Raw genomic sequence first — 69,706 nt, forward strand, 5'->3', positions numbered from 1 at the left:
CACCTACTTCTGGCCCCATTCACTTCGTTCTCCACACTGCCACCAGAGCGATTTTTTCAAAACACCTATGTGGTCTGGGAGACAGACACAGAGAAACTGAGTTGCTTGCCTGAGGCCACACAGAAGGCAGTGGCCCAGACTGGGAGGCAGGAAATTGGTCTTTGAGGTCCCGCCCTAACCTCTCATACCCTCACCCCCATGATTGCTGGGCTGTGGCGAAGACTCAGGTCAGAGTCGGCCAGGATCACTTTTCCAAAGTAAGGTTTTAGCTAGTTCTGGGGCATCTCTTCTGTTCCCAGAATCTGCATGGAAGTGATCCCTACTGTGGAATGTGTTCAGGTAGATGCTCAGCCCAGGGTACTGGTTGTGGGAATGCCAGTAAGCCCTGCTCACTCCCTCCCATCTCTACAGCCACTCTGGGCTAAGCCACATGGTTCAGCAACCGCAGTGTCACTGATTGTGACTTCAGGGGCTTCTGATGTCGCAATGACCCTGTGGGCTTGGCCCCGTGGGGCCCTAGGGCCAGTACTCCTGTGGTAGCATGCCAGCCAGGACCATGGCCAGCTCCCAACCTTCTGGTGTCACATAAGCCAGCCTGTGAGTAGCCTGCAGCATGGAAGATCCACTCACCCACTCCCTCCTGGCTGGAGGCTCTGTATACCCAGGCCTGTGCCTCTCTATGTCACTGAACCAAGAGAGTGTTGTAGCCGGTGGGGGTGGGGGGGCAGCGTTGTGGGGGGGAGGTCTTAAGGGGTATAACAGCTCTCATATCTGGTGTCTTCCTGACACTGCCAGCACACCCTGAGCCAAGCCCCCATCATGGTCATACCAGGATTTGGGGATGCAGCCTAGATGGCTGGGAAGGACAGTCCCAGATCAGCTTGGAAAGCAGGAGCAAGACGCAACCAGGGACAGATGGCCCTGGTGTCAGAGTCCTTCCCTGGCTTCTGCAGTGGCCCTTCTGCCCCTGAGGGAGACAGATTCAGCCATGTCAGTTTGTGGGGTCACGCCCATGGTTTAGGAATCTGCAGGTAGGTATGGGGTGGGACTGAGGGGTGCCCCTTCCCCGCCTCCTCCAGACCACTGGGTTCCTGTAGTGGTGATGTATCCTCAGGTCAGTCACTGGTATGGTCACCTCTCCCAGCTCCCCGTTCAGGACTGTTTGAGGCTGCAGAGAGCTCTAATGGCCACTCTGGACCGCACCTCATTCCCTACTCACCAGGTGGGTGGGGGTATAGGCAAAGCACCTAAACTTTCAGAGCCTCAGGTTCCTTTCCCAGAAAACAGGGATGACCATAATCTGCTTTCCATCAGGAGGAGAACATTAAATGAGGTCACGCATGGAGCTTAGCAGACACTTCACTGACCCCAGGGTCTGTGCCTCCCACTGTGACACAAGCACCTGTCCTGGACCAGGACCCTCTCCTGGCTTTTTAGCAGGAGGAGGGCCGGGATTAGGGACTTGCCCGGGTTTCCTGATAGTGAAGGGCTATGGAGCCAGGCCCTTGAAGGGGATCCCAGTATCCTTATAAGAGCCATGGTCCAGGGTCAGAGACCACAGAGGCCCCCACTAGCCAGCACTGGTGTAGAGGGCCGCACTGTGAGCAAAGCTCTTTGCCAGGTGGCTAGTAGGTGGAGGGGCAAGAAGCTTCCTGGTGGGCCTGAGAGCCCGGGCCACAAGAGGAGCTGTTGGCATTTCTAGCAGGAGGCTGGCACTGTCACAAGAGGCTCTGAGGTCACACGTTCACAACACGATGGCTGTTTAGACCACAGCGAAGATATATTAGCACAGCCATTGGTGGGTGAGGGTTGCACAATTTGATGGCAAAGGAAACACCAGCAGTCAGGCCTTAACCCCACTGTTCTCCTCCCTGACCTGCCTGCCTCTGTACCAGCAAGAAGACCGTCACTTGTGTATGCTGGTGGGCATGGAAAATGGCACAGAAGTTCTGGAAGGTTTTTTGGCAGCTCCTTTTGAAACTAAACATGGACTTACCATATGCCCCAGCGATGGTATCCTTCTATATTCCAGAAAACAAAGACTTATTTTCATGGGCACACTTGGACATGAATTTTTGCAGCAGCTTTATTTGCCATAGCCCCACACCAGGAACTACCCAGATGTCCTGTAGCAGCTGAGGGTTGAATAAAGCATGGCACAGCCACACCATGGAGTACTACTTATCCCTGAGAAAGAACCACCTGCTGATACACACGGCTGGGCGGGTTCCCACAGGTGGGGAGCTTATGCTGAGAGAAAGAAGCCTGGCTCTAAAAGATACCTCCTGGGTGGTTCCATTGGTCTAACACTTGTAAAGTCACAGCAATAGAGAGACGAGCACAGATTCATGGTTGCCAGAGTTTGAGATGGGCTGTTCAGCTGAGAACCATCCCAAGTGGTGGTTTTACACACACACACACACACACATGCACACTCTCACACTCACATGTGAGAGCATGTATGACTGCTGCAGTGGGTGAGGTCGGGCATGGGTGACAGGCCAACATGACCCAGCTCTCCCTCAGCCCTGGGAGGTAGGCAGGGACCCCATCCTCTGTTCCCTTTGCCGTCTTGAGGGGAAGCTGAGTGCCTGGTCTGGGTCCAGCCTGGCTCTTCCCACCTCCTTCCCTGCTCTGACAGGCCTCCTTTTGCCTTCCAGCCATGGCTGAAAAGTGTGCCACAGCTTAACCCCCTTCCGTGATGAACTCAAAGGACCCCAAGAAGTGCCCCCAGTGTAAGAAGAGTAGAAACAAGGCCCAGGAAGAATTTGCCAGGAAGTTTCCGTACAGGTACTAGATCCCGACACCCCTAGGGCCAAGTCCTGCCTCCTCCCGAAGACCACACCAAAAGCGCATTCCAGGGGTGTAAAAAGTGGACCCAGGAGGAGGTTTCTCATCCACAGGGAGTTCTCTTAGCAGCTCTGTGACAATCTGGGGTTCGTCTTCTTCACCTCCTTCCCAATCTGAGTTGAGGGCTTCTAGATAGGTGCCAGGAACTGCTGGGGCCATCCCAGAGCTTAGCTGGATCTTTCCCTCTGAGCCAGTGGCCTCACGGGACCACCTGGGGAGTATGTTCATGAACGGCTGCCCCTCCAAAGGTCTTATGGGGTCAGACTGGAGTGGGGTGTAGCTTGTAAAGCCCCAGGGCACTCAGGAACCAGTAGAGAACCCCAGACTGGGCAGCTCTGGGGCCTTGGCCAGTGGCATCAATGCACTGATGGGTCCTGAAAAAAATGTAGCAACTTTGGAGGGCTTCCTAGCTGTGTGACCTTGGGCCAATCACCTGACCTCTCTGTGCCTTAATTTCCTCATGTATGAATGGTTATGAGTTGGCGTCAGGTTAGTGCTGATGAAGCATTTGGAATGATGACTGGCGTAGAAAGTTCCGGACGAGCAAGAGCTATTTGTGTGGCTGGTGGCCGCAGGCTCCCTAAAAATGCCAAGTGCCCACTGCAGGTTCTCCTGGCTGACGGAACCCACTACAGAGTTCCTGCAGCCCTGGGAGGTCACGAAGATGAGCACCTCACTGAGGGACCAGCTGCCCCTGCAGAAGACGCTGGTGCCAACGAGATCCATCCCAGTCAGAGGGTGAGTCACAGGCTGGGATGCTGACAGCCACTGCAGCCCACTGCCCACCACCCACACTCAAGCTGCTGGCCCTCGCCCCTATGTCTGTACAGGGACACACACACACACGTGCCTCTCCCGGCAGGCTGCACTTCCAAGCTGAGGAAACTGAGGCTCAGAAATGAGACACCGAATTCCAGTGGTGCCTCCCACAGCAAGGCAGTTTGTGGGAGAGGCTGCACAGGACCCTCAGAGAGGGTCTTAACTGGAGAGTCCTCTGTCCACATTCCACACATGTGGAAACTGGCCTGAGGAGGCAACTTAGCCACCATCCTTCCACACAGCAGAGGCAAAACAGAGCAAGAGCCAGCAAGTTTTCGGTCTCCTTGCAGCCTGCTCTGAGGGCGGAGGTGTGGACGGGGACCCTCACGCTAGCCATGTCTAGACTGACCATGTCCTCACAAATCCCCGCCCCCCATGAGCATACACATACTCAAACACCCAGACACCTTTGGAAAGACCCACATCTGAGACCCAGAGAGGCGACATAAACACTCACACTTGTGTGCGCGTGTGCACACACGCACACACACATGCGCAGGAACACAGATTCATGCTTCTTCTCTGCCCACACTGGCCCTGACTCTTGTCTTGGTCTCACGTTCCCTCCCTCACCTGGCTGTGGGTTTGCTCCAAATGTCAGAACGGGACGCTGAGCTGCAGAGGCTGAGGGCTGAGTCTCAGCTTCTGCTTCTTCAGAATGGGATCAGCTGCCAGCCCGGGGTCTGCCGGGGACCGGTCAGACTATACGCACAGGCCCAGACTCAGTGCTGGGGCCTGCCGCGGCGGGACTGTCATGGGAAGAGCACTTCTGGAGGATGACACGGGGCCAAGAACTGGAGGACAAACTGAAGCTGTCGGCAATGTGTCAGGGAGCTCGGGAGGCAGGGGGGCTCCTCGACCCACCAGGGCCCAGCACCGGTGGGAGCCGATCCCTCCCCTGGGTGGGACAGGTGGGCAGGTGCCAAGAGCCCTAGGGCAGGGTGGGGGCTGTGGCTACGGGGCCTCTGCCAAAGGCATCTGGAGAGAGGGAGGTGGGAGAGATCCCCCACCTCATCGTCCACCCTCGGAACTCCCACCAGCCTTCTGTTGGGGAATCAACCAGAGCAGGAACGGTTGGGCCGGAGGGTCACGATCCGCAGATGCCAAAGTAGGGCAGAGTGGGGATGGGGAGAGAGGACAGGAGAGGGCATGGGGGCTCAGGTGAGAAGTAGGGAGCTTGTAGGAGGAGAAACTCCAGGCAGTGGGAGGCAAGTGCCAATGTCCTGAGGCGGGATGGAATGATGTCCCCTTTAGGGAACCTGAAGTTCTGCTTTTCAGGATGGTGAGGGGACAGGTGATGGAGAATGCTAAATGCCCACATCTGTCTGAGGGGGAATGGGGAGCCACTGAAGTCTAGAGATCAGGAGGGTGGCATGCCCAGACCTGATGTAGACATTGGAAAAGACTGACTAGGAGAGGAGTAATGTCCTCACTCAGGAAATGGCCATACAGTGCTTGTGCCCCTGCTGGAGGCCATGCAGCTACTGGCAGGCATGAGGATGACACTCACTCGGTGTCTGTGCAGGCCTGGTGGGTCAAGTCCTGGCCACGTCTGAGGCCCCACATGGGAACCCTGTGGGGGTTCGGACGTGGACATCGGTGAGGCGTGGTGGTGGCTAGGAGGGCAGCAGAGGCTCAGTGTGGGGTCCTGGGGAAGATCTGGGCTGGGAGCAGAGTCTTGGTCATGGCCCTGGCCGACGTCTCTGGACCTGTGGGGTTCTGTGTGTCTTTTCTAGGCTTGGGGCCCCAGATGTTACATCACTGTCCTGCTTGTACCCTCCACCACCACCGCCACCTCAGAGCCAACTTTGGGAACTCAAGCTAGTGAGCCGCCGCTTCCCCAGGCCAGGTGCCCGCGCCACCCACCCCTCCAGAAGCCTCTCCCAGGGCCCCACTCCCAGCAGCCTCCCTCTCGGCCCCCGGTTCCTGGCACTCCAAGCAGCAGCCACAGACAGAGGTGAACTCTAGTGAGGGGAACCGCTCTGACGAGGCTCTTCATCGCCTCATCAGCCACACTGTGTGAATAAACTTTTCAGGTTCAAATTCTATTTCCGCCGGACTGAGTGTTTTATTTTCCTAGCGTCCATTTTCTTGTCTATAAAATGAGGTGAGGCTCAATCTTGAGGGGTTGGTGTGCGGTTTAGAGAGAGCAGGAATGTCATTTCCCAGAAGTGATGCCGAAGGTGCACTCACACACCTGATAAGGATATGTGGACAACGGTATTCATTACAGTGCCATAGCAAAGGATCGGAGACCAGCTATGTCCCCTACTAGGGGGCTGTTCACTGATCTTCCATGGCCAGATCCTGAACTACCAGACCGCCAGAAATGAAGAACCAGCTCTTTACGTGCTAGTCTGGAACAATCTACAAAGTGTATTCAGATTTTTTTAAAGCACGACAGAAGTGTGTCAGATACACTCCTATCTTACGTACCATTAGGAAACAGTATGTGTGTGTGCACGTGTGTGCATGTGTGTGTATGTGTTTGTTTGTGCACGGTAGATAATAATCAGTGTGTCTGGGTAGATGGGGAACCTGGGGACGGGACTACTATTTTCTGAAAAAAAATTTAAGATTTTATTTTTTTATCTGACAGGCAGAGATCATAAGCAGGCAGAGAGGCAGGCAGAGAGCGGGGAAGCAGGCTCCCTGCTGAGCAGAGAGCCCAATGCGGGGCTCAATCCCAGGACCCTGAGATCATGACCTGAGCTGAAGGCAGAGGCTTTAACCCACTGAGCCACCCAGGTGCCCCTATTTTCTGAAATTTTAATACAGGAGCCCAATACCATGTTGTTGCTGTATTACAAAGTCTTCAAAGAGAAGTAGCATGGACAGTCAAGAGAATGGTGGGATTGCTTTGGGATTTGTCACAGCAGCACCCCTGGAGGAGGGTGCCTGCAGGAAATGTAAGAGTTTCCCGCTTCTCTGTTTTACAGAGAAAGGGACCAGAAGTTCATCTTGGGAGGGTAAATACAATCAGGGATGGTAACGATAGCCCCCTTGCTAGGAGAGAAGGGTGTGGGGGCTCTGAAGATGACCAAGGGGGCTGCACTGAGTAAGGTGGGCAAGTGGCCCTATTGTCTTGGAAAGAAAGTAGAATGAGGTACCTGGTGAGAATTGAAAAGAGGCCCTCCCCAAGCCCTGGGGAGGAACAGGATGGTGGTTTCAAACCTGCTCCAGGCAGAGGACTACCCCTGGGGGATGGGGAGTGAGGGTCAGGGGACCTGGGTCTCTCCAGGCTCTGGTGGGAAGCAAACCGGGTGTTCTGTGCACCGGGCAGTATTGGCCTGTTGGTAGAAGGAAGTAGACACCCCAGGATCTCCTCCCACTGGGGTCGGAGGCAGGCTAATCTCCACTTAGAGTGTGTTTAAGTCTCAGGACTTTTCCTTCAACGTTCACAGCTCCGTCCTACTTGATATTTGCAAAATACAGCACCGTAAGCCTGTGATGCAGGATAGGGATGCAGTGACACACGTGACCGATGTGTCCCTCTGCCCGGGAGCTGCTTTTCCAGCCGCCCCTCTCCTCCTTCCTCTCCCCGGGGTAACCACAGCTCTCTCCTATCTCGTATCTTGAAACAATACATTGTTTGCTTCTCTCTTTTTTTTTTTTTTAGTGATATAAGATTGTATTATGCTCCATGCAACTTCTTGTCTTTAACAGCAAGTTGCTACAAGTCACCTGATGGTAGGTGCGGGTCATTTAATCATTTAGTCATTTAAACAAAGTTTGTCCATCCTCTTTCTGACAGATGCTTGGTTTCCAGTTGTTGCTGTTGTGGATACAGCTGCTCTGAGCATTGCAGGCCTGTCCTGGGCGCACATTGTCCCCTGGAGTGGTGTCACTGGCCAGAGGCTCCTGAATGCCAGCCAGCACCACCCTGTTTTCCCCGAAGGGTCCCACTGCCTGTGGCCACCAGCCCCTTGTGGAAAAGAGCCCCTTTGCATCCCCCACCCCATGCACCACTCTCGCTGTGGCCCCAGAGCATTCAGGAAGTAGGTGGGAGGGTATGCACGTGGGGAGAGCTGGTCCTGTAGGTAAAGAAAACTCCTACCAGTCACCCAGCCAGAGTGAGTCCTAAAACATGCATGGTCTCTGGTGGTTTATCTGTTGATCCTGCTATGTCCTGAATGTTTCTATGTACATGATGTCTCAAAGAAAACCAACCCTTCAGGAACATGCATTGCAGAAGTCCTCACAGGGACATGGGCGACCCCTGAATGATGGATAACAGAGGGATGAGTTAGGGTATCACAGCAGCCCAGACAGCAACCTGGGACACGCTGCCAGCATTTAAGGGAGGCCATCCTGATCCCCAACTGTCCTCGTGCCCTGAGTGCAGTGACAGTAAAACTTACATGAGCAGATGCTTGAAGCCTCCTGCGGACCAGGAGCAGTGAACAGGGTGTGGCTCTGTCTTCTAGGAACATACCCGATGGTCACACCCCACCCAGGCAGGACTGGATGTACGCAGGGATATTACTGCTGCGCTGTAACACTAAAGGACACAAAGTAATCTAATTGCCCATAATTCAGGGACGAATGAAATAAAAGCAGCAAGTCTGCAATGGAATCATGAGTTTCCGTGGAGATAAACATATGGATGCACATAGTTTCCCACCTGAGGGGCCAAAGCTGTGGTATTTCTCTCCCCATCTTCTAGCAGATGTAGGTCGAGGGCTGCTCGGGGACACTGACTCCCTGCACACCGAACATCCCTGTGCTCAGGTCTGGTGGCCAGAGGGAACCTCCAGGAGGGTGGCAGATGGAGCCGCTGGGAGCCTTGAGGAGCGCTACCTGGAAGTGTTTACTGCCACAGGGATGTGGCTTGCGGGGGTTGGTGTCCTGCCCAGACTCCCTTGTGGTGGGAGCATTGCCAGAATGGTAGGCTCTGGAATGTACAGTCCACAGTCTGTGTCTTCAACATTCTGCTGCCCGGGAAGGGAATGGCTCACTTGCATGGACCATGTGGAGAAGGGCTACATACAGCCTAGGGGTGGGGGAGCCATGGGAGAGAAGGGACCTCTGCCCCCAATGGCTCCATGGGGGAGCTGTTCTGGCCATCTCCTGCTGCGTAAAGAGAACCCAGATGATCTGTCACTGTCACTGAGCCTTCGCCACAGACAGTAGTGCCTGCACCCCAGGAAGAGGTCCCCAGCCCCACAGGGAAGGGCGGCACCCCGACCCCTGGCCCAGGGACCTCGTGGGGAGCTGTAGCAGCCCGGCAGGCTGAGCAGCTCTAGGCCTGGCCTCCTCCACCTTCACCCACCAAGACTATGCAGCCAGTGGCCGAGGCTGACAGATGCAGCCGGCTGAGACACCCAAGCTGAATAATGCATGAAGCAGCATTCGGACAAAGAATCAGGGGTTTATTTTAGCAAAATTTTAAATCATGGAACTCTGCCTCCCAGGAAGCTGCCTGGATGACAAAGCCACCACAGAAAACTGAAAAACAAAACAAAACAAAACAAAAACCAACACCATAACTACAAAAATCTGGGAAACATTTTCCTGACAAAGCCAAAAACAGCAGAACACTGAAACATTTTAAACCAGTCTTTGTAACCCAATCCACCAGTGTCCTTTCCTTGCTGGGGAGGCTGCTGGCCAGCACCCCTCAGCTCTGAGATGGAAAACCACGAAATGGAAGACAGCTGCCAGTAAGCTAAAATGCCAAGTGACCTTCAGTTTGCGCTCTTGATTCCTTCAGGAAGTGGGGGAGAGCTTGTTAGTAGAATAAATCATTGAAGGGTGCCCGGGTGGGCACCCCTCCAGACCCCCTCTTGTCTTGTCCAGCTGGTCACGTGAGACCCTGTCTTCCTCCGCCCATCTGATGACCCGCCTGGGACCTTGCTGTTGAGGGGCGGGCAGTCAGCCTGTGACCTGTGAGGACAGACACGTTCTGGTGCCAGCCGGAGAGGAAGGCGGTCAGAGGACACCAGAGTGGGAGGAATTCCCTGTGACCCACACGAGGGAGAAGAGGCGCCTTCAGCCCCGGGGCCTGGCGTGTGGCCCCCGTACTCACAACAGAGGGTGTGACATCAAGTGCCATCAATGGGGGGTGTGCAGTATGAGGGAGTGTGTGTAAATGTGACAAGCTTCAGGACGCAGGAGGCGCTGAAGGACATGACAGCAGGTGCTGTGATTGCAGAACCAGAGGGTGACTTCTAATGGTGACGACCTGGGGGGGGGGGGTGGGCACTGGATGGGTAATAACTTCAGCAAACAGGTTGCGTGGGCACTGAGGGAGCTTGGAACAAAGGTGTGTGTCATGGAAGTGTGTGGAACAACTGACTGTGAGGTGGCACGTGACACACTGTGGGTATGGCATATAAGGGAGCATGGGAACAAGCCTCCAGGTGTGTCACAGGCCTGGCTCCTCCCCCCTCATCCTGGTGCTGTTTCAGCCTCCTGGGCTTTCCACCGCTCTCCAGCAGGGTGAGTCTTCATGGGGAGCCCTGGGGCAGCCCCTTCCCAGGTCCACAGGTGTCGGCCATCACTGACCCTTGCTGGCAGACCCCATGGACACAGCGTCCATGAAGGCCTCCGCAGGCTTCTGAGAAGGAGGAGCCCTAGAACTGGAAAGGGAAAGCATCCATTGCAGGCAGGGGTAACTACATCAGCAAAGGCCCAGACATGAATGGGACTGACCTGCCAGTCCCTGGCCAGCCTGGCCCTCGCAGGCCAGTAGGGTCCTATAACCAGGCTCGTGGGCTCTCACCACAGGGTGTGGGGGCACCACAGCCCAGGTTTGGCCTCTGCCCTGCCAAGCTGCCCTTCCTCAGCTGTGCTCTGATTTCTGTTTCTCAAAGCCTCAGGCATATCCTGCCCTGGTCTTCCCAAAGTTCTTGCATTTTGATTTACATTCAGGGAAACTGAGAAAGGACACCACATATCCAAACAGTCACTAAGGGGACATTCAGTCCTTCCTAGGGGACTCCCATGGCTGGCTGTCTTCCCAAAGCCACAAGGGGGTATCCTCACTGCCACACCCACACACCCACAGAAGGGTGGGAGGCAGCCCGAGGCCGGGGTTCCACTGAGCTGGTTTCGGCTTTTATCTTTAGCCCAGGCAGAATGAAAGGTCAGATTCCCACTGCCCCCCCCCCAGAGTTTTCACCACTGCACCTCCAGCCAGAATTTAGCACCCCTTGTCATGGTGCACCCGCCCCTTACCCCACCCCACCCCCATAGAGCCCTTCACCTATGTGGGCTGCTGTGAAGGAAAGCCAGACTCTCCACCTCTCTTATCTGATCTTTGCGACCAGCCGGCATTCTTGTGCCCTTTCGCAGCAAAGGAAAACTGAGGCGTGGAGGTTTGTTGAGATGCCCAAGATCCAACACCTTTAGTAGCAGAGCAAATGGCAAAACAAAGCAGAGAAACTCCAAAATGTCAGAAGTAAACAAAACAAAACATTTCAAAAACATGGGCTCCCCAGCTCACCAAGGTCCTCTAACACCTGCCACCATCGGGCACTCTGGGCTCTGTGGGCACACACGGAAGACTTAGGATCTGGCCAGATGGAGATCAAAGGTGGGGCCAGCCACGGGGGAGGGCAGCACCGCTCCATGACAGGCAGAGTGGAAGGCAGCTCAGGGTGGGCTCCAGGGCCAGAGCCTGAACCCAAAGACACAGGGCTTTCCTCCTGGGTTACGGCTGTCCGGTGCCAGGGCAGGGGCCAGGCGAGGCCGCAGATGGCACTAAACCAGCATTCTGCTCTGTTGCACCACAAACAGGTCTGGGGTCAAAGCTGACCACCACCCCCCCACCGGCCCCTGCCAAAATGGTCTCTCACAAGTTAAAAAAAAATACTAGTAATTCAATGCTTCCCCACCCAGGGGTCTGGAGGAGTGCCTGCCAAATGGCGCAGTTAGAGGAAGCAAGCATCAAGTGACCGGCAGGGACGGGTGTACAGCCGTCTGAGGTGGGCGGCACCCAAACCTGGCCAGGTGGGATGGAGGCCCCGGAGGGCCGGCCAAGCAGGGAAACGCGGGGGGGCCGTGGTGCTCAGAGTTGAGTCCGGGCAGGCAGCCCCAGCACGCACACTGTCCGGCCCCACCTGAGACCCCGGGGCATCGGTTGGTGTGACGGACCCCGTAGAGGCTCCACGGCTTAGTGCAGCCGCAGGTAGGAAGGGGCAGAGTAGTTGAAAAGCAAGAAGTCCATCTTGTAGAGGTCGAAGAGGCGCCGCTGGTAGAAGGGGCTGATGTCCCGGAAGAGGCGCTCGGCCAGGTCGCGGGCGGCAGCCCCCTTGGCCCGGGGCGGGGGCGCCGGGAAGCGCAGGCCGGATGCGCCCACCAGGCCCAGCACGAAGGCCGAGTCCTCCGCCAGCGTCTCGAACTTGCCCACCACGTCGTAGCGCAGGCGGCACGGGTGACAGAGGGCATGAGCGCGCTCCCAGTGCTCGTTGAAGGGCTCCTCGCGGCGCGTGCGCGGGTCCAGCAGGTAGGCCAGGAACTCAGCGAAGCGCACGTCGTGGCCGCGCGCCAGCGCGTCGGGGTGCGCACGCGGCCTTAGGCGCCGCACAATGCGCGTGCCATAGCGCTGCTGGAAGGCCGCGCTGTAGGGCCGCGCGAACTTGTTGCGATAGGCCGACGCCAGGCGCTCGAAGGGCTCGCGCACGAAAAGGACTGCCAGGTAGGCGCGCAGCCGCCGGTTGATCTCCGCCGGGCTGAAGTCGGCCAGTGAGGGCAGGCGGCCTGGCGCGTGCGCCTCGTGCGCGGGGATTGCAAGCGGGTCGCCTCGGGCGTGGCCGCTCAGCGCCAGCAGCACGCGCTTCCAGTTGGTGCAGGCCACCTTGGGCACATAGCAGTAGAGCAGGCCATGCGCGTCGTCCACCAGCACGTGCCGCAGGTCCTCGGGCCCCAGCAGGCGCTGCCGGCGCGTATGGCGACTGCAGGCGCGGCGCAGCAGGTCCCGCCGCTGGCGGTGCACTTCGGCCAAGGCGGAGCTCGGACCCTGTAGGCGACAGCGGAAGTGGGGGGAGGGGAGTGAAGGTGGGGTCATTGCTGCAGGCCCTGCGCCCACCAGCTCCTGGAGAAGGAACAGGGGATTTGAACCCCGGCACTGCCACCCATCATTGTGATTTGGGACCCAGGGATCTGCCGTAGGCCAGAATTGGGGTGTGTGTGTGCGACTCTAACCTCACTGAGGCAGATGGAAGGATGTGACAAATAGGGTTGGACACTCAGGACCAAGGAGGTCCTGGTAATGCATATGCTGGTGTCAGAGTAAGCCTGATTAATAAGTCATCAGAATGGTGAGCATGGGCACAAATTGAATATCTGCTCACTGTTTACTAAAAGCGAGATCGTGTATAAGAACAGTGTTAACTCCACATAAAGAGTTGAGAAATGCAGCCACCTGTAAGCTACTGAGAGACTTTTTTGTTCAATAATAAAATTAGCGAATTCTGTATTTAGGAATTGTTATGTTCCTTTGGATCTTGATTTTTCTCCCCCACCAACAAATTCTAACCTCAGTAGCTGGGCAGAAAACTTGCCCTCTCTGAAGCCTGTCTCTCTTCTGTGAAATACTAACATCCACTATTTATCTAGCACCTACTGTATGCCAGGCACTTCACCGTGCACTTTACAACTCTATAAATTAGGTGGTATTAGTATACCTGGGCCAGCCCCTCCCAGCCTGTCTCAGCGGTGCTAAGATCCAAGCTACAGAATGGTGACTCCTTTCCTTCAAGTCCTTTCTGCACCAAACAGGGTTTCCACTTCCAAGACCCCACCGCCCCTCCTCTTCCTGATTTTCATCCAAGACTTCTTAGGAAAAGTGTTTTTAATTTCTCAAAATTGCCTCAAGATATAATAATAATAATAAAAAAACATTGTGGAGGACATGGGAAAATGGTACCTTAATTCATTGCTGGTGAGAATGTAGAATGATACAGCTGTTGTGGAAAGCAGTTTGGCCACTTCTCAAAAAACAAAACAAACAGATGATCCATCTAGGTATATGCCCAAGATAACTAGAAACATATGTCAGGCCAAGACTTGTACATAAATGTTCACAGCAACCTTATTCATAATAGCCAAAAGGTGGAAACAACTCAAATGTCCAGGTGGACAGTCATCCAATGATGACTGGATACATAGTATGTGGTCTGTCCATAAAAGGGAATATTACCCAGCCATAGAAGGTATGAAGTTCTGATGCACCCTAATAAAAAGATTATGCCTGCCAAGTGAAAGAAGCCAGACACAAAAGGCCACATGTTGTATGATGGATTCCACTTACATGAAATGTCCAGAATAGATCCATAGAGACAGAAAGTAGACTGGTAGTTGTCAGGGGCAGGTGGGAAGGGAGGGGGAGGGACTGCTAATGGGTGCTGGGTTTCTTTTTGTGGGTGATGAAAGTGTTCTGTAGTTAGAGAGTGGTAATGGCTATGCGGCCTTGTAAGTGCACTACACACTACTGAAGTGTACACTTTAAAAGAGTGAATTTTGTGGTATGTGAATTATATCCCAGTTATGATAAAAAGCCTTATGTTTCCATTTCAGGGAAGGACAAAGCAGCATCTGAAATGGTGGGGCACTTGGTCCAATGCCCATGTAAGAGTATCTGCTGTTGTTGGGTGGGAAGGGGAAGAATATGTCTGTGTGTGAGGTGGTGCTCACTTGAGCTTTTCATGCCTTTAAAAGTATACTGCAGAAATCCAAGATCCTGCTAGTGATAAAAGCTGAAGTACAAAACAAGAGTTGACGGGTCACACTTTCAATTTACAAAGGGTGAGGAAAGAAAGAAAAAAAATGTTTCAGAAAGGATAGGTTGTAGGGAGCCTCTCATATTTTAATTTTTTTTAAAGACTTATTTATTTCAGAGAAAGAGAGAGAGAGAGAATAGGGGGGAAGAGAGAGTGAGCATGGTGGGGAGGGGCAGAGGGAGAGAGAGAGAGAGAATCCCAAGCAGTGCCCTGCTGAGATCAGAGCCCAATGCACAGCTCCATCTCATAACCCCAAGATCATGATCTGATCCAAAATCATGAGTTGGACACTTAACTGACTGAGCCACCCAGGTGCCCTGGGAGCCTCTCTTTTAGATGTATATTGAAATTGTCATGTAATGAACAAGGCTGGGATTTGCTTCCAAATAAGCCCAGGTAGGAAGGGAGGGAGAGGGGTCTGGATGAAACAGGATTGGACAAGATTTGATCACTGTTTAAACTGGGTTACGGGAATGTGGGGGTTCGTTGTACATTTTACTTCTGTATGTGTTTGAATTTGTCTCAATCTGAACATGAAGCAGAAAAAAAAGAGGACATATATACATGTAGGTATGATGCTGGAAAAGTATCTAAGCACCTGACAGCATTGGACACTACACACATGCCTGGAAAGGCACACAGGGAATGAACTGGTCACCTGCAGGGGTAACCAGGGCCAGGGTGGGAAGGGAAGTTACCCTTCACTGGATGCACTCTTTTGAAGGGTTGGATGCCCTATCATGTGCTTATCTTCCTTTTTCAAAATCTCACTGAGCGCTGGCTGCCAACCTCAGAGCAGTGAGGGGTGTGAGAGAACTAGGAGGATTCCCTTCCCTCTAAGGCAAACTCACAGGATTGGCCTCAAAAGCCTGGCTCTACATGGGTGCCAGGAGAAGGCTGTATCTAGTGGCCCCACAGCCAAGGTCTGCTTTCAGCTTCCAGACATTCCCACATATTTCTTGTCACAGGGAGAGTTGGCCATCTACCCAACTGTCAGTCACCCTCCTTCCTTGCCAACAGACCCCACTTACGGTCATGTGCAGAGCCTTGGGGAAGAACCAGTCATAGCAGCCTCACACAACTTCATGAAAGCTATGGGTCCAGGGGTGGGCATGTGGCTTGGTTTGGGCCAAGGAGATGTACAGGGATGTCTGCTAGTCTCCCAGAAAAGACTTACCTTCAGTACAAAAAGAGAGGGCTCCTGAAGGAAAAAAATCTTTGCCTCAGCCCCTCCCTTTCTGCTTGGGGTACCATCGTGTGAGATGTCTGGAGCCCTGGCAGTCATCTTGGAGTTGTGAAGCAACAAGATATACCATATGTCAACATTCAGAGGGTGATATTGGGCAACATCCTGCTGCTGTACCAAGGGCTGCTGATTTCTGAGCATCTTGGGAAGTAAACACTGACTGTCCTAATGGCTTAAAGTCAGCTTTTCTGTTGCTTGGAGCCCCATAAATACCAAGACAGTACTATCTCCATACAAATGAAAAAAACTGAGGCTTAGAAGAAATAAGTTGCCTATAGCTCTCTCAAGTAGGGGAGTTGGGACTCCCAATGCAGGTCCCTTAGGACTCAGAAGCTGGGCTATGCCCACCAGTACAGGAACAAACCCTGCAGCTACAATCCTCATCTCTCCCTGCCTGACTGGACTTGGCTGCCTGGATTCTTAGCCTGGTTCTAATCCTTATGAGCTCTGTGGCCTTCTCTGTACCCTTGGCCTCCCTGTGCCTCAATTTCCTCATCTGTAAACAGGGATACCAACATCCCCACTTTATAGGGTTGCCATGAGGACTAAGTAAGTTCATTGAACTAGACTCTCTGGTACACAGTTAGCCGTTGTTGGCCAGATTATTTTTTTTACTCTTTTTTTCTCCAGCTGCAAGGTGCTAAGCTCCCAGGGCCTTGACACCCAACAATCAGTGGGAACTCAGGCTGTGAGGGGGCTGAGCCAGCCCCATCTACCCTTCAGAAGCCTATGGAACTAGTGGAACCAGGATCCTGCTGAGAGCCTGGCCTGCCCTCAGCTTGCTGTGTGGCCCAGGGCAAGCCTGTTACCCTCTCTGAACCAAGGCCTCCATAACTGCAATCCAAGGGCGTGGGTCAGAGAAGTTCCACAGACCCCCTTGGCTCAGCCCTCTGGGATTCAGTGTACAACTACCTACCCAACCTGTCTGATCATTCTTCCCAGCTCGAAACCTGACTTCCCTGTGGCCCTTGTCCCACCTGCCAGGCCCTGCCAAACTGCTGCCCACTCCTGGCTTGCCTCACATCCTCTTCTGTCATCTGTCCACCGCCAGGCATGCAGCCCCCCTTACTCTTTGCATCTTAACTCCTTCCCAGCAAGTCTCAGCTCCAACATCCCTTACTTGGAGAGGATCTCTCTCCCTGATCTAAACTAGGACCCTCCCAGTAATCTCCTGTTGTACCTTGTACTGCCCCTTTAGATGCAAATCAGCCACAGGTTAGTGCAGATGGCAATGATAGGATGATGTCTTCCTCACCTGAGAAGGTCAGCTACACAGGTCAGGGACCCAGCTGACCTGCTTGCCACTGGATCAGCAGCATCCTGAGCACAGCCTGCATACAGTAGGTGCTCTATACATGCTGTCTGAATGGGTGCCTCTCCTCGTGCCTGCTGATATGTGTGTGAGCCAGGGGCCTGTGGATCTCAGTGGGGTCTGTGTGTGTGTTTGGGCTATGCATGGTTCACAGCAGAAGTGGAATGCCTGAGACAGCAAGCCTCCTGGTCCCAGTGCCTGAGAACAGCAAGAAGGCAAGGGCTCCCTGCATGTTTCCCTATCACAGCAGGTATTAAGATCTGGGGGGGGGTCACCTAATTCCTGTCTCCCCACTAGACTATCAACTTCCTGAAGGTCCTTTATTCTTTTATATCCTCAACACATGGCAGAGTACCCAGCACAGTGTGACTTCAGCCTGTTGTTGGGTGGATGGTGGATGGGTAGGAGGGTAGGTGGGTGGGTGGGTGGAGACCAGGTCTCAGCTTGTACTAAGATTTGCCCTTGTCACAGGCATTTTCCTCTCTGCACAGGGCCTTGACTTGCAGAGGAAGCCTCTTTAAGTCCAACTGTGGGCTCTAATCCCAAGGGAAGGTCTACACTGGAAACTCAGTTCTCAGTTTCCTGTGGCTGGAGGTAGAGGAAGGCATCACTGGATAGGGGTCTGTCCACCTACCTGGTCCAAGTCATAAAGCATCTGCAGGGGACTCCTCCTCTTCCCACCAAGCCAGCCAGAGCCCAAGCTGTTTTCAAATGCTATGGGGCATAAAGAAAGAGACATCAGTTGGGCTGGCAGTAGCCCTTGGGGGACTTAGCCAACTCCCTTAGGCACATTTGATCTACCTCTGGGACTCAGTTTCCCTGTTGTGTCTCACCTGCCTCCAGGAAGCTTGATGGGGTGTGGGCCACTGATAGGCCCCCTAATCCACCAGGGCAGGATACTTGGTATTGTTCCTGCCCCATGTTGCCCCCCGCCTTCAGAGCTGGAGGACACCAGGTAGGCAGGGATGAGAAGAAAGGTGGAACTCAGCCCACAGCCTACTGGTAAAGACCTGGCCACCCAAACTTACCCATCTCCATCTGCCTTCATTTCATGCTCCATGCCTATCAGCCCCATATCCATGGGGCCCTAAGGGGCTCACCAAGATGGCTGGCATTGCAGCCTCCCGAGATCCTGGGTGTGGGCAGCCAGAAAGAGCTGGGTAGCAATAGAGGTAGCACAGCCAAGCTGCAGGTTCTCCAGTGACAGCCCACCAGGTCACATGACCTCCATGGACTCCTACAGCAGCCTGTAATTCCTTGGCCAATGTATATGTCACTTGGTGGTAAATGCAGGTTTCACTGTCTCCCAGATTGGAAGACAGTGTGCAGGGATACAATCTGTCTGTCTCGCTGCTGCACTCTTCAATCTTCCTAAAATTACCGAAAACTCTGCTTACTAAATTTATTCTTTTACTCTAAAGGCATTTTAAGGAATATCTTCCTACATATTCCATTAACATAATGTAGTTGATTTAGGTAAGCATAGGCTCATGATCTTCTGCTTCTTGATCACATTTTTCTATAGTATAATGCAGTCTTCAAAAAGATCACCAAAACTGGAAAACCTTCAGGTAGACAGACCAACCAAGAAGAACGAAGTCTCAAATTACTAAAAACAGGAATGAAAGAGAAACCATTATAATTGAATCTTACAGAAATGAGAAAGGCATGAACAATTCCTAAAAAGATGAGGATTCCTGAAATTGACTCAAAAAGAAACAGAAAATCCCAATGACATAGAACCATTTTATGTATAATGTATATGTGTAATAATGTACTGTATAATAATATGTATAATAATGCAGTGTAAAATAATATATATAATAATGCAATGTATGATAATATGTATACATACACTGAAGTAGTAATGTAAAAAAAAAAAAAAAGAGAGAGAGAGAAGCCCAGAATCAGATGATTCACTAGTGAATTTTACCAAGTATTTAAAGAAGAATTAAAACCAATCTCTTCCAAACTCTTTACCCCTCTCAAAAAAACAAAACAGAATTGGGGGTGTAAAATATCTCCTAACTCATTATATGAGCCCAGTATTACCCTGATATCAAAACCAGGCATAGATATCACAAGAAAAGAAAATGACAGATTAGTATCTCTTATGAACATAAAAAAAATACTGCAGACTGAACTTATCAACATATGAAATGGTTATATATAACCAAGTAATATATACCCCAGGAGTGCAAGAGTGATTCAACATACAAAAATCAATCAAGGATGGGGCGCCTGGGTGGCTCAGTGGGTTAAGCCGCTGCCTTTGGCTCAGGTCATGATCTCAGGGTCCTGGGATCGAGTCCCGCATCGGGCTCTCTGCTCTGCAGGGAGCCTGCTTCCTTCTCTCCCTCTCTCTGCCTGCCTGTCTGCCTGCTTGTGATCTCTGTCTGTCAAATAAATAAATAAAATCTTTAAAAAAAAATCAATCAAGGTAATACACTACCATATTAATAGAGTAAAAGAAAAAACCCACATAATTATCAATACATGCAGGAAAAGTACAGTACAATATTCAATACCCTTCATAATAAAAACACTAAACAAACTAGAACTTGAAGGGAACTTCTTCAAATTGATAAAGGCCATCTAGGAAAAACATATTTTATGGTGAAAAACCAGATGTTTTACCTCTAAGATCAGGAACAAAACAAGGGATGCCCACTTTTACCACTTCTTTGCAACAATGTACTAGAAGTTCTAGCCAGGGTAACTGGGAAAGAAAAAGAAAGAAAAGGCATCCAGATTGGAACAGAAAAAGTAAAATTATGTCTATTTGTAGATAACATGAATATACATAGATTATATAGAATCCACCATAATATATATGTATATATTCTATAATACATAGAATCCATCAACTATTAGAGCTAAGAGCTAATAAATGAGTTCAGCAAGATTGTAGAATAAAAGATCAATATTCAATAGTCAATTGTATTTCTAAATACTAGTAATGATATATTTGAAATCGAAATTACAAAAAATCTCCTCTTATAATAGTTAAAAAGAATAAAATATTAAGGATTAAATTTAACAAATGAAGTACAAGACTTATCACTGACAACTACAAGACATCACTGAAAGAAATTGAAGACCTGAATGAATGGAAAAATATCCCATGTTCATGGATTGGGAGATTTAATGTCATGAAGGTGGCAGTCCTCCCCAGATTACTAATACTATTGCTATTAAAAACCCTAGCTGTCTTTGTTTTGTTTTGTTTTTTTAATATTTTATTTATTTGACAGACAGAGATCACAAGTAGGCAGAGAGGCAGGCAGAGAGAGAGGAGGAAGCAGGCTCCCCGCTGGGCAGAGAGCCTGATGCAGGGCTCGATCCCAAGACACTGGGATCATGACCTGAGTCGAAGGCAGAGGCTTTAACCCAGTGAGCCACCCAGGCGTCCCCCTAGCTGTCTTTTTTTTTTTGCAGATTTACAGTTGTTGACAATTGACAGCTGATCCTTAACTTAATGTGACAATTCAAGGGATTTAGAATATCCAAAATAATCTTGAAAAGGAACAAACTTGGATATCTCACACTTCCTAATTTCACCTACTTACTATGAAGCTACAGTAATTAAGACTATGTGGTGCTGGGATAGGAGAGATACTGACTGATGAAATAGAATTCACAATTCAGAAACAAACATTTAAGATCTAAGGATTTTTTTTATTGGGTGCCAAGACAATTCAATAGAGAAAAAATAGTCTTTATGATAAACTGGATATCCATATGTAAAAGAATGAAATTGTACCGTTACCTCAAACCATATACAAAAACTAACTCAAAATGGATCATAGGCGTAAATGTAAGAGATAAAGATATAAGGCTCATAATGAAAACATAGACATATATTTCCATGATCTCTGAGTTGGCAGTGATTTCATAGATATTGCATCAAAAGCACAAACAACAAAAGAAAAAATAGATAAACTTGACTATAACAACATCAAAAACTTTTCTGCTTCCAAGGACACCATCAAGAGGGTGAAAAGACCACCCGCCAACTTGGAGAAATTATTTTCAAATGATATAACTGATAAAGGACTAGTATCCAGAATATATAAAGAGTGTCTATGACCAAATGATAAAAGACATAACCCAACTTTTCAAGTAGGCAAAGGATATGAATGGACATTTCTCCAGTAATATACAAATTGCCGATAATGGATAAAAAGATGCTCAACATCTCTAGCTGTTAGGAAACCTCCTTAAGACACACCTTCTCACCCACCAAGATGGCTATAATAGAAAAAGACAAAAACAAGTGTTGGTTAGAATGTGGAAAAATTGGAGCCCTTATACTTTGATGGTGGGAACGTAAAAATAGAGATATTTTGCCACAGAAAACAGTTTGGCAATTCCTTAAAAGCTAAGCCTAGAGGGGCACCTGAGTGGCTCAGTGGGTTAGGCCTCTACCTTCAGCTCAGGTCATGATCTCAGGGGCCTGGGATCGAGCCCCACATACGGCTCTCTGCTCAGCAGGGCACCTGCTTCCCTCTCTCTCTCTGCCTGCCTCTATACCTACTTGTGATCTCTCTGTCAAAAAAAAAAGAAAAAAAAAAACAAAAAAAAATGCTAAGCCTAGTGGCACCTGGGTGGCTCAGATGGTTAAGTGTCTGCCTTCAGCTTGGGTCATGGTCTCTAGGTCCTGGGATGGAGTCCCATGTGGGGCTCCTAGCTCAGCAGGGAGTCTCCCACTACCCCTGCTTGTGCTCTTTCTGTCTTACTCTCAAATGAGTAAATTAAAAAATTAAAATAAAAAAATAAGCTAAGCCTAGATGATTTTGGAAAGATGACAGACCAAGAATCTGTCCCTCCACCTAGGCAACAATTGTACTAGCAGAATCTATCTGATACATCAGAGAGAACTGGAATTCTGGAGTCCTTTGAAGGCTTTCAACCTCCAGAGGAAGGCTTATGTGGTAAATGGTGGTAAATTTCAGTCAGTTTCAGCTCTTAGCACAGGACAACTACCCATCTCCCACCCCCACCACATGGTATGCAGCTGTGCATGTGTTCTTGGAGCAGTTGACATACAGCACTAAAGAGCCAGAGTGGGCAAAAGAGACCTGTTCTCCAAATATCAGAGATCTGTGCTTTGATTAATTGTACCTCCCCACATTGTTGCAACCCCCTCCCCCTCCACATAAAGTGACTTCCAGGAGAAGTCTGGTTTACTTTGAAGAACTGGTTTACTTTTCCCCACCTTTCATTTTTCTCTTTTCCCCCTTTTGGAGCCAGATATTACAGACTAAAACATTCAAAACAACCGCATAGGTGGGGAAAAATAGAAACTGACTGAATGCCCAGAAAGAGCTCAGAAAAGACCTAAGAAGTCCTTAAATTTATACCTTGGGCTGAACCTCAGCACAGTCTACAACAATCAGAAAAACAAAAAACAGAAATTTAAAACAGCAATCACTGAGAAAGAGAATCTGATTTCCAGAGCTACATTTTGATTCAGATGTTCAGTGTTCAACAAAGAAATTAGAAGTCATACAAGGAAACAGGAAAAGTATGGCGAATTCAAATGAAGAAACTTGTATAAATTCAAAATACAGTGTATAATTTTAGTATATTCAGTGTAATCTCCATGGTATCCACAAAAGAAATGAGAAAATAATTTTAACATTTTACTACAAAAAATAAATTGACTAGGCACAAAAGTAGACAGTATAATAGTAAATGAGGAATAAAAAAACTGTAAGCATAGAGAAGACAAATCAAAATGACAGATGTTCCTCTTTATCATTAATTTAAATGTCAATGGATTAAACTCTGTGGTTAGAATGAAGAAATTGGCAGAACGGATAAAAATATCTGACCCAACTCTATATGCTGTCTACAAGAGACTCACTTGGGATCCAGACTGGTTGAAAGTGAAAGGATAGAAAAAGATACTCCAAGCAAATAATAACAAAATAGAGTAAATGTGACTATATTCATACCAGACAAAATAGACTTTGAATCAAAAGTTTACAGGAGACAAAGAAGGACTTTATATATAAATAAAAGTTTCAATACAGCAAGAAGAGAAAACAATTACAAACATTTACTTACCTAATGGTAGGCCATCGAAGTATATGAAACAAAAATTAACAGAATAGGAGGGAGAAATAACAGAAATAGAAGGGAGAAACAGGAGGGAGAAATAACAGAATAGGAGGGAGAAATAATAGGTGGGAGATTTTAATATACCACTCATAATAATGAATTAAGTAACCAGAGAGAAGATGAGGAGGGAGACAGGGAACTTATGTATCACAGTAAACCAACTAGATCTAATGGACATATGCAAAACACTATCAAATAACAACAGCATACACATTCTTCTCTAATGCATATGGAACATTTCCCAGGATAGTCTATAGGTTAGGCCACAAAATAAGTCATGATAGATTTTAAAGACATATATCATACAAAGTATGTTCTCTAACCACAGCAGGGTGAAGTCAGAAATCAGTAACAGAAGGCAAACTGGAAAATCCACAAATTTGTAGACATCAAAGAACACACTTCTAAAAAAAAACCAGTGGATCAAAGAAATCACAAGGGAAATTAGAAAATACTTGGAGACAAACAGAAATGAAAACAATATGCCAAACTTATGGGATGCAGTAAAAGTGTTTAAGAGAAAATTTATAGCTATATATGCTTACATCAAAAAATAAAAGAAAGATCTAAAATCAGCAATCTAACTTTACAACTTAAGGAACTAGAAAAAGAAAAAATAAACCCAAAGCTTTAAGAAAGAAGGAAATAATAAAGATTAGAGCAGAGATAAATGAAATGGAGAATAGAAAAATAGGGAAAATCAAGAAAACCAGACATTGGTTCTTTGGAAAGTTCTACAAGTTGACTAACTTTCAGCTAGATGGACCAAGAAAAAAGAAGATACAGCTTACTAAAATCAGAAATGAAAGTGGGACATTACTAGTGACTACAGAAATAAAAAAAAAAAAATAAGAGTACTATGAACAACTGTATGCCAAAAAAAAATTGGATAACCTTGATGAAATAGACAAATTTCTAAAAAACACAAAATGTATTAAGACTAAATAAATAGATATTTAGAAAATCTGAGAAAACCTATAACTAGTAAGGAGATCAAATCAGTAATCAAAAATTTCTAGACAAAAAAAAATCCATGGACATGATGGCTTCACTGCTGTAGTCAATCAAACATTTAAAGAACTAATACAAGTCCTTCTCAAACTTTTCAAAAAACCAAAGAAGAGGGAGCACTTCCTAACTCATTCTATGGGGCCAGTACAACTCTGATTGGGGAGGGGGAAGCCAGACAAAGGCAGTACAAGAAATGAAAGCTACAGACTAATATCTCTTATGAATATTGATGCAAAAATATTCCACAAAATACTAGAAAATGTAACTCAACAGCACATTAAAAAGATTATGCATTATAACCAAATGGGATTTATTCTTAGAATGCAAGGATAGTTCAACATACAAACACCAATCACGTAATACATCACATTAAGAGAATGAAGGGGGAAAAACAAGTGAGTTTATTATCTCACTTGACACAGAAAAAGCATTTGACATAATTCAACATACTTTCATGATTAAAAAAATTCAAAAAACAAGGAATAGAAGGAAAGTACTACAACACAATATAAACCATATATGAAAAACCCACAGCGAACATCATACCTAGTAGTGAAAGACCAAAGTTTTTCCTCTACATCAGGAATGAGGCAAGGATGCCCATTTTCTAAAAAGATTTATTTATTTAGTTAGTTATTTGACAGACAGAGATCACAACTAGGCAGAGAGGCAGGCAGAGAGAGAGGGGGAAGCAGGCTCCCTGCAGAGCAGAGAGCCTGATGCGGGGCTCAATCTTAGGACCCTGAGATCATGACCTGAGCTGAAGGCAGAGGCTTTAACCCACTGAGACACCCAGGTGCCCCAAGGATGCCCATTTTTGCCACTTCTATTCAACGTAATGCTGGAATCTCTAGTCAGAGAAATTAGACAAGAAAAAGAAAGAAAAGATATCTAAACTAGAAGGAAGTAATAAAATTATCTCTGTTTGCAGATGATATGTACTTAGATGCAGAAATCCCTGAAGATTGCACCCACAAAAATTGTTAGAACTAATAAATGAGTTCACCAAAGTAGCAGGATACAATATTAACATACAAAAATCCATTGCATTTTCATACAAAAACAATAACAATATGAAAAAGAAATCACAAAAACAATTCCATTTACAATAATGTAAAAAAGAAGAAAATATTTAGGAATTACTTAACCAAAGAGGTGAAAGACTTGTACAGTGAAAACTACAAAACACTGCTGAAATAAATAAGACACAAAGAAATGGAAACATGTCCCATGTTCATGGATTAGAAAACTTAATATTGCTAAAATGTCAATATGACCCAAAACAACCTACAGATTCAATGAAATCTCTGTCAAAATTCCAATGACTTTTTTTTGCAGAGATAGAAAACCCATCCTGAAATTTGTATGGGAACCCAAATAGCCAAAAATAACTTGAAAAAGAACAAAACTGGAGGACTCATGCTTCCTAATTTCAAAACTAACTGCAAATAAATAAATAAATAAATAAATAACAAAACAGTGGGTGGTATAAGGACAGACATATAAATCAGTAGAGTAGAATAGAGAGCCCAGAAATAAACACTTACATATATGGTCAAGTAATTTTAACCATTCAAAGGGGAAAGGACACTCTTCTCAACAAATGGTGCTGAGAAAACTGGATATTCACAGGCAAAAGAATGAAGTCAGACCCTCACTTCACATAATATATACAATTTAAGTTAAAATGGGTCAAAGACCTAAACATAAGACCTAAAACAAGAAAACATAAGACAATAGCTTCATGATATTGGATTTGGCAATAGTTTCTTGGATAGGATCAAAGGCCAGGTAGCAAAAGAAGAAATAGGTAAATGGACTTGCTGGAAATTTAAAAACTTTGTGCACCCATAGTATCCAATAGCTCTAAAGAATTTATCAAACTCAACCCCCAAAAAACAAATAATCCAGTCAAGAAATGAGCAAAAGACATAAACAGACATTTCTCCAAAGAAGACATACAAATGGCCAACAGGCACATGAAAAAATGCTCAACATCACTTGACATCAGGACAATACAAATCAAAACCACAATCAGATAGCACCTCACACTAGTCAGAATGGCTTAAATTAGCAATAAAGGAAATGACAGATGTTGGTGAGGATACAGAGAAAGGGGAACCCTCCTACACTGTTGGTGGGAATGCAAGCTGGTGTAGCCACTCTGGAACATAGCATGGAGTCTCCTCAAGAAGTTAAAAAGAGAGCTACTCTATGACCCAACAATTGCACTACTGGGTATTTGCCCCAAAAATATAAATGTAGTAATCCGAATGGCACCTGCACCCCAATGTTTATAGCAGCAATGTCCACAGCAGCCAAAACTACAGGAAGAGCCCAGATATCCATTGACCTATGAATGGATAAAGAAAGTGATATATATATATACACATATATATACACACACACATATATATTTGTAATTGATATATATATATATAAATGTGATATTATATGTATATTATATACAATGGACTATTACTCAACCATCAAAAAGAATGAAATCTTGCCATTTACAATGATGTGAATGGAACTAGAAAGTATTATGCTAAGCGAAATAAGTCAATCAAAGAAAGACAATTATATGATTTTACTCATATGTGGAATTTAAGAAACAAAACAGAGGATCATAGGGGAAAGGAGGGGAAAATAAAGTAAGATGGAATCAGAGAGGGAGACAAACCATAAGACACTCTTAACTCTAGGAAACAAACTGAGGGTTGCTGGAGGGGAGGTGAGTAGGGGGATGGAGTAACTGGGTGATGGACATTAAAAGGACACATAATGTAATGAGCACTGGGTGTTATACACACCTGGTGAATCACTGAATTCTACCTCTGAAACTAATAATACAGTATATGTGAATTAATTGAATTAAAATAAATTAAATTTTAAAAAATGTGTGCACCCAAAGACAATGCAAAGAATAGGAGAAAATATTTATAAATTATGTATCTGATAAGGGATATATAGAGAGCTCCTAAAATTCAACAACAACAACAAATTTTTAAAAAGGGCAAAGGACTTGAATAGCATTTCTCCAAAGAGGATATACATATGACCAAGAAGCACATAAAAAGATGGTCAATTTCACTAATCATTGGGTAAATGCAAATCAAAATGATAAGGAGATACCACCTCACACCCATTATTATGGCTACTATAAAAAAAGAGAGAGAAAACAAGTGTTGTCGATGTGGAGAAATTGGAACCCTGTACACTGTTGGTGGGGAGATAACAAGGGGCAGCTTCTAGGAAAATAGCATGGAGGCCCCTCAGGCAATTAAATGTGGAGTTACCATATGACCCAGAAATTCCACTTCTGGGTATATACCCAAAAGAGCTGAAAAAGCAGGATGTCTAAGAGATACGTGCACACCCATGTTCACAGCAGTATTGTTCACAATAGCTAAAACGTGTTAGCAACCCGAGAGGCCATCAAGAGATGAATGGATAAGCAAAATGGGGTCCATTCATACAGTGGGTATTAGTCAGCCTGGGAAGGAAAGGAAACTCTGACATAGGCTACAACGTGGGTGAGCCCTGAGGAGATTATGCTGAGTGAAAGAAGCCAGTCACAAAAGGACCAGTTATGAATGATTCCACTTGCAGAGTACCCGGAGTAGTAAAAACCAATGAGTTATAAAGCAGGGGATGGTCGTCGTGTTGCGGAGGGCAGAACAGGGAGTCACTTAATAAGTGCAGAGTTTCAGTTCTACCAGACAAAAAGAGATCTGGAGAGGATGGTCACAAAACACTGTGAACGTGTTGATATCACTGAACCATACAAAAACGATGAAGACAGCAAAATTTATCTGACATGTATTTCACTATAATAACAAAAATTGGGGGAAAAAAAGTTAAGCATAAAATTAGCCTATGCCCCAGCAACTCCACTCCTAGGTACACACCCAGGAGAACTGAAAACACGTTCACACAAAAACTTATGCACATATGTTTCCCTTGGCATTATATTTAATAACCAAAGCCTTAAATATCCATCAGCAGATGAAGGGTTAAATACTGTGGTATGTGTATACCTATTCACTCATAAGAAGGAAAGGAGTACTGACCCAGGTTGTACTGACATGTACATGACATGTACCTGACATGGCTAGACCTCGTAACATTACTCAGTGAGAGAAACCAAACTCAAAAGTCCACATATTGTTTGATGCCATTTACATGAAACAGCCAAAATGGGCAAATCCATAGAGACAGAATCTAATGGTTGCCCAAGGCTAAGGGACACAGCAGCAGAGTCCCTGGGAAAGTGGGGAGTGACTGCTAATGGCTAATATTCTGGAATTATATAGAAGTCATATTGTACAACTTTTACAGACAGTGAATACCACTGAATTGTGTACTTTAAAAAAGTGAAATTTTATGGAATGAGAATTAGATCTCAATGAAAATAAATAAAAATACTGGTCATAAAAAAGAATATATGCAAGGACATTTTATGTAAGTCTAGCTTACAAATTCAGTCAATGGCTAGTATAATATATTCCTGAGTTCATAAGACTATGGCTTATTCACAAGAATATCTTCAAGAATTCAGGATCATATGGGAAGAGAATATATTCATAAGATGGATGAACATATCCATGAACCTTGGCTTTCAACAAAATGAAGAGTCTTCAAAATGCTGCCAAGAATATATTCATCAAAAAGATTCAGGCGTTTTCTTTAAGATGTGTTTTTGACGAAGAAATAAACCTGGAAAATTTGATAAGCTGAAAATTTGGTTAAATGTTGGCAAACTGACCATGAGTAGTGGTTCTCAGATTTTGGCATGCGTGGATGAAAACATAATTACCTGGCCCCACACGCAGAGGTTCTAGCCTGGTAGGGCTGGAGTGGGGCCCAAGAATCTGCATTTCTAACAGCTCCCAGGTCATGCTCATGCTGTTGGCCCAGGATTGCACTTCTAGAACCACTGTATTAGAGCCAGGCCTGGCAGAGGCTGGTCAAAGGAATGAATAAGCGACAGATGGATTGGACTCGCCTTGGCTTCCAGAACCTTCTGTGTGCATCTGAAGCCTACTGTCTAGGGACTCCTGGCAATGCCTCTGGCAGCCTCAAGCACCACCACCCCCCAACTCGGAGGGAGGCAGCCAGCCTTCAGAAACACCAGCCCTTGTATGGGGACTCTCATTTCCTGCTCAGGCTACAGCCTGCAGGAAAATGGATCCCATACCAGACCTCAGGGGCTGGTGGGTGGAGGGTCAGAGGGAACAGGCACAAGAGGGAGGCCCTATTTATAGAGTAGCTATGGCTAGTGATTACAGGGCTGGGCCACACCACCCACTCCACCCTTCCCACCACACAGATCAGAAGAACCTACAGTCTAGTGGGATGGGCAGGGTGGCCATGGAAGGGGACAGATGGGTCTAGGAGGGTCAGAAGGGGATTATCTTGAAGATCCCTGGAGCCAGCCCTCCACTCTGGGAAGCTGGCGGTTTGGCTCTGAGGGCAGGGTGGCCCCAAAGAGGCATTCCCCAACCTCTACTCTGGTTGCCCCTAGCCTCTCTTGGCTTGTGTCTTCCACCCTGCAGCCCCTCCATGAGGCTTCAGGTCCCAGGCTCACTGCCAAGGGCACCAATGAGCAGACAAGCCAGGGAGAGCAAGGCAGCAGGCCCAGTCTCACAGCCAGGGAGGAGCCTGGGCCCGCCCAGGGCAGCCACAGGCAAAACCACAATGGGGTTCTATGGGGTTCTTCTTTGAAAAAGGAAACAAAAATAGAGAAGGTTATGGAAGGGGCTGGGTGCAGGGAGAGGGTGGTGGAAGGAAGGTGGGAGGGACTAGGGGGTGCCAAAGATGCAGACAGAGAAAGAGACAGAGCTACACACAGTGATGGGGACAGAGGCTGGCAGAAGGAGAAACAGGGAGATCATAGTAGTAGAACAGCTCAAAGTGAACCAGCTGGGGCTGAAGGGGAGGAAGCGATGTGGGGTGAGCTCCCACAGTCTGGGAAAGCCCAGTGCCCATGCCCAGAGGGCTCCAGGCCATGGAAACCAGGCAGCACCAGCCTCATGAGCAGACCACAGTCCCAGTCTAGGAGACCAGTGGGAAGACCAACCCAACACCCTACAGGGCCCACTGCGTGTGGGCAGGAAGCCCCTAAGAGAGCATGGCAGCTGGCAAAAGAGGCAGTGTTTCAGCAGGGTCAGGGAGCCAGGGAAGAGGCAGCTGGGGCACAGCCCTGGGCTCAGCCAGCAGCTGGCACTGTGCTCGGCGCTTTGCAGACATTGACACACTTACTCCTATCAGGTAGAAACTATTATTATCTGCGTTTGACAGATAGGGAAACTGAGGTTCAAAGAGGAAAACAAACATGCCTGAGGCCTCAGAGCAAGTAAAGCCCAGGAATAGGATCTCACCCCAGACCAGAGCACATGTACGCATCAGAGGGCATATCTCTTGGGCACCCATTCTGCCCAGTGCACAGCCTGGTCCATCCTCACAAAACCTACAGGTAAGTGGCTGAGTCACCACACAGGGAAACGGAAAGCAGAAACCCAGTACATGGCCCTTTGCACACCCACCCCTAAGGAAAGGCTTTGGCTGCCCCTTGGAGCCGGGCAGGGTGCAAGTCGTTCTGTGGGCGACTTGAAACTTCACTCTTTTGGGGGGAAGATACTGTTTGGTGATTCCCAGTCCAGTGAGCAAAGATTACAACATGTGGTTTCTGGTTAATAAGTTCTAGCTGCGCATAGTGTTGCAAGACCAGACAGGCAGGGACAGCCAGGCCCAAACAGCACCGACAGGCCCTGGGGACCTTGCTGGGGGAGTAGGAGGGAGGGTTTCCCCAGCCCATTCAGTCCCCTGGGTGACCTGGGACTTCAGGGCTGACCTGCATGTCTCTGGGTCAGGGACATTCCCCCTGGTAATCAGGCCCATGGAGGAACACATTAACAAGATCTTCAAAAATAAAAAAAAACAATCCTACTTCCCCCCACCCCCAGAAGAAAAGTAGAGATCTCTTCACTTGTATTTAAAATTCAGACTCAATATTTTGAACTCCATAAACCACCTGGAATGGAACCCCTGATCTGTCCAGATGATCTTGGGTATAATCTCATCACCTCTGCCTTCAGAATGATCAGGAACCATCCCTGTCCCCCAAACCCTTCACTGTAGTCAGCTCAGGGCAGCAAGCCCCTTTGGCTATGTCCAGGACAATCACTACAGTCTCCTCATTCAGCTTCTTATTTCTCTTCCTCCTACCTTGGTTATTTTAAAATCCACATGGCTTCCTACTTGTTAACAATAAATTCCTGTTCCTTCCCAGAGGCCCTCCTGGTGTACCTCCCACCTTCCACTTCCCCCCAGCTCCAGCCACACTGGTCTTTCTGCCAAGCAATGAATACATTAGGTGAGCTCCCACCTCAGGACCATTGCACTGTTCCTTGGCTGGGATGCTCCTCCAAGAGCCCTTATACTTTAAACACTTCATGTTCAGATTTCAAATCTGAAGTCTCTGGAAGGAGGGTCTCTCCAGTGAGCCGTACTCCACACCAGGATCTTTCCATTTCTCCTTTTAATTTATTCATGGCACTTATTACCACTGAAATAATGAGGTTATTTCTGGCTGCCTCTTCAGAAGGTCAGCTTTATATGGGGACTGTCTTGATTTCTTGTAATTCTTGTAACCCCTGCAGCTCACCTAAGGTCAGTGAATATTTACTTAAAGACTGATAGCTGCTTATGGCCATAGGGAGAGTACCTCATTTCCTGGTATGCCATTCAAGGCCACCCATTAACACCCAATTTATAGTACCTTTCTGGCTTCCACCCCACCCCCTCTTCTCATGAACCCAGAGCTCCACCCACAGCACAGCTCTTAGCACACGGGGACTTTTCCCTCCTCCATGCTTTTGTCTGTCCCATTCTCTCTGCCCCAAATTCCCCTTCCTCATTTTCCCACCTGGTGAACTCCTATGCAGGCTTCAAAGTCCAACCCAGATATTCCTGCCTTGCAGAGTGGGAAGCATAAAGGTTAGGGATTTAGACTAGGATTTAAATCCTATCCCCCACACGTCCTAGCTGAGTGACCTTGAGCAAGTTACTTCCCTGCTCCTGATCTTAGTCTCTTTCTCTGCAAAATGGGATTACTAATGCTTACTCTAGTGGGCCATTGGTCTTGCCAGCTAGCCTTTTCTCATGGCACTCTCCAGAGGCCTGACAGGTGCCTCTGAGCCCTAGGCACTGTAGCCGTCTCTGAGAATGGACAGCAGCTTGGTGAGCATCTATTTATTTGGCTGCCAGCAGCCACTCCCCTCCTTTGGTTAGCCCACTTGATTTCCCTCTAGGAAGGAACCTGCTTACCTTCCATCCACATGTTTCTGATAAGCATCCTTCTCCCACAGCAGCTGGGATAGACATGTGACCAGGCCTACCCAATCAGAGCATTCCATCCCCTTCTGCCACAGCAATTGGCTCAGAGGTCGACACCAGGTGACCCAATTCCGGCCAATATGACACATCCTTGAGACTCTGCCTGGCATTGTCAGTAAAAGAGCCCTCCCTTTGGACTGAGGACGCTAAAAGTGAGGCAACCATAGAGAAAAGCCAAACCCAGAGCTGGAGACATGGTTTCAGCCCCTGGATCCACCCATTCTTGAAGGCAGCCACATCCGGCTTAAGTGGGCAGGAGTTGAGATGTCCACACTGAGACACTATCCTCTGGGTGGCTGGCTCCCAGTCTCTGGTTCCTCACTTGCCGTTGAGGGCCGAAGAGCCATGACTGAGAAAGGAGCATGCAGAGTCCCGGACTGGGGCCCCACTGTGCAAGGGAGAGGAGGGAGAGTCTATGGGATGGGGTCCTGCAGGGGGCTCAGTGAGAGGCAGGGGACATGGGGCACCAGGCGGGTGGGGGTGGTGTAGAGGGCAAGATGCCTGCTCTAGCCTCCTTTGGCTACCCCGCAGAGATGCCTGGCTTTTGCACTGAGGGGCTGCTGCTGGGACCTCAGCTCCAAGCCTCACTGACCCACCTGAGCCCTGGCACCCCAGCTCCCTGACTCCCCAGTACTCATTGGGCATTTCTGCATTTATTCTGTGTAGAACCAAAATACCGTTTTTTCATTAAAAGCAATGGCTGCCTCTGGGACTACTATGTTGCCTCGCTGCAGGGGCACCCTATCAGAGACCCTGTATTTAGTCTGTACAGTTGTCTCTGTGGCCTGAGTCCCCAGGTGCTGTGGTGCCAGAGAAGGAAGGGCATGGAAAGGGAGGAGGAGGGAGAGCCAAGGTCCCCACCTGAGCTTCCTGAGTCCTTCCCCATCTGGAGACTTTACGGGAAGGATGGTAGCGGAGAAGAACTCTGTGAGCATCAGCCTTGAACCTCAGATAGGGAGCACTGGACCCCAAGAGAAGAGCTGTGGCCGGAAGAAAGGAAGGCTGCAGTCCAGCCTGGAAGGAAGGGACGGGCTCCACTGGGAATAAGCACCCCCCCACCTCAACCTCTTTGCTACTCTCCCTTCCCTGCCCCCAACCCCAGGTCTCCCGGAAGTGGACAGAGAGTCTCCTCCCAACATCAAGGAAGAAGCTCCACTCCTGCAAACCTAGAAAGTGGGTCCAGACCCTCCCCGTGCCACCGCTGTGAACCAGAGGTAGGAGATTTAAGGGGGTGCATGGAGACTCTCCCTGTGGGTGCCTCTGGGGACAGAGGATGCAAACTGGCAATTTGGATTTTTAATATAAAAAATTTAAGGTCTGCACAGGCAGGGGTATTAATAAGTTTGGCTCCCAGCCCTAGAAAGGCACCTCGCAGGAGCATGTGCCCAGCAAATATGTGGTCGACAGAGTTACATCGCTATGCCCAGGCAGGGACACAGAGGAAGCAAGGGGTAGAAGGGGACAAGAGGGGACAGTGGAGGTGCCCCTGGGACCCTGGTGTGAGGGTGGGTGTTGAGGGCAGTGGCATCCTGGGCAGCTGTCCCACCTTGCCCCCAGCATCTTCCTCATTCCCCAGGACCCTGTGACTGGGCACTAGATCAGCATTGGTAGAATCCTGGGGGCCGAGGGGGTACCAGGGTGGGCTGTTCCAGACTTCTCCTCTAGTAAATGGGCTCCAGGCCTATAGTGGCAGCCTCTCAGGGGTCCCCTGTCCAATGTGTGGCAACACCTTCTGCTTTGGAGAAGGAGGGGACTGCCTGCCTGGAGTAAGGTGCTGACACTCTCCCTGTGCCTTGGAGCCCTATCCCCAGGCCAGAGACTCACTCCTTCCCCACCCCGCTCTCCACCCTGCCTTCAACCCCTTCCAACTTGGAACACAGCTTCAGGGACATGCTCAGAGATGTCGAGGATCCTACTGAGGCCATTTTCAGAGTCCCTGGACAGAAGGATCCACCTCCAGCTGGTTGGCAGAAGACCTTTCCACCTAGCAGTCTGCCCTTGGCATCTGCCTGGTGCCTGTGGGCTCAACATTAGCACACCCTCACTGGCTTCTGAGCTCAGGGGGTTTAGCTCATGGCTGGGGTTGGGGGGGGGGTGCGGACAGCAGGGGTGGTTGGGTAGGTTGGTTTGATTAACCTTCTTTTGTCACAGCCAAGGTGTCAAGGTGTTCAAATAACAGGGAAGCCCAGTGGGCACATGTCCCAAGCAAAGACTGAGGGTGGGGTTCATAAGTCCCTCTCTCTAGCTCCTGCTCTCCTGGGTCTTGCAGGAGAGGGTTAGAAGGAGAAGGAACAAAGCGCAGAGAGTGACCAGTGCCTTGGCTCATTTCTCTTTTCTCAAACCTGGGTAGAGGAGGTAGCAGAAAAGATATGTCCCAGGAGGGGAGACCCATACAACCCCAGAGATACAGACACGCAGATGCCTACTGAATTGTACCTACTCCTTTGTAGATACCCCTGAGACACACCCCCATACCAGGACCCGCACGCTCTGGCCTTTTCTCTCTCTCACACCCCACCCCGGGGGCTGAGCTCTGGGGGCTGGGAGTCCAGGCCCTGAGTAAACATTTGTCCCTGAATGACTGGGTGGACAGAAACTGTTCTACGGTCACAGACTCTGGGATCACAGCCCACACGGTGCTAGGGGACACGCTGCTCAGCTAGGACACAGGAGCACCTGCCGCGAATCTGGAGCACCACTCTCAGATGGTCAGCCTGCTCTCAGAAAGGGGGTGGTGGTAGAAACTGTCCAGAGCTTCCTTCCACGGGCTTGTAGAGGGCTCCAGATCTGGGCAGCTGAGTCCAGACATGGGGGAGACAGTGCGAGTAGCAGGGTGACTGGGTGAACACTAGGGAGGACTCTCCAAGGGGTGCTCACCTGGACCCCAGCTATACCCTGGCCTCCAGCCCGGAGGCAGGCATGGGGGTTTGAGGGAAAGCAGGAGAAGGAAGCCCCTCACCCCAGGAGATGAAGGGAGCACAATGTTACCACTAATCATGACAGCTGACACTAATCATGAGTCCTAAACATGACCAGCCACTTTCTGTGTGCTGTCTCCCTAACTCCTTTAACTTCATCTCCCCAGAAGCCCCATAAGGAAGAACTTGAGCACTCCATGTGATAGATGGGAGTACTGAGGACCTGGGAGGAGAGGGACTAGGTCATCCAGCAAGTACGGCTGTGGAATGACCTTTATTCACTAATCTAGACCCAGCCGGGGGGGGGGGGTGAGTGTCCCCCCAAAATAGATTCCTCAGTCTCATCTTTTGGGCCACCTTGACCCCATGGCCCACAGTCCCTGCCTACCCTGGGGGGGCATGGTTATCTACTTCCTGGGACCCTGTCTAGGAGTCACCAAAGATGGGGCTCTGAGGATTCTCACAGCCCACACAGGGTAGGGGCAGGGAGTAGAGACTGACCCCCTACCCACCCGTCCCTGCTCCCTACCCCAACACACTCACACCCAGGAAAGGCAAACAGCCCCAGAGACGGGAACACACTGCTGACTAGGCATCTCAGCCCCAGGCAGACTGTGTAGCCAGTGGGTTAGCCATCCACACCTGTCCCTCACTCTCTCTGTCCTTAGTTTCCCACTTTTTTTTTTTTTTTTTAAGATTTTATTTATTTGACAGACAGAGATCACAAGTAGATGGAGAGGCAGGCAGAGAGAGAGAGAGAGAGAGAGAAGCAGGCTCCCTGCTGAGCAGAGAGGCTGATGTGGGACTCCATCCCAGGACCCTGAGATCATGACCTGAGCCGAAGGCAGCGGCTTAACCCACTGAGCCACCCAGGCGCCCCTAGTTTCCCACTTTTAAGTGGGGAGGAGACAAAGTGAAGTAAGACTCAGCGCACACCTCTGACCCAAAGCAGCTACTTTGCACTGCGGACTCATGACAAGCTGCCTCAGTTACTCCAACTAGACCATGCAATGTGTGCGGAGGAGCCCCAAGTCCTTACCCCTGCGGACTTGGGGGCGGAGCAGGGTGCTCCAGGCAGCGGTGACTGTGGCACAGAGGGACCACCTTCAGGACCAGGTAGCGCCAAGCTTCTCCAACCCACCCAAGCTTATGCCAAGGGACTTCGGGGCGCCAAGGGGTGTTGGGGCAAGGTAAATGAGGCTGTGTTCCTGGCCCAATGCCCTCGGCCACCCACAACTGACCCCGGTCCCTGCGCACAGGCTATGAGGCCCCAAAGGATCACGTCTCTTGGTCGTTGAGAGACCGACTCCCCAGGGGCCCAACACCCTTTCGGGGAGCTGGGCCATGGGCGGGGGTGCCTAGTGCCTTTCTGCACCCACTCACCCCCTCCTTGCCACCCCCCACTTCGCCCGCCCTCCCCCAAGACCGGGAGGACACGGCAGGTGCCCCCAGTGTAGGGGCCCGAGGGGCACTCACCCGGGCTCAGGGCGCGGGGCGCGGCGCCCAGGAGTAGGAGCGCGGCACCCAGACACGCGGCGGCCAGGGCACGCCGCGGCCAGCAGCGCCTCCCCATGCTGTGCAGGGCCGGCGGGGCTGCAGTCCGCCCTGCCAGGCAAGGGCAACAGTGCCCGGCCCGGGACCCGCCCCGGGACCCACCCCGCCGGGTCCCGCCCGCCCGGCGGCGCGTACCAAGGCACGGCACGGGGGTGCGAGGGCCCTGCTTGCGGGGGGCAGGGTGGTGCGGCGGCAGACCGCTGGGGACTGCGGAGGTGCGCGACGGCGGGTGGCGACCCTCTCTCGTTCGTCCTCCACGCCACACACTCCATCAAGTGGGGCATTGGTCCAGGGCGCAAAGGGTGGAGACCGGGTGGAAAGAGCCTTTCGCTGGTGAGGCTCCGCCCCCTTCAGTTTGCCCTGGGGTACCTTCCTCCACCCGAGACCAAGAAGCCTTGCCATCAAAGTGGCAGATCGGTGGGTGGGTCGGAAGAGGCCTGTGTCCTCGGTGTGTTTTCGCGGCCTCGCATGCCAGGGGGCTAAGGGCTGGTATGGGGAAAAGCCCTCTGTACATAACCCTCCCCCATCCCGCCCCGATCTTCCGTCCCCAGTACCAGGCCTAAGTGCCTCTTACTTCCCCCTGTAGCCTTGTTTTCCACAGGTGTCCCCAGGTCCTGCCTGAATTCTGGCTTAAGTAGGTCCTGGCCAGCTCTGGGAGGAGAGGTGGGAGTTCTCAGTTCACGCCCTACTGGGAGTCCGGGCTCTTGTGCTTCACCTGGTCCCAGCAAGGGATCCACACTCCAGGAGAGCACTCAGCTTGTTGAGGACTCCTGTGTGTGGGGGGATGAGAGTGAAGTTTCACATTTGAACGATAAACATCCAGCTAGCCCTGTGGGGGTGGGAAGACCAGGAATCAGGCCTGACCCTAGTGCCTTGCTGCCCAGAAGTCAGGCTAACAGGGAACCAGGGGTGCAGCTGATACCGTATACAGGTGTCTGTGTGTGTGTTTGTGTGGGTGTGTGTGTGGGTGTGCACCTGTGTGAACACTTAGTGGTGTGAGTGTGTGGGAAAGGGTGCTGCTGCAGTGAACTACAGTTTTATAGTAGCTCTTGAAAAATCCGATTCCAGACCCTGCAGGTGCCACTTAACCATTGTGTGAGATCAGGAAATTTGCCTAAGCTCTCTGTGCCCCAATTCACTGCCATCTAAATCCTAGATGTTTGTGATGAGTTAATTTATTTTTACAATTACTGCCTGTTTCTGGCAAAAGACTGGTTTCTCTTACAGTGGTGATAACAAAAGTTCTTTCCTATTGTATTTATTGAGGTTTTAAAGGTCTCTTTAAGGAAACATATTAAGTAAATGATAGTTCTGCGGCTTAAAGAGATGGCTCCAAATGGTGATGATAGGTCTCAAATGGCAGAGAAGTGGGAAACACAGTTCACAGACCAAAACAGAAGCTCATTATTATGACTTTCCAGATGACCTAGACGGAGAGCCTTGGGACTGGCCCAGATTTCCAGTTATCCGGGTGCCCAGTGGGTCCTAAATCTAATCTACATATGCATTCTAGATCCTCCCCCAGCCCACAATCTCCATAAGGGGTTCCAGCCTCTGGGTCCTTGGTCTCCTGGGCTGCCACCTGGTGGTCAAAGTTGAGAATAATGCCTCAGCTTATCCCTTTGGAGAAAACTCCTGGAGACTGGATCCCTAGAGACCCATGGGGGTGCCTCAGTGTAGGGTCTTGGGATAGAAGGGTTGAATATGCCTTGCCAGAGGCCCAGGGCCTCAGTATCTTCCCTATGAAGACACCTTGTGCAGCCTCTGTTCTCTTAAAGGGGCTCACATTCATTCATTCAGTAGATATTGAATTGCCTACTCTTTGTGGGGGCTCGGAGGGACAGAACAAGATAGGGTCTTTGCCCTCATGAAATTTACAGTATAGAATGGGTAGGGGACAGAAAACAGGAATAAAAATATAAGATCATTCCAGGTGGTAAATGGTGCGATAAGGAAAATAAAGCAAGATAAAGGATGGGAAGTGTGTATACTGCTTATAAGGAGTGAGGGTGACAGATACCGGCCTCAGGAAGGATGTGACACTTGAGTCAGGTGGGGAGGAGCCACACAGGTATCTGGAGGAGGACATTTCCAGGCAGAGGACCAGCCCTTGCTGAGGCCCTGATGCCATGTACCAGGAGCCGTTAACTAATAAATTGCCCTAAAACTTAGCAGCTTAAAACAACCATTTAAATTTTACTCACAAGAAAGACAATGATCATACGATCTCACTCATCTGTGGAATTTAAGAAACAAAACAGAGGAACATAGGGGAAGGGAGGGAAAAATAAAATAAGACAAAATCAGAGAGGGAAACAAACCATAAGAGACTCTTAATTCTAGGAAACAAACTGAGCGTTGCTGGACAGGGAGTGGGGTTGGGGAGATGGGGTCACTGGGTGATGGGCATTAAGGAGGGCACATCATAAAATGAGCATTGGGTGTTCTGTACAAATGAAGGATCACTAAACTCTACCTCTGAAACTAATAATATACTATATGTTAGTTGGTTTCAAATAAAATAATTTTTTAATAAAAAATAAATTTTGTTCACCATTTGTGGGTCAAGATTGGGGGAAGGGGGTGAGTTTGATGCTTCTCACTGGGGGCCTCATCCTATTGCATCAGAGGGCAGCTGAGACTGGCCATCTGGAGCCTGGCCAGGGTTGGCCATCCCTGGTGGCTCCCTCATGTGCCGGAGGTCAGCTGGGCGGTTGACCTGGGTACCTCTGCATGGCACACCCCAGCCTGGCATCCCAGGGTACTTGGGCTGCTCCACAGAGTCTAGAACTCCTTCTGTTTGTTTCCTGATAATCACTAAGTTTGACCCAGACTCAGAGGGCAGGACCATACCCCAGCATCACTGGGAGAAGCACCCAAGCAAGGACTGGCTGGCAGGTTTTACAACCACTTCTGGCGTGAACAAGGAGCAGGAAGGAGGCTCTGGAGTCGATGAGAGTGGATGGAGAAGTGAGAAGGGCAAGCAGGTGGCCTACATCCCCAGAGTGTCCTGGGCCACATGTGGGTTAGTCTAAGCAGTCTGCAGTTGTGTTGCTAATTGGCTGGAGGGGGCTGGGAGAAGGTGGGGGGCCAGGAGAGAGGCTGATGCCATCTCTGGGAGAGAAGATGGGCATGGACCTGGGTGGGGTGGTCTCAGCATCCAGGATGTATTTTTAAGTTAGAGGGGTTGGGTCAGGGTGGTTCAGGAGAAGGTATCCCAGGTGGTAAAGTGGATGGAGAAGTAGGAAAGGGAGCTGAGACCAGGCTGATGGTTCAAGAGACAGAAATCCTGCCTGGTTCAGGAAGGCCAGCTGGATACTACAGAGACTGGGGTCCAGTGTGGCCTGGACTGGGGGCCACCAGGAAGGCAAGGCTGTGATACATAGTGCTGGTCACCAGGTGCTGCTAGGAGGAGAGGCTGGCTAGGACAGAAGCAGCCACCGGGGTCAACCAGAGGGGAAACTAAGGCAGGCACTTGACGGCTGGAGAGAGGCCCCATCAATCACCAGGGAGGCACGCTCTGAGCGAAACTGGGTTTGGCTTTTAGTGCCTGCCTGCCTTTCTTTACTCCTTATTAGCTAAATTTTTTTATTTATTTGGTTTGTCCATGGAGCAAAATTCAAAACCACCAGAGGTTTTTTCAAATGAAGTGACATTTACATACCATAAAATTAATCATTTTAAAGCGTACATTTAGTACATTGGCATTTAGTACACTGGCATTTAGTACAATTGACAATGTTGAAAGTGTCAGAGTTTTACAGTGAGAAGTCTCCTTCCCTCCCCAGTTCTTTGTAGTGTACACACACACACACACACACACACACACACTTTTCCTTGCTTTTTGATACAGGCAACAACTGGAAAATGAACAGTATCTTAGCAGATGTTTATTCTGTGATAGGCATTAAGATGTGCCTCACGTGTTCTTAGTTAATCCTCGGATGCACCCTGTGAAGGAGGGACTATTACTACTTCCATTTTACACAGGAAACCGAAGCACAGGAAGGCTGAGTAACTTACCAAAGATACACAGCTAGCGAGCCGTAGAACCAGTCTGGCCTATGTAACACCCGTGACCTCATTCTTTTACCTAGCTTGTACAATGTTTTTAAAAATAAAGTGATTTATTTTGCAATTCTTGTTGATTCATGTTGTAAGAAACAATCCTTTGTGCCCCATTTTCCCATCGGAAACATCCTGCAAAACTGCTGAGCTCTGTCATAACCAGAACGTCGACGCTGACAAAATCCACCCATGTTTAAAACCATTTTCTAATGGACTGCAAACATTTCAAAATGAGGAGATCTTACAAAAGCTGATTTCTGGCTTATCTGCCAGATGAGGTCCTCCAGGGGGACCTCAAGAGTGGCTGGGAGGGTGCATAGAGCCCGAGCTCTGGGTTCTGAGGGTTTAGATCCAACTTTGTGGTCTTAGTTCCTGGCACCCCTCTCCACCTCAGCTTCCACATCCATAGAATGGGATGGTGAACTCCACGGGGCTGACGAGGGGACAGAGTGAACTGGATCACGTGACGTGCTCCAAAGCGTGCATTTAGTACTCGGAAGATGTTTGTTGTTCTTCTCCCCTTGCCTCGAGTAGGTCCTGCCCTTGGTGCTTACACAACTTGTTTGTGCCTCCCACAGCCTGAGTGGTAAATTACCACCCACTTGTGTAGACAGGGACAAGGCCCAAGGCCACAGGGCCGGTCAGGAGCTGAGCTAGATTAACACCCAAATGTGTTGCTCTCCCGGGACCGCTAGGATTCTAGTGCGGTCACTTCCTGGCTGTCTGAGTGGGACCCGGGCCTCAGTTTCCCCATCTGCAGCACACTACTGATTAGGAGCACTTTCCTGCAAGGTTGTTAATGAAATCAAGGATAAGAGCCATCTCCAGTTGGGCCCCTCACAGAGAGCTTTGGGTGGGGGATGAAGCAGCATGTACCTCACTGGGAGTCCAGAAGAGTATACCTGCTGCTGGGGGTGGGGCACTGCCTGCCTTTTGCACAGACCATGCGTTCTGTGCAGCTTCAGGATCACATGCCTCCCCATCATCGAGATACCAACCCAGCATCACCTGTGTGGGTAAGACTGCCAAAGCAAACCCCCACATTAGAGCCCACCAGCTCTCCAAAGCTGGGTCCTAGAAAACAGCCGCTTGAGGCCAACACCCCACTAACAGGACAAATAGACCCCTGAACAGCTGTCTCCCCGGTATGAAGCCTGCCTCTCCCCAGAACACTGCCCCCGCCTCAGGTCAATACTTCAGGCAGCCAGGCTAGGGGCCAACGACCCAATGACCTAATCATGGCTCCTTCTGTAGGACCTGGGCCCAATGAGGCGCTGGAGGAGGTGGCTGTGGAGCGGAAGGTCCCCGCCCGCTGGACCGTGACTGTGCGGTCTCTGCCTGACTTCCCACAGAGCCGGCCTCCATCTCAGCCTCAGCCAGACATGTCCAGCCTCCAGACACTATGCTCCGGCCTGCCGCTGCGGCCCCTCCCGGAGAACCGGGGCCGCTGGGCTGGGGTGTCCCACGCACCGGTCAGGACCCCTGGCCTCAGCCCCTTGGAGGAGCAGGTAAGAAGTCGGTTCCCATTCCCACCAGGCCTTTTGCCCTCTGGTGCCATATGGATGGTCCGGATGGACACTTCCTATTTCTGCTGTCTCTGCGGGAGCTGCAGCTTCTCAACTCAACCTCCCATCCCTGCTGGCCAGAGCCTCCTGAGGGGAGGTCGACGGCCACTCCACCCACCCCTTTCCTCATTTTCTCCCCAACTACCTGTGATTGATGGGGATCCCGTGGCTCAAGGTCATCCAGCCAGGAACAGGGTGGGACACTGTGGCTGCCTCCAGTCAGAGGAGTGAAGCTGGGGCAAAGTACCCCAAAAGCACAGCAGCGTGTACCCTCCTGCCCCAGACACGCACATGGCTTTGAGGGTCTAGGAAGTCAGCTCTAATTTCCGCCTGCCCCCAAATTTTGCAATGAGTTTGCTGCCGCAAGGCTAGAACCCCATTGGGGGTGCGATGGTGCTGGTGAGAACAGGGCGGAGGCCAGGGGTCTCCACCATCGCCCGCAGCCCCGAGAGCCTGGCCTGGCCGGAGACGGCCCGGGACTGGGGGCGCTCCGACCAGCCCCCCCGGCAGGTCTGACCATCTGGGAGTACACCTGTCTCCCTCGTAAGCTGGGGGCAAATAATTACACCACGCGGTAGGGAGGCCCGACGAAATGAAGTAGGTGGCTCGGTTACACCAATAGTATTCTCCTTTTTCTTTGTTCAGCATTACTAGAAAATATACGTAAGCACGAACATTAAAAAAGGAGTCACACAACCCCACCCCACAGAAAGACTGAGGCGCTTCAGCGGCTGCCCCCCAAACTTTCCGCCCTTCGGGGCTCACAACATGGGGGCGGGGCGGTGGGAGGACTTGGGGGCGCTGGGGCGGGGTGGGGGCGAGGCTGGGCAGAGCGAAGCAGGAGAAGGGTGGGCGCGAGATGCTGGGGGTGAGGGGTGTTGCTGGGGGCGGGGCGCTGGGGCGGGGCTGGGCGGAGCGGAGGCAGGGGAAGGGTGCGGCAGAGTGCTGGGGCTGAGGGGTGTTGCTGGGGGCGGGGCGGTGCTCATCTGGCCAGCTCAACTCGTGGAGATAGTCGTTAAAGCTTCCTCCCCCTCTGTCCTCCCCGCTGGGCGCCAAGGCCTTGACTTTTGACCTTGAAGGCCCGAATGGCTCTGCCACCTGCCCATCTCAGGCGATATTTTTCAGGTTGTGTGATGGCCTCTTGTGCTGGGAGGAGGGCACTCAGGAGCTGAGGAGCTGGGTCACCTCCGCTTTGCCCTGGGTATGTCGCCATTTGCTTGAAGTACAGAAACAAAACCCCTGGAGTAGGGGCTACTGGCAGGTCTGGGAGTTTGTGCTGTTGCAGCCCTTTAACCTTCCCTGGGATGTCAGGGTCAGCCAGCCTTCAGCGGGGGCCTGTTAGACAGTAAGAAAGATGTATGTTGACCTCGGCCCTGCCCCCCTTCCTGCTAGTACTTGGTCTTTGACCCCAGCTCCTGACAAAGCTCCTAAATTCTTTGGAATTTCCTGGATGATAGGAGCCTCTTTTGTTCTAAGGAAGCCACTGTGGGTGGGTTCCTGAATGGAGAACCATCACCCAAAAGACCATTCCATGATTAGAAACGGAACCTTGGGCTGTACCCCCCATTCTCTGGATGGGGAAGGGGACAGGAAATGGAGTTAATAATCCATCATGCTATATGCTGAATGAAGCCTCCACAAAAATCGCTTAACCACAGTGTTCAGAGAGCTGGGCTGCTGAACATGCTGAAGTGCTGGGGCAGGTGTGGTACCCCAAAAGGGCATGGAGGCCCCACGCCCCTTCCCCAGACCTTGCCTTGTGTACCTCTTCACCTGGTTGTTCATCGGTATCCTTTCTGGTAAGCTTTGTTATATAATAAGCCAGTAGACCTGTTTCTCTGAGTTTTGTGTGCTCTCTAGCAAATTAGGAGCCCAAGGGAGGAGGTTGTGGGAGGCCCGCTATGTAGCTGGTTGGTGGGAAGGTGCAAGTATGGGATGTGTGACCAGGCATCTGAAATGGGAGGGGCAGTCTTTGGGACTCTGTGTGATAGCTCTGAGGGTGAGCAGGCTCCTGGTAGATGGTGTCGGGACCAAACTGAATCGTAGGCCCCCCAGCTGGTGGGGAGAATTGGTCATATGGGGAAACCCCTCAAATCAGTCCCTGAAGCGTCCTGTGTGAGAAAATGTATGAGAAACACGAGAAGCTTCTCCTAGGCAGTCCCAAACACAGTGACTTTATCACTAGCTCATTTTATGCTTTCCCTCAGCTTGTTTTCAATTCTTTTTAAAATTTAAACATGTCTCTTTGATTTTTGGTGTAAACTTTCCAGGTAATTTTATAAGACAAGGATGTCAAGTATTATAATTGTGAAAGTTCCCCATTTCTCTGCCTGAGTCACCATGGCCGCTTTTTGGGCGTACCCTTCCGCACGCATTCCATGTACTTACAAAATGTGTGTGTGTGTGTGTGTGTGTGTGTGTCCTTCTTAAGAATAAAGACACATTCTAGGGGCACCTGGGTGGCTCAATGGGTTAAGCCTCTGCCTTCAGCTCAGGTCATGGTCTCAGGGTCCTGGGATCGAGCCCCACATCGGGCTCTCTGCTCGGCGGGGAGCTTGCTTCCCCCTCTCTCTCTGCCTATCTCTCTGCCTGCTTGTGATCTCTCTCTCTCTGTGTCAAATAAATAAGTAAAAATTTAAAAAAAAAAAGATTCTCTAAAAAAAAAAGAATATAGACACATTCTATATTCATCCGTTTTTTAAGGTGTTCGTTATTGGTGAGTTTAGAGTTGTTCTGTTCTTGTAACTGGTGCACAGTATTTCGTTACTAGGGTGCCCTTCCCTCTTTGGTCTGCTTTAAGGAGATTTCTCTGTTTAAATATAGAGTATGGTCTGGCTGTAATTTTAGTCAGTGTATTCTCAGCACAAACACAGGACAGCTTCTGTGGTGCAGAGGGAAATTTTCATCATAGAACAGGAGCAGCAGTTCTAGAAATATCTTTAGCACCCCCTGGTGCCATACCCAGTTACTCTTAGTGACCTTTTCTCCAAATCCTGCCCCACCCGCAGGGGCCGTTCTGGGCATCAGATACCAAGACCTGAAGACCTCTCACCTGTGTCCTTGTCCCCATCACTAATAACACACTATCTCAAGCTTCTTAAGAGCGGGGCTCTGTTGGGTTCATTCCTGGGGCTTCAGCGACACCAGTACCTGTTTGTTGAATGAACAGGCAAGAGTCTACACTAAGCACCCCAACCAAATCCTATAAGAGTTTAGTGGGCAGGAGAAACCTAGGAGGGCCTCTTGGAGGAGGTGGTCTTGGCAACATGGGCAGGGTTCTTAGGCTGGGAAATCCAAGAAGGAAGGCCATTTGGAGACAGAGTGGGGCAGAGAGTGAAAAATGCAGAGATGGGCCTGTCCAAAGTATTGTGGGGGTGAAGGAAGCCCTGTGGAGTTCCAAGCTGGCTGTGGAGCTTGGAGAGTCAGGCCCAACCAAATTACTGAGGACTCTGAAAGCCAAGAGCAGTGTTGACTGTGTCAGATGAGAAATGGGTAGCTCCTGAGGGTTTCTGAGTAGGGGCATGAACTGCTGCTTCACAATACTCTCTGTGAAGAGTATAAGGGTTTCTCCAAATTCCCTAGAAGGGCAGGGTGGGCAGGAGACCCAACTAGAAGAAGAAGTCAGCAGCATGGAAGGCCATGAGTGTGGGAGATGATTATTTTGATGGCTGGCATTCCCACGGTACATATATGTGCCAGACCCTCTTCAGTTAGTCGCCAAGATGGCCCTATGATGTGTGTGCTGTTCCTGTGCTCATTTTCCAGAAGAGGAGAAGGGAGGTGAAGCATGCATGTGCCACATAGCCCCCCGCTCTGGGATACACTGAGATTGGAAGAGCCAGAGCCCTGTAGCCTCAGCCTCTGCAGAGGCTGCCCCGTTCCCAGCTACAAGCACCTGAGCCACAGTTTAGACCCAGGAGGCCAGCTGCAGTTCGGGCCAGAGCGCACCTAATGAAGCCTGAGCAAGAGTGGGTGTCAGGACTGGGGTGATTCAAACAGGGCCATGCCACACACTCTCTTCTGTGAGCTAAACAAAGTCACACACTGGTATCCTTTTAGGTGATCAGCCACCACGCAGGAAGGATTTGCTTCTGGCAGAAGTAACACTGTTCCCAAGACAGGATTCTGTCACTGTCTATTACTTTCCTAGGGCTGCTGGGATAAATCTCCATGAAAGAAGTGCCTTTAAAACAGCACAAATGTATTCTCTTACAATTGTGAGTGTCAGAAATCTAAAATGGGTTCCCTTGGGCCACGAGCAAGCAACACTGATGTGTATGCAAGGATATTGAAATCATGCTTGTACTTTTGCTCTCTGATTGAGTCTGGTGATTCCCATTTTTGGGGGTGCAAATATTACATATGAGATTGTCCTGGTTTATGTTCACATGTCTCAAAAGTTCATAATATATTTTCAGTAACATTAATTATATTGTAAAATGTTAAGTTAAAAATAAGCAGCAGGGCTGCATTTCTTCTGCAGGGGGTGGGGGCCGATTTCTTTCCTTGCCTTTTGTAGCTTCTAGAGGCTGTCTGCAGGTTTTGGTTGTCCTGTCCTGTCTTCCATCTTCAAAGCCAGCTGCCTAGACAAATTCAAATCTCTCTCTCTGACTCAGACCCTCCTGCTTCCCTCTTACGAGGACCCTGGTGAATATATAGGGCTGATCTGGGTAATGCAGGACAGTCTCTCATCCTCAAATCCTTAATCACATCTGCAAAAATCCACCTCTTTCGCCTCACAATTTAACATATTCATGGGCTTCAGGGAGTGGAATGCAGACATCATTGGGGGCCATTACCTGCCCACCACACCATCAGGCATCCTGAATTCTCCAACCTGATGGCTGAACCCAGAACATTTTATGAATTCATCCTCTTTCCCTAAGGGAACAGGCCACTGTTCTGTTAGAGTTTTAGGCCTATTAAGGTCAGGTGGGAGTGGGAGTTGTCTAGAATATTCTTGCCAATTTTTGTGTCTTAAATACATTTGATTTCGTCAGTAAGAACCCACTTAGAGAGGTGCCTGGGTTGCACAGTCATTAAGTGTCAGCCTTCGGCTCAGGTCATGATCCCCAAGTCCTCGGAACAAGCCCCACATCGGGCTCCCTCCTCAGCAAGGGAGGATGTTCTCCCTCTCCTCCCTGTTTGTGTTCCATCTGTCACTGTCTCTCTGTCAAATAAATAAATAAAATCTTAAAAAAAAAAAAGAGAGCCCACTTAGAACATGCATTATATAATTAGCGGACCATAATTTCATCAATGATAATCCACCTCTGAAATTGTGTGTGTGTGTGTGTGTGTGTGTGTGTGTGTTTTTAAGACTTTTATTCCCAGGGTCCTCAGGCCAGTGGTGGGATCTTGGGCAGACACAACATGTCTAAATACCATTTTCTCATCTTGACACTGAAAGCTGCTCCCAGTCAGAGGCTTGGAATATTGAATCCAGGCCAGCAAACAGAGCTGCTGCTTTCTTTGTACGCTTTTTCACTGAAGAAATACTTACTGCATGTGTATTAGATAACTCTATCAGGGGCTTTGTAGTGAGGTCAAGTCTTGTGTAGATGTGTGTGTGTGTGTGTGTGTGTGTGTGTGTTAGGTATTGCTTTAGAAACTTTTCTTTAAATGCTCAGTTTCGCTTGGCATGCTCTTATGAGAAAAGCTCTACACCAGCTAGAAAACAACAACCATCTTTGTGTTGAGGTATAGCCCGCACAGAAAGCAGCCGAAACCACCTGTGCACAGACACGAATGTCACAGGCACACAGGGAGAGGGGACAGACCCGGGCTTTGAAGGGGGACCGCTATCCTGACTTCTAATGTGTGGCGTGGTCACAGCTGCTCTTGAATGGCCTGTCAACAGAGTTACGCAGCTGTCCCTTAAGTCTTTCACTCAACAGCAGGTTGGGAGAAGCCACCTGGCTACTGTGTGTCACTGTGGAAGGTTCATCCTCGTCGCTGTCCTGTAGTGGTTCCCAAAATGGGGTCCCCGGGCCAGCGGCAGAAGCACCTGGGGACTGGTCAGGGACACAGGTCAGAGGCTATACCAGACCACTAGGGTGATTCCGACATCTGCTGAAGTTAGAGGCCCTCCTGCCGTAGCATATTCCTAGCCGCTGTTCAGGCCTGGGTGTATCTTACCCATGCAGCCTTTGACCTCTGGGTGCATCGGACAGGTGGTCCTGCCCCTAGCCCTCTGCCCCAGGTACCTGTGCTCCCAGCTGGGTGTCCAGCGTCATCTCCCTGGTGGCACCCAGCTGGGTGTCCAGCGTCATCTCCCTAGTGGCACTTCTGTCCCACCAGGCCAAATGCTGTGTACCCAGTCATGGGCCCTAGCATCTTCTCTCGTCACCTCCTGCCTCCCCGTGTCCAAAGCCCACCTATCTTCCTCAAGTATCATGCCATCTCTTCCCTCAGCAGATCTGCACTGCGTGAATGAGGGAATAAATTCAGCACACTCACCTCCTACTCTCCCACCCCCAAAGCAGTTTGTGCCCCAGATTCAGCTGGTTGAAGAAATGGCCTCAATGTCCACCCAGACACCAGGCTGTCACCGTGGTCCCGTCTCCCACTTTGCCTGCCTCCAGGAGCTAGTCCAGGTGTTGGAAGGAGGAGTGCTATGAAGGGGTCTGCCAGGATTCTGGCCTCCTTGAGCTTAGACAGATTTTAAGCAATAAAACAAGCAAGCCCTAGAACATCCAACAGTGAAAAGCTTGGGACGGAGACAGAGGCAGGTGGAGTGGCTGGGAGTCAAGAGGGGGAGTCCAGGGCAGGCCACTGAGGAGGGGGCACCTGGACTGAGGCCCGAGTGAAGGTAGAGACCCTCCAAGAGAAGGCAGGGGGCAGAGAGGGTTTAGGCAGAGGGAAGTCTAAGTACCAAGGCCCTGTGGCCAGACCAGGATCATGAGGGATGTCTGGAGGAGTGACAAGATGGCTTGGGATTTGGGGTGGATGAGAAACCTTGGGAAGGTTTCTTCTTTCTCTTGGTCTGCTGTCTCTGGCTCCAGGCTCTGCCCTAGGCCTGCTGGCATCTGGGGTGATCTCATTTCCAGAGCAGTCACTATGCAGTTGTGCATCATCTGAGTCTGGTTGCCAAGCTGGCCGCTGGTGGAGTGTTGCTTCCCTACAAATGCACAAGATGCCTGTGGGCTCCAAGCAGATCTGCTTTCCCCACCCTTGAGTCCCCATCTCCCACTGCAAGCCTCAGGACAGACCCCTCTCAGCTCCTTGACTGGGATGAACAAAGGGAGGGTCTAGAGGTCTGTCTACGTGAAGAGGGTATGACAATCAGAGAAGGCTTCTTGTAGGATGTGACATAGTAGATGGGCTTGGAGTGAGAACTAGGTGATCTCTGGGTGGGGCCACAGGTTTCTGAGTGGAACAGAGGTGAATCAAGTAGGGAAGGAGGATGGCCTCACAGCGCTTGGCCGGGAGCTCCCCTGCCCCCTGCTGCCTCTCCTCTTTTTCTTCCCCCAGCTGGCGCTGAGGAATGCCCTGCGCTACTTCCCCCCGGATGTCCAGGAGCTACTGGCCCCTGAGTTTGCCCAGGAGCTGCGACTGTATGGGCATATTTACATGTACCGGTTCTGCCCTACCATGAAAATGAGGTCAGTGCTGGAGACGGGTGCAGCTTCCAAGGGGGCCCAGAGCAGGAAGTGTGTGGGAGGCACTGCGCTGGAGGTCAGCAGGTTGGGGGAATCCAGGCTGTCCACACTAGGAGGCACACAGCCATGGTAGGCTGAGCCAACAGCCCTCCCACAGAGAGGGGGGATGGTGGCTGTATTGTGGTCTGTGTAGAGTCTGTAGCCTTGAACCTGGCCAAAAGATGAGGGAATCCTTTTCAGACAGGTGTCTCTGGCCTGCCATCCAGGGGAGTCAATTCTGAGCAATTCTGGAGCCCGGTTGTATACGAAATCCCTTCTCTTAACCTCATGTCTTTTCCTGCCTCGAGATGAGGAGAGCTTTAGAGGGGCGCCTCTGTCAGTGTCTTCAAACAGCTTTGGTTCCCACCAGCGGTCTCAGGCTGAGCAGTGCACGGCACTGGAGGCCTTGTAAGAAAATGTGGGTGGCTGGGCTTCACCCCACATTGTGGATTTGGCAGTTCTGGGGGATCGGGGCAGGAGGAGCTGCCATTCCCATGGTTCCCAGACAAGGCTGCCCTCACTCAGGGCTCACACTCTGAGCGTCATTGTTCTTGGATATGCCAGATCTGTGTGGAACTGCCCCCAGGGAATGCCCATAAAGTAGGAACCACATCCCCTCATTCCTGTCAGGGCCTGTCAGCCTGGCATCCACTCTGGAATTGATGCCCAGGAGCACTGGTGGCATGAAGGAAAGCTGGGACGCATGAAGTCCACCTGGATTAGAGGCTTCTGGAAAGCAGACATCAGCTTTGCTCGAAATCCATTTTCTGCCACTTGGACCTCGTCAAGTGGGGAGGAAGGGAGGTCCAGGTGGGCAGGGGCCTAACTCCCTGTGCTTGGAAGGGCAGGTGTGCAAAGCATAAAGTGAGAACCAGAGTGGGCTGGCCTGGGTGGTTTGGAACCACCTTCTGCGGGCAAGTCCCGGGCGACTTCTGCAGGATGCCATCTTGCTGCCCACACCTGCGTGGCCAGGTGCTGGGCTGTGGCCCGTGTGGGCCTGAGCTTTAGCAGGCAGGCAGCCTGGGCCCTCCCATCATCACACCTGGTGGCTGGACTCCCCTTGCAGGGCCTACCCCATCGAGCAGTACCCCTGTCGGACGAGAGCTGCTGCGGCCATCATGCACATGGTCATGAACAACCTGGACCCTGCTGTGGCCCAGGTAACAACTGGGGGAAACTGAGGCATGGGAGGAGCACCGCTCGGCAGAAATGGAACTCAAGACATACATATAATGCTTTTAAGCTTTTATTTAGAAATAAGGATAGATTCATAAGAGATTGTAAAGACAATGCAGAGGATACCGCAGAACCTGCTCCCAGCTTCTCCCAGAGCCTGTAACTTCGGTAACTGCCATGCAGCACCAACACCAGGGCATCAGTATCGGCATAATAGACCCACGTGTCACTTTAAATTCTCTAAAAGCCACATGAAAAAGTAAAAAAAAAGTAAAAAAAAAAAGATTTACTATTGTATTTTGTTTATCCCAATGTATTATAAATACTATCATTTTAACCTGTAGCATACACATTATTGAAATGTTTTACAACCTTTTTTTCTACTAAGTCTCTGAAGTTGGGTATATTTTACATTCAGAGCATGTCAGATGAGCTACGGTTCAAGTGTGCGATAGCCACACATGGGTGGCCAAGTCTGGTCACGTGTGTATGGCAGGCGTCCTTGGGGGCCAGTCTGTACCTCAGACACCCATATTTGAGAAAGGATAGCCTTTTCAGGGGTGAGTGTCCAGGTATTAAACTTGATGGCAAGATGGTCCTAGAATTTAAATATTCCACTTGAGGCAAGAGCTTCCTCAATCCTGGCCCTGGCCTCAGAACCTGGTCACAGACGGACCCTTGACATTAACCCGGGGCTGAGTTCCCAGAGGGATCCCAGATTCAGGTCTGACCTTCTCCTCACACTGAGATCGTACCCAGTCACAGGTGGGCCAATGTTCTCGCAGAGGTTGCGGTCCTTGGGCCTTGTCCTTTCTGCCTTCTCCCTTTGTCCTTAACACTCCTTCTTCAAGGGCCATTAGCCACCTTGCCCCGTTGAGCACAGCAGAGAGGTGGGGGACCTCCCAGCCCCCCATCTCAGATGACATCATGTCTTCTCCAGTTTCCCCAGGAGCTCGTGACCTATGGAGGAAATGGACAGGTGTTCAGCAACTGGGCTCAGGTACACTGGACTGTATGGCTTTCCCCCCACCGTGTCTTCTGGCCTCTAGGAGCTTACAACCCAGGGCTCAGGAATCAGGACTCAGGTCTCTGCTACCCTGATGCCTGAGATGCCAACACTGGAGATACTCAGTGTACTGAAGGTTCCAGGCATTACTGGAGGCACCCGGAACCATTGGAGAGTAATGAAGGCCTGGGGGATGGGGCACTGGCAGGACTCCTGGGGCTGTGTGAGCTCTCTGGGCCTGGGTGGTAACTTGGGAGGCGGTGTGCCCTCTCACCTTACAGATCCCTCCATGCTTTCTTCTTCCCTGCAGTTTTGGCTGACGATGTCCTACTTGTCGCAGATGACGGAGGAGCAGACCCTGGTCATGTATAGTGGACACCCACTGGGTCTCTTCCCCAGCACCCCCTGGGCCCCCAGGCTGGTCATCACTAATGGGATGGTGGGTCCTGGGGCAGCTGGGCATGGTCATGCCTTGGGGCAGCGGGAGACCTGGGTGCCCCCAACACCTGCCTCCCCATTGTTTCCTCTGTGCCGCCCCCAGCCCTTGGCTCCCATTCCTCTTTTCCAGGTCATTCCCAACTACTCCTCCAGGACAGAATACGAGAAGCTCTTTGCCATGGGAGTCACAATGTAAGCCCCAGCTCACTGTTACAGTTTTTATTAAGGTGTTTCTACCTCAACCATGCTTTATGTTTTTTTTCAGCCATGCTTTATTATAAAACTATATAGCAATATTAAAAACAATTTGAAAAACAGTCACAATGGCAGTACCAAAGCACGATTTCATGTTGACATATTCCCTAGGAGTGTTTGTGGATATGCATACTACAATTTTCATACATTTATGAGCAAGGGAACAATTTGGATCCTGTTGTTATGTTATGGACAATTTCAAATAGACAAAACATTGTAAGAATTAACAGTGAACACTGAGATTCTGTGTTTAACACACTACTGATGTCTGTATCCCCTTTCTATCTATCCATCGTCCTTCTATCCATCCATCTGATCAGCTTGGTTTTTGATGCTTCTGAAAGTAAGCTGATATGATGTCCTGGAATTCAATATTGGTTTACAGTTTTTTTTTCTTTTAAAGTGAAATTTACATGAAATGCACACAACCTAGTGTGCCATTTGATAAGATTGACCAAGGTGTGCACATTCCAACCCTGACCCCAAGATACAAAGTACAACCATTTCATTTGTCATAAAATTAATGCAGGTTCTGAATTACAGATTTTCCCTTCAAACAATATAAAAAGAGCTACAGTGGAAGGGAAATCCCTCTCCCATCCTGTACTCCCCATTTCGGGGGAGTCAAGTCTGTGTCTTTCCAAACACTTCTTACGCAGGTGGTTACAGATGTAGGTAGACCCTTACAGGCCCTCTGCACTAGCCCTTCTACCTCTGACAATATTGTTTTCTTTCAGGGACTATGTCTAAGTGATCCTTATTTTACCTGCATTGTTCAACTGTAGCATGATTTATTTTACCCCCTTTCCCTCTGATTTGTGTTGTTTCGAGTTCTTTGGGCTTATAAAGAATGCTACAGTGAATGTTCTGATCTGCATATTTTTGTGGATCTCTGGAAGTGTTGCTCTAGACTAACCATGTAAAACCATTACCGGGACCAACGAAGTGGATCCCCTCCTCAGTGAGCTATGGACAGAGGCCACACCAAGCAGTGTTGCCTCACAAGGTCACTTTATTCGTACAAATGGGGACATCACAGGGAATAACGTCCAAAGGCACTCTCCCAGTGGGGGCAAGCAGGTCCCTTTTAGTAGGACTTGGGATGAATGTTCCTAGCGGGATTTTAATATTGAAATGAGGCTGAGGTAACTGTCAGGCACAGGGGTTCAAATGTTTCTTCTCCCATTCCAGCAGTTTCTTCCTTAGTTTCTAGAAGAGGAAATTGACAGGCAGGACCCTCTAGGCATTTCCTGAGTTCAGGAGTCAGTCCTGAGTTTGGGGGATCGAGGAATCTCGCCAGTGACCAAGTGTGATCAGGTCTGTCCTATTCAGAGCCAATTACCCAGGCCTCAGGCTAATATTTTATAATATAATCATCATAATAGTCACCAAGATTTGTAGATATCTTCACATTCGGTCCTTTACCCAAGACTCAGCACTAGGTGCCCTTCTCAGCCCATTTTGTGGAGGAAGAAACTGAGGCTCAGAAACTCAATTCTTTTTCTGGTTGGTCATAAGTAGTTACCATTACTGTTATTTCCTCTGAGGCCCGGCAGCCTCTTCTGTGCCTGTGGAAGCAGCTGTGGGGTCAGAGGTTCCACCCAGGATCTGCCTCTTGGATCCGGTGCCTCCTAAGTGTGACGTTGGACAAGTGAGTGTGCTTCTGATTTGTAGGTTGAGGACGGAAGTTTCAAGAGAGTGGAACTGCAGAGTCAGACCCATCTGCCACACCTGAGGGTTGACCCAGGTGCCATGGGCAACTGACTAAATGGATGCAAAATGCCCATGGGTGGAAGAGGTTTACTCCTATCCAGGATCTGAGAGCTTCCAGTCAGACAAACACAAAGCTACAGATAGCTACGAGTCCCAGGGAGGATGTGGAAAAACAGGCAGTCTCAGATTGTGGGCAGGTTGAGGTCCATCCAGCAAGGCTGGGGGTGGCCAGGAGGACTACATCTCAGCAGCTGGGGTCAAAGTTCCAAGTGCAGTGGACTTGGAACTGTGGACAGTCTTACCTCCAAGAGCTATTTTGGGAGCAACATGCAGTGGATAACTTGAGCACAAAGGACCAAATCAGAAGGATTTAAAATCATTTCCCAGCTCTGGTGCATATCCCTATGTAACCTTGGAACTTGGATCCTGTCTCTAAAGAGAGAATTTAATAGCTCCTCCTCAAAGAGTCTCGTGAGATTTCATGAAAGGATAGAAGGGACACTGTTTTCCGCATAGTGCAAAGGGAGCTCCCCGAGCACTCTGCTTGATGTTTGTGGGCCCACTAGGGAGCCCTCCTTCTGGCAGACGTTAGGGGACCATGCAGCCTTGTGGACGTGCGATGGTTTCACCCTTTTCCCTGGGAAAGTATTTATCATCTTAGCACTATTTTTTATGTTGTTTAATAGACAACATTCCAATGCAAGGATAATGCCTCCCCCTTTTTTAGAAGATGCAGAGGTTCCACGTGGTCTGGTGCCTTATCCAAATTATGGGATAGACGCAGCATCAGACACAGATCTGCAGGATCAGGATCCACTGTTGGTTCAGCAGAGAGGAGGGGCTGGAGAGAGTTGCTGGGGGACAGGAACCCGATAGAAACGAGATAAGGAGTTGAAATTGAAGAAGGAGTAAAGCAAGCGTCCATAAGCCCTGGAGGATCTCCTTTCATCAGTGGTCCTCAGGGAGGAGGAAGGTACAGGCAACAGAAAAGTGCTGTCCTCCCCTTGTTGCATTGCCAGAAAATTCAAGAGTTTGATGATTATCAAGTGATGGACACAGACATGCACATGCATTGCTGGTGACAGTCACTTTGGCACTTGAGAGTATGTTCATATTTGAAATGTTTGCACCTGACGACCTAGCACTACTTCTTCCTGCTTCCTTCCCCGGGCCCAGGGAGAGGGATAGGAGGCATCTCACTGCCACTGTGGGGTGCGTTGTTTGCAGAGTGAGGTCGGAGGGGCAAACATTCTGTGGCTTCTGATATTGCATACTGTGGAGCCATGAATAGGAGTGGGCAGGATCTGTGTGGATCGTTGTGGGATGGCCTCCACTGCTGTTGTGCCCCCTGTGGAAACGGTACCACTACCTACACAGTGAGGCCATTTATATAAATAACACCCCTACTAATGACAGTAACCGTACAGCAAACGGTGCTGAGTGCCCTTCAGGGCAGTCTGCCTCACTGAGGCACAGCACACACACCTGACGTTTGTGGCCAGGTAAGTTTGGATACACGCCGGAGCTGTGCCAGCCCCTCTCTGAAGACACCTCCCCTGCCTCCTGCAGCTCAGTGCCAGCCCTCCCGCAGGTAGACTCCCCAGTGGAAGGTCATTGAAGGTCACAGAATGGAATCCCACAGAATGTACTTCTTCACGTCTGGCTTCTTCACAGAGCCACTTGACACACAGGAGGACATGGGTCATTTTCTTTGCCACATGGCATTTCATTGTGTTCATAGTCTGCAGTCGCTTCTCTGTCCTCTGTGTCCTCTGTGATGGGTATTCCAGCTGTTTCATGGGGTTGGCTGCTGCAAATACAGTTGCTGTGAACAGTGGTGTGCTTGTCTTTACGTGGGCGTGAGCCTGCACAGTGGAGGTGCTGGGTCACGCTCAGCCTCCATCAATATGGTCCTGTAGTCCCCAAAGTGATTTTACCAATTACAGTACAGTTTTGAATAAAACAAAAATCTGTTTAGAAAAGATCCAGGAGGCCAGAGGGGACCAGAATTGGGGGGACTATAGCTTTATCTCTGTTTCCCTTTTTAAAAGGAAAATATATTAATGTATTTGTGGGGAATTAAAAAGGAAATTTAAATTATGTAACACATGTGGAAGCTGTGCCTGCTCTGGGCTCACCCCTAGGCTTGCCTTCTCTGTGGGCAGGTACGGCCAGATGACAGCAGGCAGCTACTGCTACATTGGACCCCAGGGAATTGTCCATGGCACAGTGGTGAGAAAAAGGGCCATGCCTGGCTGCAGGGGGTGGGAGGCTGATGTGCTGGAGGGGACAGTGAGTGCCTGCCTCTTCTCCTGGCAGCTAACCGTGTTGAATGCTGGCCGACGGTACCTGGGTGTCAAGGACCTCACTGGGAAGGTCTTTGTCACTTCTGGGCTGGGCGGAATGAGTGGTGCACAAGCCAAAGCCGCAGTCATCGTGGGGTGCATCGGTGTGATAGCAGAGGTGAGCCCAGTGGCGGAGGTATGTCTAGGAACATAGGAGAAATCCTGCTCTCTGCCCACCTGCTTCCTCCCTCAGTCTAGAGACACTCACACTCACACTCCCAGCTGTCTCTTCTCTCTCCACCATGCAGAACTCCCTGGGGCGGGGAGGGGGAGGGGGGCGGTAGCATTCCAACGGCAGTTTATGCCTGCTGCCTGCTAAGTGCCCATCACCTTCCACAGTCAACATTTGCGCCTTCTGTGGGCACTTCCCTTATCCCACCAAATCCCTGGAACACGGCCGGTGGATAATAAATATGGATAAATGAGCATAGACCTCTCCAGCTCAGACAGGTCACAGTCGGGTGGGGGGGTGTGGACTTCAGGAGAAGTGTTGCAGGTGGCGTTTGCTCAGTGGCTCTCACGGCTTTCTTTGGGAGTGCCAAGGAGAGGAAGGGAGCCAGGGAGAGGAGGCAAGGAGCTTTAAGACAAACCTGGTTGGGGTAGGGCGTACCTTCTCATGGGAGATGTATTTCCTGCTTTCAGGGGACAGAAGAAGGCCTGAGTGTCCTTGCACAGGCGTCTCTTAAGTGACTTGTATTTAAAATAATCAATATGCCAGAGTGGCACATTTTGGGGGGCCTGCCTTCAGCTCCTACACAGAAAATAAGTTACAGCAGCTAACGTTAGCTCACACAGAGCTCATCCCCTGGAATCTGCAGGAAAACAGCCTACGTTTTTAAAAAGCCTTGACTTCCCCTTGCCTCATCCTCAACCCTCATCCTCATCTACTTTCCCCTGTATCTTCAAAACGTGTTTGCCACAGAGAGAACACTCAGTAAGTATTTGTAATAAGATTCCCAAAGAGTAAATAAGGAATCCTAAAAGAGAAAGAGAGAGAGAAGCCTTGGTGAAACACAACTTTGTGACTTACACTTAGTTGATACTAAGCCTGTGTCATACATTCTTGTACTTCTTAGGAGCCCACCTGGCTTTAGGTAACAGAAAATCAAACTATAGCAGCTTCCACAAATAAGGTTTTGTTTTTCTCACACAGCCACCAGTGCTGGCATTGGTCCAGCAGCTCAGTGATGTCCAGCCAACATCTCTAGATTGTCTTGGATTTCCCTCGTGGTTACAAAATGGCTATCCCAGCCCCAGCCATTTCATCTCCATTTAAGACAGGAAGGAGGGAGAAAGGAAGTGCCACCCCTTACTGACTCTATTTTAGCAGGAAAATAATATTTGAGAAACCCCTTCTTTTACTTCATTGATCAGTATTGTATCAAATGGAAGTTTTTACCTAAAAGGGAGGCTGGAGACAGTGGACAGAGTAGTTATGGTTCACTTGGACTGGGGATGAACATAGTGTCCTCTTGAAAATCTGGATTCTGTTGATAAGGAGAGTAGGAGGGGGAACGCACATTGGAAAGCAGCTCACAGCATCTGCCCTGATGCTCTGTTACAAAATTGGGGGACCTGCATGTGGGATGGCATCTTCCCAGTGGAGGCTGACATGCCCCGTAACTGGGGACCCTGCATCTCATGGTCCCAGGTGGATAAAGCCGCCCTCATGAAACGCCACGAGCAAGGATGGCTGATGGAAGTGACCAGCAGCTTGGACCACTGCATTGAAAGACTCAGGTACAGTGCCTGACACATGAGTGTGGAAAAGTGGGGAGACCCCAAGAAAGGGCCTGGAAGCTGGGCTGCTTTACATGGGCCTGTTAAATGCCTGACACTCGGCCACAGGTGGTGCCTCACCAAGGGACCCCACAGAAGTTGGACGGTACCAACATCACAGGACCCACTGTGGGGTTTGAATCATGACCCCGAAATCAAGAGCTGCAGGCTCTCCTGATCGAGCCAGCCAGGCTCCCCTTCTAACTCCATCAGAATATCTCAGTGGTCACTAGGGCTGGGGTGCAGGAAGCCCTTGAAGTTCTAGTACCTGGTGGTCAGACACTCGCTGCTAAATGAGTTTCTTGAGGTTGAGCCACCATTTTGCAAAGACTGTGCCTTGTATTTCTCACTGTTGTGGCTCCGTGCCTAGCTGAGAGCCTGGCACATAGCAGGTGCTCATCTAATCTGCTGGAGGAAAATAAGCCTTTGAAAGATGGAACTGTTCCTCAGAATGACTCCAGGTTGGGGGTAAGTGGGTCTTCCTCCTCACTCATGCTCTGGTTCTCTGGGTGGAGGACAGGGGCTTGGCAACATTTCCCTCTGGTGTGATGTCTTCTAAGGTATTTCAGTGGGAATGGGGGAGGACTGCCCTGGGGGCGGCTGATCCAACGTCATTTTGTTTGTTTGAAAGAGAGAGAGAGAGAGAGAACACTAGGGGGCAGGAGAGGGGCACAGGGAGAGTGAATCCCAAGCTGACTTCTGGCTGAGCATGGAGCTGGTAGGGTTGGTCTCATGACCCTGAGATCATGACCCCAGCCAAAATGGAGAGTCAGACATTTCAGCTACTGTGCCACCCAGGTGCCCCTGGGGGCCGGTTTTTTGAAGCATCTTCTCAACTGATTTGCTTTGCAGAACTGAACTCTGTTTGGGGAGGACACACCGCCCAACGGTTCTCCAGCCCTGCTGCAATTAGATTTGCTCAGGGCTCTTCAAAAGGGGCTTATAGGAAAATGTTCAAGCACATGCTGAACTGGGAGATACTCCCATTACCAGGATCTTTTAAAAATCCTACTTTGACCCCATTGTACCCCTGTGTAAAACTCTCAGGTGAGTTTCCATTGAATATAGGAACATAGGAGAGATTCCAGACTTCTAGTGGGACATGGATGGGTCTGGCCTGATCTGACTCCTATCCCTGTTAATTCTGTTGAGCGTCCCGAACATACTCACACACTTGCATACATGTGCTTGCACTCGTGCACACACACACACGCACACCCCAAAAGAATCAGGTTAGAGCCATGTAACAGGGTGCCACAAGCAGCCCGAGGGGTTATACTTCTGCTCCCTGAGCTGTGGAAGACACAGATGGGAGTGGATGAGCCTCTGGGAGTGGGGACCTCGTCCCCATGCTGGTCCTGCTGCTGGGATCGATCCTGTCTTCCTTCTCCACTGGTCACTGCTCCTGTGCTCCTAACTGCTCTGGAAATATATGCCTTTTCCCACTTCGTTTTCTTCCATTTGGGAGCGAGGAGCATGTTGGTTCCGCTGGCATCTCTCTGCAAAGTGCGGTGTGCAGTCAACCTGCACCTTTGAGTGAGCGCCCAAGCTCCCCACCTACTGTTGCTTTCTGACACTTCTCCTACCTGTGAGGCTTCATGTATTAAATCTTCTGTGGTTTTCTGTCTATTAAATATGCTGCTCCCCCCTTTTTTTGTCCTTTTATCTCTCCCAATAACGTTTGGAGTCATTTAAAAAAAAAAGATTTTATTTATTTAGTTGAGACAGGGAAAGAGAGCGAGCATGAGGGATGGGGAAGGGGAGAGGGAGAAGTAGACTCTCTGCTGAGCATGGAGCCCAAAGTGGGGCTCGATCCTAAGACCCTGAGATCTCAAACCGAGCTGAAGGCAGACGATCAGTCAACTGAGCCACCCAGACACCTGTCTTTTTTTTTTTTTTTTTTTTTTTTTTTACAATTTATTTATTTTAGAGACATAGAGAGAGTGTGAACATATGCAAGCGCAGTGGGGAGGGGCAGAGGGGAGGAATCTCAAGCAGACTTCCCACTGAGCATGGGACCCAAGGCAGGGCCCCTCTGTGGGGCTCAGTCTCATGTTCCTGAGATCATGACCTGAGCCAAAATCCATAGTCAGACACTTAACAGACTGAGTCACCCAGGAGCCCCTGGAATCCCCTTTAGTGATGTCTGCAATTTTAGGATCACCTTACATGAGTTCTAGAATGATCCCCAACAGAGCACTAACAGCAAAAGCCCTGATTTTGTGAATCCCCTGGAGAAGGCTTGTCACTGTTGTCATCTCCGTTCTCTCGTCTGGAGCATTCAAGTCTGCTGTTACAGTTCCGGGTCCTCAGAAGACACGCCTCAGAGGTTGCTGCACCTTGGGCTGGATGCTGACACACACAGTGCTTTCTGTGACCTCCAGGCTCTTCTGCGTTCTTGCCAGCTTGGTGTTGGTGTTGGTGGACATCTGCGGGCAGGTGTGATAGGCCGTCTGCTCTGCTCTTGTGCCCTTCTAGGGAAGCAAGGAAAAGGAAGGAGGTGCTCAGTCTTGGTTACCATGGCAATGTGGTGGATCTTTGGTGAGTGGGGGATGGGAGTTGGCAGGCTGGGGGACCCTGGGTGAACCTCCCCCTCCAGATAGGGTACTGATGGTGGCCATGTGCTCCCAGGACACAACGCTTCTAAAATGTACTCAGCTAAGCTCCACTCCCAGTTTTCAGATCCTGGCCTGAGCTCATAGCAGACTTCCTGCAGATGTTCCTTTGAGAGAGGAGGGCAATCTCCTCCCAGCAGGCCTGTGAACTCAGGCCCCAGGGCATGCTTACCCCTGCCCTGGGCAGATGCGTCCCACATTGATCACCCCTTGTTTTCCCCAGGGAGCGCCTGGTCCACGAATTGGACACAACAGGGGAGCTCTTGGTGGACCTGGGATCAGACCAGACATCCTGCCACAACCCATTCAATGGTGGTTACTACCCTGTGCAGCTGGGCTTCGCAGAGGCCCAGAGCCTCATGGCCTCTGACCCTGCTGCATTCAAGGGCCTGGTCCAGGAAAGGTGATGAGGTCCCAGGGCTACTCCGGTGTGTGTGGTGGGGGGAGAGGGGTGCAGGAGCTTTTGGACTGGTTAACTTAGGCCTCTGCCTGGTTCTCCAGGGGCCAATTAATTGTGTGGCCTTAGAACTTTAACCTCTCTGAATCTGTTTCCTCCTCTGTCCGAAGGGAAGGAAACAGCAGAGCTGGCTGAGCCCCATGGGGTGCGGTGGAGGGGTGACAGGGGTGAGGCGCAGACAGCCTGCTCTTGCGACCTCTCGGTTGGGGCGGTGGGGAGACAGGGCTGACCGTGAACCACTGGGCTCTTACAGCCTGAGGAGGCAAGTCTCAGCCATCAACAGACTGGCCAAGGAGAACTTCTTCTTTTGGGACTATGGCAATGCCTTCCTCTTGGAGGCCCAAAGAGCAGGTGAGACACAATGAAGGCGAGGTGAGGGGCCAAGACCCTGGCACTGGGCACTCTCCCTTCTCACCAGCCAGGAGTGGACCTGGCAGGTGCCCGGCGGGAAGAGGGGCACGGCATGCAGCTTTCACTGTGCCCTTGCCCGGGGCCTTCTAAGAGCTGGTCCCACCAGGTCCTTGGCCTCTGGGCCTCAGTTTTTCCATTTGTCTTAAGAACATCTGGTGCCACAAAGAGTTGGTAGGATGCTTGGATATAAGGTCCAGTGAGGGGAATATACAGCTTAACTTTTCTGAGAAGGAAATTATTTTTTAAAAATGTAAATTCAATTTATTAACATACAGTGTATTATTAGTGTCAGAAGTAGAGGTGAGTGATTCATCAGTCTTATATAATACCTCGTGCTCGTACCATCATGTGCCCTCCCTAATGTTCGTGGGAAACTTTTCTGTAGAACAGGTGACTCATGCTGGAAGGTAAAGTTCAGATGATACAAAACTACACAGAGGAAGGTGGCCCTCCCAGCCCTGTCCCTGCACCAGGCCCCCTCCTGGAGTTCAAAAGTTCTGGTGGGCCTTTGGGGGCACCGAAGGACCTGGCACATGAGGGCAATGTGGACATGCCCCCGCCCAGCCCCACAGCAAGGGCAGACTTGCTATAGTCTTTGCCTGGCCTCTGTTTAAATCCCCCTCTGGAGAGGGGTATGAGTCCTCGCCTCGAGGCAGTATGGCGCAGCCCTCAGACCCTCCAGCTGATTCTGTTCGGCTGGCTGCTCTGCCGACAGGAGCTGACGTGGAGAAGAAAGATGCCAGCAAGACGGAATTCCGCTACCCCTCGTATGTCCAGCACATCATGGGGTAAGTGATGGAGTCACTTCTAGCCTCTGGGTCCTAGACACTCAGGTTGGCAAAGTCCTGAGGTAGGGAGAAACAGGAGATAATCCGAGGGAGATCTGGCTGAGCAGGGAGGCCTCGGGGTCAAACCCAGCAACACAGGGACACGGGATGGGAGGCCTCAGGATGCTTCTGGAAGGTTCACCAGCCCATTTGCACACAAGATGGGACCAAAGAGGGAGAGAGGGAAGAAAGGCGATGGTCTCCTTCTCAGGTTCACTATGGGTGAGGAAGCAGAGGCTCAGGGGGCCACACTGCCAAGCTACATACAGCAGGGAGCTGTCCAGAGAGGAGGGTGGGCTCAGGGGACAGGTGAGGGAACAGGGGACAGGGGACAGGCCAGGGGCCTAGAGCCCACCTAGAAAGGTCAGTTTGCCTAAGGCAAACCTGGTCAAGCCCCCCACTTAATGTTGCTCCCAACTACTTCGATTTAGCTCATTGATTTTCAGGTTGTCTTTGTAACAACACTATAAAGGAATTTCTGCCTGTTTGTATCCCAGCTCCCTGCTCCTGCAGCAAGAAATGATGCAGATCTAAGAGGAGGGACAGAGAACATTGAGGGGAGAGGGGTAACACTGAGGGCAGAGGGGCTGATGGGGAGGGGGGAATGATGTAGGAAAGATGTTAGAGTTGGAAGCCAATAGCCAAGAAATATTTCTAAGGACATCTTTGGTGCAAAAAGGTGGTTTTCTTAAAGCATGAGGACAGGACCCATGGGCACAAAGAACTGCATCGGTGTCATGAAGAGTGGCGCATTATGTACTTTCAAGTTGGATGGGGGTTCAGGGATAGCAAAAGCCTCTAAGGAATTCTGGAAGCAAGGTTTCCAGGACCTTGAGGAGGCTAACTGTTGTTGGGAAAAGATAATTTATTACTGTCTAATAAAACCTTAGTCGTGAGACCCTTCAGATGTACAACCGTGGGCCATATGCCTGAGGGGTGATTGCCAACATGTATTTTAGGGAATAGAGATAAAGGAAATTTCCAAAGGAATTTTTATATGTTAAAGTAGACTTACAGGATCCTTGGGGGATGAGTGGTTGGGCTAGGATTGTCTTTTGCCCTTAGTCAAGTATTAACATGGAGGCAGTTGAGTCCCTAGAAGAATGTAACTCTGCCTGTTTCAAGGACTTATCAATGGGCTGTAGGTAGTAAGGAAATTTAACCATTTTCCTTCTGCCTTTGTTTCCCACATCAGGGGCCTGAGGGAGGAGGGATCTAGGGGAGCAGAGAGGCTGAGAGGGAGGTGGGAACAGTGAGGGAAGGGAGACTGAAGGGAACTGGGGAAGGGAGGTGAGAGGGAGGAGGGAACAGGGGAGAGAGGCTGAGGAGGCGGGGCGGTGGGGGGGCGCTGAGCGGGGAGAGGGGACCTGGAAGCTTCTAAACTTGCTGTCCAGTTAGTGGCTCAGGGGCTTGCAGCAACAATTCTGGACACAGGATAACTTCACTATGTGTGCCCACATCCAAGCCCCCCCAGCCAGCATACAACCTTCACCGCTCTCAGTTCTGCAGCACCTGCAGGCCTTCCCTCCAGGTTCACGGCGCCCCATCAGTGGGTGCAGCCAGGCTGGGGAGCCCCGAGGCTAGGAGGCATTTTGTCTTTGCAGGGACATATTCTCCCTGGGATTTGGGCCTTTCCGCTGGGTGTGCACGTCAGGGGACCCCCAGGACCTGGCAGTCACAGATGAGCTGGCCACGTGCGTGCTGGAGAAGGCCATCGCTGATGGAGGTGAGGCTGTGGGACGGGCGACGCTGACAGGCAGGTGGCCCAGCAGCGGCTCCAGGGCAGCCCACCCCCTTGACGCGGCCCCCTTCTCTGCTCACCTCCAGCCTGCCGCCCCCGCCCCGCAGGCGCGAGCGCTGGGGGCCTCGGGGTCGTGCCTGTGCACGGTGCTCCTGGTTCTCGCACCTTTCTGCTGTGCCCGCTCTGCTTTCCCCGCGTCGGAGCTCCTGCCCCGGCCCGAGGCTTCTCCGATACATAGCGCGGCTCTGCCTTCACGCGCGGATGGTGGTGGTTGACCCTCCACGGACGACCGGCCCCCGCCCCTGGTTTAACCTCAGTCCCTTTATGTGTAGTGGATTTGACGTGTCGCTTATCACGTGGAGAGGAGGAGACGAGAATTTTAGGAAACGTCCTCAGCCATCTTAGCTCCTACCCCCACTTCTCCGCAGCCTTTCTGCAGGTCCCGGGCACCTTCTCGCCAGTTGTCTGTGAGGGTCCTTCAGCCTCGGCGGCTCCTTTTCAGACCCCAGGGACCGTTCCAGGCTCTGGGGGCTGGGGGCACGCCCAGGTTACCCGGATGCAGGGTGTGGGAGGAGCCAGGCGGGGGCGGGGCGGGCCGGGGAGGGTCGGGGTGGGGGCGTCGCTGGGGACCGGGAAGAGGAGTGCCGGGAAGGCCTCCCGGGAAGGGGAAGGGAAGTAGCAGTGCTCTCTTAGATATCCTCCAGGTGCTAGGGGAGCTGGCGGGCTGGTGCGTGTCCATCAAAACGCCCTCCGGGAGGAAGCCCTAAGCTGGTGCACCTGCTGGCCGCTGCGGTGTAAATACTCTGGTTTCCAGCGAGGCTGCACACGGAGCTGCAGCCAGCTCTCCCCCAGACACGTAACCTCAAGAGCACAGAACCTGGTAAAGGTAGTGAAGTAATTTGGCAGTGATGACTTGTGAGCATTGCCTTCATTTTTAATAAAAAATTTTTAAAGTGTGAGTTCTTAAAAAAAGTCCCGAGGAACACAGCTACCCTCTGACTCCAGCTCGCCCTTCACACTTTACCCTACTGGCCTGTCTTACTGAGATAGGCCGAGCTTTGTTCTACCTCAGGGCCTTTGCATTTGCTGTTCCCTCTGCCTAGAGCACTGTTCGCTCAGATCTTTGTGTAGCTAGTTCCTTCTTAGCATTTAGGAGGTAGCTTGACCATTACCTCTGCAAAGACGCCTTTGGTCCCCCTGACATCCCCCCCCCCTCCCACCGCAGTGAGTACCTCACCACACTTATTTCCTCCCTGGTGTGCAGCAGTCTCTGTTCCCAGTGCCTGGCACAGCACCTGGCCTACGCTGAGGACTCAATAAATGTTTGCTAAGGGAATGAATTATTAGGCAGGGGGGGGGTCACACACATCATGTGACTGTTGGCATTACTGATTCCAGAATTCAGATGGCCTGGTGGGGTACTGAAGATGGGAGCTTCCTGACCCTGTGTCTGGGCTCCATGATGCTTGCAGGACAGATGTCTGCTATGCTGAGCACTTGCCAGCAGGAGGGCCCGTGCCTGAGCCCCACAGAACAGGGGACCCTGGGGCCTGTGACACCCTACTTTCTCCCTGCAGTGAACCTGGCTGTGAAGCTGCAGTATATGGACAACATCCGATGGATCCGGGAGGCCGCCAAGCACCAGCTGGTGAGGGCTTGGCCTGGCGGGAAGCAGGGGTGGGCCTCTGGACTGCCCTCCCAGAGGTGGGGGGCTGGTATATAAGAACCCCAAGATGGTGCCAACATACCCTGTGAGACTGCTTAGGTGGCAGCGTCCTTGGCCTCATAGGAGACAGCAGCAGCCACCTCATCCAGCAGGCCTCTGAACAAAGAAGCCTGGTGCCTTTCAAATGGTGCCCTGGGGCCCTGGGGCAGTGACCAGGGTCAGTTAGGTCATTGCTCACTCAGATACTCCACAAGTAGCTCTCTTGAGTCAGGCCTCCTGGCTTTTCCTCTGTGTGGCCTGGGGTGAGTGGCTCAGTCTCTCTGAGCTTCCCGTCTCAGCTGTGCATTGAGATGCCAGTGACTGTGTGCACACCCGAGCTGTGGTGGTGTGCATACTTGGAACAGGCCCTCTGGGACAGTCTGTGCAAGAGGCACGGCTAGGCCCAGGGCTGAGCAGAGATGCATGCCGCTGCCTCGTGTCTGCTTACATGCATGTGAACATGGATCAAGGTGATGCTGGGTGGGGTCTGCTTTATACAGACTGGTCAGAAAGGTGTCTCTGAGTATGGAGTACACAATAATTATGGAGAACATACTAAGTATGGAGCTGAGTTGTGAGTTTGGGTCTGAAGGCTAGGAGTTTGGGGGATGGGGGAGCTGCCCTGTGACAGTCAGGGAGGTACAGGACCAACGGAAGCACAGGCCCTGAGGCAGCAGCAGGCCTAGTGTACTGGGGACAAATGAAACACGAGCATCTGGCTCACACGCCTTTGGCCACAGACCTTGATGAACAGACTGCCTGCTGGACACACATCCAGACTAGTGTGTTCCTGGCCTAGAGGTCCTAGGGCCAGAGAGGGACTCCCTTGAGCACTGTCCCTGCTCCTGGGCTCCTGGGGCCCAACACTACCTACCCAGACTCCTCCTTGGCCAGTGATTGGCATACGTGTTTCAACCACAACCCCCATGTCAACAGTGGTCTCTGTGTCTGCTCAGAATCTGAGACGACCACCCCACTGTTGGACTTGAGAATCTGGGCTGTGGGGAGGTTGGAGCAGGAGCAGAAATGTGTAGGGCCAGTCTGGAGGTGGCCTGGAGAAGACAAGGACCTGGCCTTGAGGGAAGGGCTCCCACAGAGCAGGAAGGGGCTAAGGGGAGTTTGGGAGGTCAGGGTCATGGGGAATGGCCCTCTGGATGCCGCTACAAGGGTGATAGAGAAGCAAGACTGTCTCTTCTGTGTTTGAGTTGAAGTTTTCTGGAGGTTGTGTTCTCCATACTTACTTCACATTGCTCTTTGCCTTAGGGAAAGATGGTGATCACAGAAGGCCATCCTTTTGTGTTTTTTTTTGTTTTGTTTTGTTTTTACATTTTAATTGAGTTTCTTTTAAGGTTCACTCTTGATGGAGCTGGCAATCCTATGCCCATTCCTCCTCGATTTTCTTTTTCTGGATCCAAGACATCTGAAAATCTCTGCAGTGCTGATTTCTAGTATAGTCCTTCCCACATGACTCTGAGGCAGCTGGCGGGAGTCTAGTAAGGCTGTTAGCAAGCCACATGCAAGAGAAAAGTGGTTCAGCTCACTGTGCTGGCCGGCACCTCGGCCCAGACAGAGCTGTTTTCCAGCTCAGGGTCAGGGCTGCGGCTCCCTCCGGCACCCACTACTGAACCTTCCACCTCATTCCAGGATGAGTGGCCAGGCAGTGGAGAGAAACACCTACGTCCCCTTTGGAGAATCCAGGGTTTTTCAGTCTCAGCACAATTGATGTTTGGACCAAATCATTTTTTTTTTCAGTTGTGGCAATATATACATTACCATAAAGTTTTCCATTTTAACCATTTTTAAAGTGCAATTCAGTTGCTTTGTGTACCCTTACATTGCGTACAACTATCACCACCATCTGTTTCCAGACTTCTTCATCTTCCCAAGCTGAAACCCCACCCCCATTCAGTATGAACCCCCATTCCCCTCCCCTAGCCCCTGGCGGCCACCACCCTACTTTCAGTCTCTCTGTATTTGACTGCTCTAGGGACTTCATGTGAGTGGGATCGTGTAGGACTGGTCCTTGTGGGACTGGCTTCTTTCACTCAACATGATGTGCTCAAGGTTCATCCACACTGCAGTGTGTGTTAGAATTCCCTTCCTTTTCAAGGCTGAGTAATATTCCATTGTCTGCACAGAGTGTATCTATTTTTCTTGTGCATTCATCCATCAATGGACACCTGGTGTGCTTCCACATTTTAGCTGTTGTGAATAATGCTGCTGTGAACAAGAACAACCGCCAGCTGCCTCAAATATCAGTGCGAGTGCCTGGGGGCTGGATAAGTCTCCGTTGGGGCAGGGGGTCATGTTGTAGGATGGTTAGCAGCACCCCTCCCATGCCCACGCCAGCAGCACCCAAATGTGTATCCAGGCTTTGCCCCTGCTTGAGAACCACTGTTCGTTTTCACTTGCTGCCGCTTCCATTTCATGGGAGCGACCTGTCTCACCCTCCAGAAGGGCTGCTCTTGGTGTTTTGTCCACAGGCGCCTGGCCATGCCACCTAGGACTCAGGTGCTTGTGGGCAGGTGGCTCAGCCTCTTGCCCCAGTATTTTCGTCTATAAAGTGGAGCTGAGGATGAGGATCCCAGCACCTTCCTCACAAACACAGCAGTGAACGATGGTGTGCAGAGAAATTGCGGCTGTGCTGGGCACAATCTGAAATTGCCTTAGGTGATGTTCATATTCTTTTTATTGAGAGGACTCAAGCCGGAGTATACTCCTAATAGGTAACACCGCGAGAGATGGGCAGGTCAGGGTTTCAGAGACCCCTCATGGGGTTAAGCCTTGAGGCGCTGGATCACAGAGGGGCATCTGGGGGGCCCGACTGTGTGTGGACATGCAGAGGGTCAGCGTGGTGGCATGGGGGGGGGGGCTGGACGTGAGGGCCCGCCTCAGGCCCACAGACTGAAGAGCTATCACACACCTCGGGGTGCTCCACAACCTGCCTTGAGGGGACTATCTGGCTGCTGGTGGACCTGTCACCCAAGTTGCTGCCTGCACATCAC

At 50.4% G+C, this 69,706-nt stretch overlaps 3 protein-coding genes across 4 annotated transcripts in view; 2 read left to right on the plus strand and 1 right to left on the minus strand.

Annotated features, from left to right (window-relative positions):
- The first annotated feature begins 510 nt into the window (after positions 1–510).
- On the plus strand, positions 511–5,717 carry C2H3orf22 (chromosome 2 C3orf22 homolog). 2 transcript variants are annotated; one of them, XM_059165193.1, is made up of 5 exons: positions 511–597; positions 2,661–2,790; positions 3,457–3,588; positions 4,327–4,580; positions 5,406–5,590. In XM_059165193.1, exons 2-5 carry the CDS (start codon positions 2,702–2,704, stop codon positions 5,492–5,494), a joined length of 564 nt encoding a protein of 187 aa, XP_059021176.1. In that variant the 5' UTR covers positions 511–597; positions 2,661–2,701; the 3' UTR covers positions 5,495–5,590. The 2 variants fall into 2 exon arrangements, with proteins under 2 accessions (XP_059021176.1, XP_059021177.1); XM_059165194.1 differs by lacking the exon at positions 4,327–4,580 and having other exon boundaries at positions 5,406–5,717.
- Positions 5,718–9,026: 3,309 nt separating this feature from the next.
- Positions 9,027–37,226, minus strand: CHST13 (carbohydrate sulfotransferase 13). Its single transcript, XM_059161939.1, has 3 exons — positions 36,883–37,226; positions 17,586–17,665; positions 9,027–12,631 (listed from the first exon to the last, which is right to left on the minus strand). The coding sequence occupies exons 1-3, from the start codon at positions 36,977–36,979 to the stop codon at positions 11,786–11,788; spliced, it is 1,023 nt and encodes a 340-aa protein (XP_059017922.1). The 5' UTR covers positions 36,980–37,226; the 3' UTR covers positions 9,027–11,785.
- Positions 37,227–42,346: 5,120 nt separating this feature from the next.
- The window catches only part of UROC1 (urocanate hydratase 1), a 41,631-nt gene continuing 14,271 nt past the window's right edge, over positions 42,347–69,706 (plus strand). The window contains exons 1-15 of the mRNA XM_059161940.1: positions 42,347–42,536; positions 50,067–50,197; positions 51,300–51,393; positions 52,350–52,409; positions 52,726–52,854; positions 52,984–53,045; positions 56,987–57,053; positions 57,141–57,284; positions 58,818–58,906; positions 61,424–61,486; positions 61,784–61,963; positions 62,271–62,368; positions 63,144–63,216; positions 64,860–64,981; positions 66,574–66,644. Coding sequence (XP_059017923.1) covers positions 42,411–42,536; positions 50,067–50,197; positions 51,300–51,393; positions 52,350–52,409; positions 52,726–52,854; positions 52,984–53,045; positions 56,987–57,053; positions 57,141–57,284; positions 58,818–58,906; positions 61,424–61,486; positions 61,784–61,963; positions 62,271–62,368; positions 63,144–63,216; positions 64,860–64,981; positions 66,574–66,644 — 1,509 coding nt within the window. The 5' untranslated portion in view covers positions 42,347–42,410. The remainder of the gene's footprint in view (positions 42,537–50,066; positions 50,198–51,299; positions 51,394–52,349; positions 52,410–52,725; positions 52,855–52,983; positions 53,046–56,986; positions 57,054–57,140; positions 57,285–58,817; positions 58,907–61,423; positions 61,487–61,783; positions 61,964–62,270; positions 62,369–63,143; positions 63,217–64,859; positions 64,982–66,573; positions 66,645–69,706) is intronic.

The sequence above is a fragment of the Mustela lutreola genome, chromosome 2 (assembly GCF_030435805.1).
Source record: "Mustela lutreola isolate mMusLut2 chromosome 2, mMusLut2.pri, whole genome shotgun sequence".
In the NCBI taxonomy this organism is placed as follows: domain Eukaryota; kingdom Metazoa; phylum Chordata; class Mammalia; order Carnivora; family Mustelidae; genus Mustela; species Mustela lutreola.

Excerpts from the sequence above, each read along its gene's own strand:
- C2H3orf22 (XM_059165193.1), top strand. The coding sequence starts at position 2,702 with ATGAACTCAAAGGACCCCAAGAAGTGCCCCCAGTGTAAGAAGAGTAGA. Across the intron at positions 2,791-3,456 it reads GCCAGGAAGTTTCCGTACAG|GTTCTCCTGGCTGACGGAAC; the intron begins GTACTAGATCCC and ends TGCCCACTGCAG. Across the intron at positions 3,589-4,326 it reads AGATCCATCCCAGTCAGAGG|AATGGGATCAGCTGCCAGCC; the intron begins GTGAGTCACAGG and ends CTGCTTCTTCAG.
- CHST13 (XM_059161939.1), bottom strand. The coding sequence starts at position 36,979 with ATGGGGAGGCGCTGCTGGCCGCGGCGTGCCCTGGCCGCCGCGTGTCTG. Across the intron at positions 17,666-36,882 it reads GCCCCGCGCCCTGAGCCCGG|CATTTGAAAACAGCTTGGGC; the intron begins GTGAGTGCCCCT and ends TATGCCCCATAG. Across the intron at positions 12,632-17,585 it reads TGCTTTATGACTTGGACCAG|GGTCCGAGCTCCGCCTTGGC; the intron begins GTAGGTGGACAG and ends TGTCGCCTACAG.